This window comes from Coffea arabica, chromosome 4e (assembly GCF_036785885.1).
Source record: "Coffea arabica cultivar ET-39 chromosome 4e, Coffea Arabica ET-39 HiFi, whole genome shotgun sequence".
NCBI lineage: Eukaryota > Viridiplantae > Streptophyta > Magnoliopsida > Gentianales > Rubiaceae > Coffea > Coffea arabica.
Genome location: NC_092317.1, coordinates 29220100 through 29292188, shown reverse-complemented (window position 1 = coordinate 29292188; position 72089 = coordinate 29220100). Strand labels below are relative to the sequence as shown.

General features: G+C 39.1%; 1 long non-coding RNA gene across 1 annotated transcript; it reads right to left on the bottom strand.

Annotated features, from left to right (window-relative positions):
* Window positions 1-44345: 44345 nt before the first annotated feature.
* LOC140005759 (uncharacterized) lies at window positions 44346-48096 on the bottom strand. Its single transcript, XR_011813328.1, has 5 exons — window positions 47934-48096; window positions 47234-47677; window positions 46797-46866; window positions 45358-45423; window positions 44346-44711 (listed from the first exon to the last, which is right to left on the bottom strand). It is a non-coding gene; the product is annotated as an uncharacterized lncRNA (long non-coding RNA).
* Between the last annotated feature and the right edge of the window lie 23993 nt (window positions 48097-72089).

Here is a 72089-nt window from a genome sequence, read left to right as displayed (position 1 = left end):
ATCATCCACTTGACACTCACCGATTCAAAATAAGTGAGCAAATAAAGCTTTAAGTATCCACACCGAGATTCCCTTTGAAATCTCTTTGAGCGCTTGAACAATTAATAAGTATTTCTCACTCACAATCACGTATTAATCAGGAAAGAAGGTACACTCATTTAGACTAGTCAATACCTCAAACAAAGAACCTTAACCACTCAAATAAAGGTTCAAAAGTGATGATTTATTAATATAAGAAAAACTGATTTCCTTCATGAAATTGAGTTTAAAACAATCAATCATTATCAAAGGGTAGAGAAAAGTTTCCTAAAACTCATTTCTCATCAAGTTGGAAAATTTCAATTTTATACATCGAACTTAGGAAAACCAGAACTTGTACTCTATAGGTCCAAAATGGAAAATCTTTGATGCAGTCATCCAAGCTACTACCAAGAACGTGGTGATACCAACCGGACCAATCACTAGAGCTCATGCCAAGCGAATGAGGGAGCAATTGAATATCTTGATACGTGTGGTACAAGAAGCTAAGGAAGGTAGTTCGATCTTTGAAGACGGTTCGGAGTACGTGACTCTACTCCAACTAGAGGATCAAGACCCTTAATGCAAGGCACTTCGAGTCACAAGATCCATCAAGTTCAAGTTAATTAGTTTTTTCGTTTCAATTAGTAGAATAAAACAAGTGACTTAATTGTTGTAGTCCTTGCCATTTTTAGTCATTCGTTACCTTATTTTAGCTATTAGTTTCAGCCATATTCCCTTGTTGGGTTCGGCACGATGGGCCATAGTTGGGCCGAATTCTAGTTTCCAAGTTTCATTAGGGTTTAAGTTGTGAGAAGCTATAAATAAGCTTCAAACCTACAACACCGATCAGATTTGGATTCATTAGTAAAATTGAGAGAATTCTCTTGGCTTCTTGCGAGCACCCCTTGAACATCTTAGATAGTTTTCTAGGAAGTTCAACTTGGCTTATCAAACAAGAAAAGCATTTGTTTGTGGCGCCATCCTACCAAAGTTCCTTGGTTCGCTAATTCGTTAAGTCGCGGGTTGAGATCGTATCAAGAGTGTTCGCAACTTAGAGGGTTAGATTGGGTCGAAAGGAATTCCGCCAACCAAACCTGGAAAATTTCCGTCAAGATCGTGGGAATTTGCAAGGATGAACTTCACCACCGTGGAGGGATTCACATCAGTTGGCATCAGAGCTAGTTGATGGTTTTCCAGGTTATATATTCTTAATTCCAGCCTTTGTGTCATGTCTTCAATTCGTAGTTGTGTCTTGCCTTGTTTATTATTCAGTTAATCCAGCCCAAAAAAAACAAAAACAAAAACTGCTAGTGTTCTTAGTTTGTCGCGTCCTTATTGTGTGACACCCCAGCTTTTAGGATACTATTGTTGTTTAATCTCAAAAAAAAAAAAAAAACATATTACGCTTCCTTTAGTTTAGTTTTATTTTAAGACATTGTTTTGTTTTAAAGACTAGAAACCCTAAAGTCTAATCAAAACCCTAGTTTCATTTGTGACTGACCGTTTTCTCAAATTTCTCAAATTTCAACCGAAACCCTAAATTCAATTTATGGAATTGTAAAATCCCTCACGTTTTCTTAAAAATACCCTTTTATTTGGAACTTATGATTTTATAATAGCCCTACCACCCAATCACCCCATAATAAGTGCAAATGAACCTAGAAAGTAGGGTTTCACTTTTCGTTTTCAAGTTAGCGCGAATTAGGGTTTTCACGTTTTTCCGTAGTGTGACTATTTGGTACGGAGTGAGGATCAAATTTGGTAGGTAAGAGTGAATTTTGGATGAGGAAATATTATATGATTTGAAGTGATAATAATAAGTTAGTGATTAGAAGGTAAAAACCCTAGTATACGTGATTTAAGAAAAATCGGCTCGAACCGACGGATATCGATCATTACCGATTGAACCCACCACTTCCCTACCACCACATACCCTTGATATTTTTGCAAAATATCCCCCTCATCCTCAGCCATATAACCAAAATATGAGGCCAAAATCCAAGGAAAAGAAAACAAAATTTTAGTTGGTTTTGGTGATGACAAGTGTCAACCAACTATGGTCCCTTGACCAACCCTTTTGTCTTGCCTTCTTATCTCTCATTTCAGCTCATTTCCCTTATTTTCTTTCTGTTTTGGCTGAGAGCAAGGAGAGGCAAAAGAGTGAGGAGAGTTTTCAATCTTCTACCTTGAATCCAACCTTTTGAGTGCAACCAAGAAAAACTAAACCGATTAATCACTAGTTTGGAAGCTTGGGAAGCTTAAGGAACCAAAAAATTTCAAGAAGAGATGGAGGATCATTCTTGCAAGCTCTTGTCTTGAGGTATAATGGCTGATCAACCTTTCTTTCCCCATTAATCATGATTAATTTGGGTATTAATGGTAGTATTGTTCTTGTGATGTTTGTTTCAAGTGATTTTGATGATTAGATGGATGGCTCTTGAGTTAGGGTTTCTTGTGGGTTAGGAGTTGTATGATATATATATGTGGTATATAATCTTGTAAAGGAGATAGTAGTGGTAATTTCAAGATAAAAATGAGAAGTATAGCTTGAATATAGCAAAATTCTAGATTTCTGGAAATTGTAGCTTCAGTTCTGTCGGGTTCTATTTCATCATGTTAGATGCCGAACTAGGCTTAGTACAAAACATGAAAGTTGTAGATAATGACATTTTATGGTCGCCTAAAAATTTCAGCTCAATCTGAGCAACGTAGCCTGTGAAAAGATGAAAATACCCTGACTGCCCTAGGAGTAAAGTCAGTGGACAGTTTTGACAGTACACTAAGTTGGTTGCGTTTGTTCACCTGGATACGTACTGAAATAGCTTTTAGCCAAAACATGAAAGTTTTAGTACTTTGTCTTAGATTTTCAACACCTCTAATAACGCCTTAAATGGACTTTGGTAGCTTGAGATATGGCCATTTAAATGTAGTACGGTTAACTGGTCTATTAGTTGGAATTTGGTTCTGGGAATTTGGAATTTGACTGGGTTACACTGGAATTTGGACTAAGTGATCTTCATGAAAATTGTAGCCCTTTGTCTTAACTTCGAAACAGTATAAGTTTCACCTCAATCCAATAAACGTAGCTTCGGTTGTGTCAGTTATGCAAAAACCATGTCAAATCTGTCTTTTGCTCAACCTCATTTCTGCACATGTCGCTAGCTTGATTTTGTACTTGTATTACCTTGAGCCTATTGAACGGCTATTGTGATGAATTTATATTGTGTATGAATTTGGGATTGGCTGCGGAAAATAATGAAGCCGTAAATGGCTGGAAAATTATGTCAATACAAAGGGCGTGCTGCCCAAATTTACGCTCGAGGGCTAGGTAGATATATTTGCAACTTGAGTAAGGGTTAAGAGTGATTACTGCTTGAACTATCTAGGATATTTGCATATTCTTTTATCGAGGTATATCAGTGAGGATTTGGCCGAACTTGTACCCTTGAGAAATAAAATAATGACTGCTTGGAGTATGTTTTCCTTGTACTTTTGTCTCAAATGGCATTTTCAAGTATAAATGTTACAAAGTTATATAGTTTGAAAAGCGAGCGAGTGTTTCACGAATATTCTCCAAGTGAATTTCCATTGCTTGATTCTTATTGAACGAAACGTCTAAGTTTCGAACCTTAGTCATTTTTCAAAAGCTCTTAAACAATGTTGTATCGCAGATTTGGACTCCACACACACGGAGTAATACCCGAACGTAACTTGTAAAGGCACCGCATCTTTTGGTGAGTGCTTCCAAATATCTGGTTGAACTGGACACTTGTTTTAATACTTGATCCATGAAAATACATGATACGAGATTTGTTGATCGGGCAAGGGTGTACTTTATCGCACTTGCCCTAATATGATATCTACTTGTTTATTGTTGCAATTAACTTGATATACTTGTACTTGATTTGTAAGTGTGGAGCGGCAGTATGTACCACACTCTATCCGAGTGGGAGGTGCCTCTCATTCCCATTTCCATACTTTTATTTTAATTCAGTCGATTGGAGTGTTATCTCATTGACTTTTGGGGACCCCAAACCCCACTGGCTAGTTAATCGAGTCGAGCCGGCAAGGGCTTGGTCGATTAGATAACGAACCATGGGTAGTTAGTAATGTCGAGTGGAGTGATATCTCCTCGACTAATCGGTATACTCGAGTATTGCCACCAATATTTTGTGAGGATTTTGGGCCCAGTAGGGGGTGTGAATGGTGGACGGAGAGTAGTGTAAGTGGTGTTCTACTGGATTAGTTACTTACTTGAAGGTTGACGGAGTGTCAACTATTACTTGATCAAGCTCTGGTGCTGCAACCGGAATTTGGCTCCTGAGAGCCATCCGTATCCTTATACTTTGGAGTGATTATTGTTTATTGGATTATTGTTTCTTTTAAAAACTTTTACACTCGCTCATTTTGAGATTGCTACTTAACGTGTTATCGCTCACTTTTATGAACACTTCATGCTCGTTACTTTGCTATATCGAAAACTTGTACTTATAAATAATGGTCAATTTGCTATTTGGAACCTCACTGGGCTATTTGTTTTTCCTTACAGGGGTACGAGCGAGGCATGAGACGTGTACAGACTAGCGTAGTCTAGTTGTTTTGAATTTTATAATTGTACTCACACTAGTCGCTCGATTAGGGTTGAATGTACTGAGAACTTAAATCTTTTGATGTATTTGGGACTGTATGGATGGTTGAGATAGAAATGAATGTATTCGTATGTTCCAAACTTGGGAACCATTATTTCATTTATTATTGAGGTTCACCTTATTTTAATTGATGCGAATGAGTGAGTCCTGGCGAGAGTTGGGCAGGCGGTCCGCTAAACCCTAAGGTATGCCCAGGGGGAGGTGGGGCCGTCACAGATGGTATCAGAGCTCCTATCGAGCTCGTGCCGGGAGAAGGTTCTCGGACTGTGGGGATTGGCTTACTAAGTGTGAAACACAGACCTATGTATGCTGGGTAGGAATCTATAATACGGGTGATTTACTCTTGGGACCGGCCGGCTCGAGTTGTGAATTACCTTATTGTGGATTCTTGTACCTGAATACCCAGGAGTGTTATCATGGACGAATTGAGTAATAGTCTGGCTAGGGTTCCTATAGAGAATGATTAGGTTGTAGTATATGTCGAGAAAGTCTCACCGAAGATCGATTTCTTTCTTTTACCCCTGGTTATGCTCCCTTGATGCCTAGTATGTTCCGATATTGCCCTAATTCTATTCTACTTTTCCGTCCGTTTCATTTGATCTTCCATGGTTGGATTGAGAGTTAAGGAACTTAACAGTTATATGATTAGATTGCCACTTGTACTTCGTTACTTACTCTGATCCATTGATCTGCCTGGCAGGCTATCATTTGAGTCCCACTGAATCAGTGAGATGGCAAATTTGGATGATATATATAAGGAAATCGAGATTCTTTGAAACGAAATCGAGGTCCAAAAGAGACTAGCCGAGTATTGGGAAGGGCGAAAGAAGCACGAATATTCGGAGAAAATTGAGCTATTGCACGAGAACATAGAACTGAAAGGCAATACGAAGGGATTCCCGAAGAGGTTTTAGCAATGACACAAATTAATACTTTCACGAAGGATCCGGAGAAAGCCCAAAGGATAGAAACTGCAAAGGCACAAGTTAAGGGCTTCCATGCAAAGAAAAGAGGTGCACCTAGTGAAAATCTGTGAGGACCCGTAATTTTCTTAATTTCTAGGTTTTATTTTCTTTTAAGTGCATGTTTTTCCACCTTTTATGTATTCAAAAAATTGTGAAAATAAATTTTATGAGTAAATATAGTTTTTAAATAATTTTTCTAGTATCGGTTAGTTTTTGAGAAATTAAGAGCGTATACCGGACGTGGGACCCACTAGTGCGAAAAGTTCGGAAAAATTCGGCCAACTAGGTTAAGTTTCGGATACTGGGTTTAATTTATCGGGTGTTAAGAGATAATTAGAGGAAGCTATTTGGATTGATGTGAGAGGGAACAAAGTGATAGACTTGCATTAAATAAGTGACAAGTGTCACCATTTGATTGGAGGAACTTGTAAGACCACTATTCATTTTCGTACCATTGACCAAATAAATCAAAAATTCACCAAAAATTCCTCATTTTTGTCTTCCTCTTGGCCGAACCTCTTCCTACAAGAAAAGAAAGAAAAGCTTCCAAGTTTCTTGCTCCAATCTTGCCCAATCTCACAAACTAACCGTTTCATCTTGAATTCCTTCCATAAAACCTCTTCAATTAGTGTTAGTGAGTTGATTTGTGGAGTTATTTGGAAAGCTAAGAGGACCTATTGCTCTCTCTCTCTTGTTTCTAAGGTGAGTTGTGAAGAACCACCCTCCTCCCTTAATTGATGCTTAAATCATGATTAGTGGTAGTATGAGATGCAATATTATGGATTATTTCTTGATTTGTGGTTGAAGTGATGAAGTTTTATTATTTTTGGGGATTTTTCTGTTTTAATATAAGCATGGTTGTGTGGATATCTATGATGATTGGAAATGGTATATAATGATTCTAGAAGGTGGAAAAAGTGGACCATTGCAATCAATTTATGTTTTGGAAGAAATTTCAGAAAATTAGGTTTTGTGAAGGAACATTCTGCCCGAATTTTTAGCTCCTAGTTAGAGGCCGAATTGGCCTTGGATTAAAACATGAAAGTTGTAGGGAATGACATTTTAGAGGGGCCTACAGAATTTCAGGTCAATTGGAGTAGCGTAGAGTGAAAAAAGTCAAAATTACTATTGTTGTTCTGGTTTTACCCGAATGTAAGAATTGCGCCTGTAATTGGTTGTTTTGGCTGGAATTGCTTCCGAATTGGTTTTTGAGGCCTTCTGATGAAATTTATCCCTGTTTCTTAACTTTCATCTGGTTTTGGAATTTCTGGATTTTGACTTGGAGAACCTGAGTTATGATGTTTCCGCTAGAATGCGTTCTGTGAATCTGTTTTTGTGATTCTGGTATGGTATCTTGCATTTTTTACCTGGTTACACTCGAAACTGGGTTGAGTGACCTTCTTTAATGTTGTAGCCCTATCTCTTAGCTTCGAAACGGTGGGCCTTGTACCTTCATCCGATAATCGTAGTGCCTTTGGCACCATTTCCGCAAAATGAGGACAGAAATTATTTTTTTCAGGGCTAAAGCTAAATCATTTCCGGATTTTTCTAGTTTCCTCTATTGTTTGTGTATGCTTAGGAAACCCTGTTTTGGTAGTATGTAGAATTGGTTTATGACTTGTAATCGAGTCTTATTGTGTTTATTTGAATAGTTTAGGGCTTGACTTTCATATCCGGTCATTTCCTAACTAAATTTTGTACTTGAATGCCATTAAGCCTAGTGAACGGCTTTTGGGAATGAGATTATTTTTGTACGAGATGTTGGGACTGATTTGAGGAAATAATGAAGCCATGATGGCTGGAAATTAGGTAAACACAAGGGATATGCTGCCGAAATTTTACTTGAAGGCTAGTTGGATTTACTTGTGATTTGAGCGAGGGACTTTTGGGTTGTTTGAGCCTAGGTCTTCATTTTACCTTTTCGTTTACAAAAATTCATGTTTTGCACCCTTGCTTTAATCATTATTTGGCGAGGCATACGACTGGAAGTCGAGCCTCACATGTGCATTATGTATACTCGATTTTGAAAGTGGAACCTTCAATTGTTTTCTTTGGATTATCTTAGGGTTTCTTGGTGATTAAAGCTCTCTTTTGGGAGGTATCTGTACTGACCCCGGTGAGTGTTCCACTACCTGCTACCCGTTATGTGAAATATCTGAATATCTGAATACTTGATTTATGACTGTTGGAGCCAAATACTGTTTTGATAAAAGGGAGGCGAGGGTGTACTTTATCACACTCGTTCTCTGGTCTGTTCATATGCCAATTTTGAACGCGTATCTGAATCTGTATCTGTATCTGTTATCTGTATCTGGATCTGTATCTGTTCTGACGTCCTTTGGAAGCTTGTGTCCAACAAATTTTCTGTGACCTCTGAGCTCAACACCTGTGGCCAGTTACTCGAGTCGGGCCGGCAAGGGCCTGGTCGATTAGATAACGAACCACGGTAGTCTGTTTTGGGATCTTTGGGTATTGAGACCCTTGATTCCGGGTATACTCGAGTATTACCATATCTGATCTGATTGGATTTCGGGCCCGGTGGGGTATGTGAGGTGGAAGGAATCGAAGAAAGTGGAGTCTACGGTATTGGTTACTCCTTTAGCGTTGGCGGAGTGTCAACTATTATTTCGATCAAGCTTCGATGATGCTAATGAGAATTTGGCTCCTGAGAGCCACCTGTATCCTTCTGATTTGAATCATTGGTTCATTTACTTTACATCTGGCATGTGTACCTGATTTGTTAAATGTGAAATGCCATGATTTTATTGCTATATGTCTGGTACATCATTGAGCGCAAGCTCACCCCTTTCTGTTCCTTTTTGTTTTCCTTACAGAAAAATAAATACTTTTGGACTGGATTTGACAATTGGCTGCCAAATTAAGCTAGTTGAACATATCGTTTGTATAGCTCATGTATTGAAACCCTAAATGTACTTTTGGGACCGTTTTCCTTTTGATTTGGCAAACCAGACATGTATCCACTTTTGAATACTTTTGTATGCCACTTTGGCTTGTAAATGCTAAGTTTCACGATGTGAATGTTTGCTTGATATTTGGTTGGGTTCTGACGGGTCGGTTACTATTCATAACCGACTTCGGTTTCATTTTTTTTTATTTTAACATTTTGATTTGTTTACCCGCGTTGGTAAGCTCCGGAATGTATTAGCTCGTTCTATACCGAACCGTTAGTCCTGGCGAGAGCTGGGCAGGCAGTTCGCTAACCCCTTTGGTTCGTCTTAGGGGAAGGTGGGGCTGTCACAGGTGGTATCAGAGCCACTTCGCGTGGTCTCTGCGCAGAGTGAGCTTGGGGCCAAGTTGTGTTATGGTCTTGCTTTCGTGAATGCGTCGAAAGGTATAAGCGCTCTTTTGAGCGTAAGCTATGAACTGTGCATGTTATAAGTGTAAGGATCATTATCATGGGACTTGAGGATGTTAGGTATGTATGTCGGGTAGGAATCTTTAATAAAGATGATTTACGCTTGGGGTCGGCCGGCTCGAGTTATGAATTATCTTAGTTTAGATTCTTGGACCTGAGTACAAAAGGGTGGAGAGCGCTAGACCAAGGGTCTGTATCTTGATTGAATCTGAGGTAAGTCTTGATGGCCAAGGACAAGGCACGGAAGATCCTTATATTGGACCTAGTACTAGCCGGATCGAGAGGGTTGAATCTGGAAGTGTTATCATTGACTAATCTCATACTAGTCTGGCTACGGTTTTCTAGAAGGTGACGAGGGTGCCTTGAGACATTCACACCTAAGACCTATTTTCTTTGCTATGACTGCTATGACTGTGAGGACTTGATAAGCATTTATTTGATCTGAGATGGCCTAACTGCAATGATCTAGGTCTCTACCTCACTTTGGATATCTGATGTCCGTAGCTTGGTCCTCGACGGACGACCCTTGCCTCTATTTCCTTGAGACCTATCCACTAATGTCCTGTATGAACTTGGCTTGATGATGAGAGTACCAAGATTTAAGAGTTATGGAAGTAGATAGGGAGATTGTGAAAACAAAGATGTGGCATAAGGTGTGAAATCTTGATATACGAAGTATGTTGTAAGGTTTCAATATGTATATACGTGATACGTGGTAAAGTAGCATAAGATATTGTCCTGACTAAGGTATGATCCGCCGTCTAACGCTGATTTGCTAGATTCCGTGATAAGAAAATTTCGAGGACGAAATTTCTTTAAGGGGGAGAGAGTGTGAGGACCCGTAATTTTCTTAATTTCTAGGTTTTATTTTCTTTTAAGTGCATGTTTTTCCACCTTTTATGTATTCAAAAAATTGTGAAAATAAATTTTATGAGTAAATATAGTTTTTAAATGATTTTTCTAGTATCGGTTAGTTTTTGAAAAATTAAGAGCGTATACCGGACGTGGGACCCACTAGTGCGAAAAGTTCGGAAAAATTCGGCCAACTAGGTTAAGTTTCGGATACTGGGTTTAATTTACCGGGTGTTAAGAGATAATTAGAGGAAACTATTTGGATTGATGTGAGAGGGAACAAAGTGATAGACTTGCATTAAATAAGTGACAAGTGTCACCATTTGATTGGAGGAACTTGTAAGACCACTATAATTTTCTTACCATTGACCAAATAAATCAAAAATTCACCAAAAATTCCTCATTTTTGTCTTCCTCTTGGCCGAACCTCTTCCTACAAGAAAAGAAAGAAAAGCTTCCAAGTTTCTTGCTCCAATCTTGCCCAATCTCACAAACTAACCGTTTCATCTTGAATTCCTTCCATAAAACCTCTTCAATTAGTGTTAGTGAGTTGATTTGTGGAGTTATTTGGAAAGCTAAGAGGACCTATTGCTCTCTCTCTCTCTTGTTTCTAAGGTGAGTTGTGAAGAACCACCCTCCTCCCTTAATTGATGCTTAAATCATGATTAGTGGTAGTATGAGATGCAATATTATGGATTATTTCTTGATTTGTGGTTGAAGTGATGAAGTTTTATTATTTTTGGGGATTTTTCTGTTTTAATATAAGCATGGTTGTGTGGCTATCTATGATGATTGGAAATGGTATATAATGATTCTAGAAGGTGGAAAAAGTGGACAATTGCAATCAATTTCTGTTTTGGAAGAAATTTCAGAAAATTAGGTTTTGTGAAGGAACATTCTGCCCGAATTTTTAGCTCCTAGTTAGAGGCCGAATTGGCCTTGTCTTAAAACATGAAAGTTGTATGGAATGACATTTTAGAGGATCCTACAGAATTTCAGGTCAATCGGAGTAGCGTAGAGTGAGAAAAGTCGAAATTACTATTGCTGTTCTGGTTTTACCCGAATGTAAGAATTGCGCCTGTAATTGGTTATTTTGGCTGGAATTGCTTCCAAATTGGTTGTTGAGGCCTTCTGATGAAATTTATCCCTGTTTCTTAGCTTTCATCCGGTTTTGGAATTTCTGAATTTGGACTTGGAGAGCCTGAGTTATGATGTTTCCGCTAGAATGCGTTCTGTGAATCTGTTTTTGTGATTCTGGTATGGTATCTTGCATTTTTGACCTGGTTACACTCGAAACTGGGTTGAGTGACCTTCTGTAATGTTGTAGCCCTATATCTTAGCTTCGAAACGGTGGGTCTTGTACCTTCATCCGATAATCGTAGTGCCTTTGGCACCATTACCGTAAAATGAGGACAAAAACTATTTTTTTCAGGGCTAAAGCTAAATCATTTCCGGATTTTTCTGGTTTCCTCTATTGTTTGTGTATGCTTAGGGAACCCTGTTTTGGTAGTATGTAGAATTGGTTTATGACTTGTAATCGAGTCTTATTGTGTTTATTTGAATAGTTTAGGGCTTGACTTTCATATCCGGTCATTTCCTAACTAAATTTTGTACTTGAATGCCATTAAGCCTAGTGAACGGCTTTTGGGAATGAGATTATTTTTGTACGAGATGTTGGGACTGATTTGAGGAAATAATGAAGCCATGATGGCTGGAAATTAGGTAAACACAAGGGATATGCTGCCGAAATTTTACTTGAAGGCTAGTTGGATTTACTTGTGATTTGAGCGAGGGACTTTTGGGTTGTTTGAGCCTAGGTATTCATTTTACCTTTTTGTTTCCAAAAATTCATGTTTTGCACCCTTGCTTTAATCATTATTTCGCGAGGCATACGACTGGTAGTCGAGCCTCACATGTGCATTCTGTATACTCGATTTTGAAAGTGGAACCTTCAATTGTTTTCTTTGGATTATCTTAGGGTTTCTTGGTGATTAAAGCTCTCTTTTGGGAGGTATCTGTAGTGACCCCGGTGAGTGTTCCACTACCTGCTACCCGTTATGTGAAATATCTGAATATCTGAATACTTGATTTATGACTGTTGGAGCCAAATACTGTTTTGATAAAAGGGAGGCGAGGGTGTACTTTATCACACTCGTTCTCTGGTCTGTTCATATGCCAATTTTGAACGCGTATCTGAATCTGCTATCTGTATCTGTTATCTGTATATGGATCTGTATCTGTTCTGACGTCGTTTGGAAGCTTGTGTCCAACGACCTTTCTGTGACCTCTGAGCTCAACACCTGTGGCCAGTTACTCGAGTCGGGCCGGCAAGGGCCTGGTCGATTAGATAACGAACCACGGTAGTCTGTTTTGGGATTTTTGGGTATTGAGACCCTTGATTCCGGGTATACTCGAGTATTACCATTTCTGATCTGATTGGATTTCGGGCCCGGTGGGGTATGTGAGGTGGAAAGAATCGAAAAAAGTGGAGTCTACGGTATTGGTTACTCCTTTTGCGTTGACGGAGTGTCAGCTATTATTTCGATCAAGCTTCGATGATGCTAATGGGAATTTGGCTCCTGAGAGCCACCTGTATCCTTCTGATTTGAATCATTGGTTCATTTACTTTACATCTGGCATGTGTACCTGATTTGTTAAATGTGAAATGCCATGATTTTACTGCTATATGTCTGGTACCTCATTGAGTGCAAGCTCACCCCTTTCTGTTCCTTTTTGTTTTCCTTACAGGAAAATAAATACTTTTGGACTGGATTTGACAATTGGCTGCCAAATTAAGCTAGTTGAACATATCGTTTGTATAGCTCATGTATTGAAACCCTAAATATACTTTTGGGACCGTTTTCCTTTTGATTTGGCAAACCAGACATGTATCCACTTTTGAATACTTTTGTATGCCACTTTGGCTTGTAAATGCTAAGTTTCAAGATGTGAATGTTTGCTTGATATTTGGTTGGGTTCTAACGGGTCGGTTACTATTCATAGCCGACTTCGGTTTCATATTTTTTTTATTTTAACATTTTGATTTGTTTACCCGCGTTGGTAAGCTCCGGAATGTATTAGCTCGTTCTATACCGAACCGTTAGTCCTGGCGAGAGCTGGGCAGGCAGTTCGCTAACCCCTTTGGTTCGCCTTAGGGGAAGGTGGGACTGTCACAAAATCAAAGTAAAGAACAAGATGAACGATATAGGCCACCCTTTAAGGTTGGTCGAGGAGCTAATGGTGTGAAAATTTTGGGGACATCTAAGGAAAATACTCCGAGAGAAGCCCCAGGTGGAGGACAGCGACTGAAAGCTGTCTCACAAGGAGATCAAACCTCAATCCTCCACTTATCTTGTAGCTATTGTGGAAAAATCAACCATACTAAGGAGTGTTGTTGGAAGAGAGGGGGGAATGCCTGCGATGTAGGAGCACCAAGCATTGGATTGTTAATTGTCCGGTCCTATTACGGGACAAGAAAGGGACCCGGCAAGCGACCAAGACCAACCTTGGACCATCGAAGGGGAAAGAGAATGTAGCTGGTATGATCTACCATTTAACTTAGGGTTTATAGTCCTGATGGTAAGAAAATTTCAAGGAGAAAGTATGTTATTTTCAATGTGTTTTGAAAATGCTTTTATTGAACCTTATAGCTATTTTATTTTGCCTATACTTATTTACGAATAAACATATGAATTTACGAATAAATGTATGAATTTCGAGGACGAAATTCTTTTAAGGAGGGGAGATTGTGATACCCCAACTTTTAGGATACTATAAGCATTTGGAGTTGTTTTTAGTCTCAAAAAAAAAAACATATTACGCTTCCTTTAGTTTAGTTTTATTTTAAGACATTGTTTTGTTTTAAAGACTAGAAACCCTAAAGTCTAATCAAAACCCTAGTTTCATTTGTGACTGACCGTTTTCTCAAATTTCTCATATTTTAACCGAAACCCTAAATTCAATTTATGAAATTGTAAAATCTCTCACGTTTTCTTAAAAATCCCATTTTATTTGGAACTTATGATTCTATTATAGCCCTACCACCCAATCACCCCACAATAAGTGCAAATGAACCTAGAAAGTAGGGTTTCACTTTTCGTTTTCAAGTTAGCGCGAACTAGGGTTTTCACGTTTTTCCGCAGTGTGACTATTCGGTACGGAGTGAGGATCAAATTTGGTAGGTAAGAGTGACTTTTGGATGAGGAAATATTATATGATTTGAAGTGATAATAATAAGTTAGTGATTAGAAGGTAAAAACCCTAGTATACGTGATTTAAGAAAAATCGGCTCGAACCAACGGATATTGATCATTACCGATTGAACCCACCACTTCCCTACCACTACATACCCTTGATATTTTTACAAAATATCCCCCTCATCCTCAGCCATATAACCAAAATATGTGGCCAAAATGCAAGGAAAAGAAAACAAAATTTTAGTTGATTTTGGTGATGACAAGTGTCAACCACCTATGGTCCCTTGACCAACCCTTTTGTCTTACCTTCTTATCTCTCATTTCAGCTCATTTCCCTTATTTTCTTTCTATTTTGGCTGAGAGCAAGGAGAGGCAAAAGAGTGAGGAGAGTTTTCAATCTTTTACCTTGAATCCAACCTTTTGAGTGCAACCAAGAAAAACTAAACCGATTAATCACTACTTTGGAAGCTTGGGAAGCTTAAGGAACCAAAAAATTTCAAGGAAAGGTGGAGGATCATTCTTGCAAGCTCTTGTCTTGAGGTATAATGGCTGATCAACCTTTCTTTCCCCATTAATCATGATTAAGTTAGGTATTAATGGTAGTATTGTGCTTGTGATGTTTGTTTCAAGTGATTTTGATGATTAGATGGATGACTGTTGAGTTAGGGTTTCTTGTGGGTTAGGAGTTGTATGATGTATATATGTGGTATATAATCTTGTAAAGGAGATAGTAGTGGTAGTTTCAAGATAAAAATGAGAAGTATAGCTTGAATATAGCAAAATTCCAGATTTCTGGAAATTGTAGCTTCAGTTCTGTCGGGTTCTATTTCATCATGTTAGAGGCAGAAATAGGATTAGCACAAAACATGAAAGTTGTATAGAATGACATTTTATGGTTTTCTACAAAATTTCAGCTCAATCGGAGCAACGTAGCCTGTGAAAAGATGAAAATACCCTGACTGCCCTAGGAGTAAAGTCAGTGGACAGTTTTGACAGTACACTAAGTTGGTTGCGTTTTTTCACCTGGATACGTACTGAACTCGCTTTTAACCAAAACATGAAAGTTTTAGTACTTTTCCTTAGCTTTTCAACGCCTCCAAGAACGCCTTAAACGGACTTTGGTAGCTTGAGATATGGCCATTTAAAGGTAGTGCGGTTAACTGGTCTATTAGTTAGAATTTGGTTATGGGAATTGGGAATTTGACTGGGTTACACTGGAATTTGGACTAAGTGATCTTCATGAAAACTGTAGCCCTTTGTCTTAGCTTCGAATCAATATAAGTTACACCTCAATCCGATAAACGTAGCTTCGGTTGTGTCCGTTACGTAAAAATCATGTCAAATCTGTCTTTTGCTAAACCTCATTTCCGCATATGTCGCTAGCTTGATTTTGTACTTGTATTACCTTGAGCCTATTGAATGGCTATTGTGATGAATTTATATTGTGTATGAATTTGGGATTGGTTGAGGAAAATAATGAAGCCGTAAATGGCTGGAAAATTATGTCAATACAAAGGGCGTGCTGCCCAAATTTACGCTCGAGGGCTAGGTAGATATATTTGCAACTTGAGTAAGGGTTAAGAGTGATTACTGCTTGAACTATCTAGGATATTTGAATATTCTTTTATCGAGGTATATCAGTGAGGATTTGGCCGAACTTGTACCCTTGAGAAATAAAATAATGACTGCTCGGAGTATGTTTTCCTTGTACTTTTGTCTCAAATGGCATTTCCAAGTATAAATGTTATAAAGTTATATAGTTTGAAAAGCGAGCGAGTGTTTCACGAATATTCTCCAAGTGAATTTCCATTTCTTGATTCTTATTGAATGAAACGTCTAAGTTTCGAACCTTAGTCATTTTTCAAAAGCTCTTAAACTATGTTTTATCGCAGATTTGGACTCCACATACACAGGATTTGTTGATCGGGCAAGGGTGTACTTTATTGCACTTGCCCTAATATGATATCTACTTGTTTATTGTTGCAATTAACTTGATATACTTGTACTTGATTTGTAAGTGTGGAGCGGCAGTATGTACCACACTCTATCCGAGTGGGAGGTGCCTCTCATTCCCGTCTCCATACTTTTATTTTAATTCAGTCGATTGGAGTGTTATCTCATCGACTTTTGGGGACCCCAAACCCCACTGGCTAGTTAATCGAGTCGAGCCGGCAAGGGCTTGATCGATTAGATAACGAACAATGGGTAGTTAGTAATGTCGAGTGGAGTGATATCTCCTCGACTAATCGGTATACTCGAGTATTGCCACCAATATTTCGTGAGGATTTTGGGCCCAGTAGGGGGTGTGAATGGTGGACGGAGAGTAGTGTAAGTGGTGCTCTACTGGATTGGTTACTTACTGGAAGGTTGACGGAGTGTCAACTATTACTTGATCAAGCTCTGGTGATGTAACGGGAATTTGGTGTGACGGCCCCCCCTCCCCCTAGGGCGTACCCCAGGGTTCGGCGAGTCGCCTGCCCAGCTCTCGTCGGGACTCAATCGTTCACTACAGACCTCAACTAAAATCGGAATAAATCACAAGAATAAGTCGGGCAACGATCCAAACTTAAAGCGGAACTTATATACATGCCATCCCAAAAGGGAGTATAAAGATCGAATATACAAAGGTTCTCAATCCTTCATACGTCCAGCCCGTGCCAAGCACTAGGACGAGAACCATTATAAAAAATAAAAGAACTAGACTAGGCTAGTCTATGCTCTCATCCTGCTCGCCATCCCCTGTTAAGGAAAACAAAACTAAAGGGGTGAGCTAAAAGCTCAGTGAGGTTCCGAACACATAGTCAGATAGTCAATTCAATACATTAAACATGGAGTATCAATAATTCAAGAAATATTTACAACGGAAAGCGATAGTAACACCGTTGATATTTACATCGTTCGTTCGTTCCCCTGACATTTCCCCTTATTCCTCCAATTATTTGAAAATTTTCTTTTTGAGAAGTAAAACCCTCGTGCCTTCGTTCGTTCATTCATCCCCTTCCGGACGTTGACCGGACTCCACCCATCCGGACGTTGGCCGGACTACAAGGTAATACTCGAGTATACCAAATTCACCCAGGGTCACCATATCGCCCGACCGAGTCCGCTTCTGGCTCGAGTCGATCGGTAACGAAGGGCAGGGCCCAATTCAGCCAAAAGGCTTACATCATGCGCAACTTATGTTTCAATCATTAAATCATTGAAAATTTCACGTTTTATTTAGGTCGAGCGCGATGAAGTACACGCTCGCCTAGAAAATTTATTTTGGAAATCATTGAAAACACTTAACACATCATCAAACAACAACAACAAGTCAGGAAGTCATGGAGAATATAACAAACAAGGAACACTCACCTATGTACGCAAAACAACGGGTAAAATATCCTTCCGGATATTATCCTCAGTCACCGAGAAAACCTAAATTAAACGAGAAAGAATATTACAGCTCATCTAGTACAAACAATTAGGTGAAATCAAAGAACTCTACAAATGATGAGTAGAACGTATAAAAGACTTTAAAGTGAAACGATGACATTTTGGACAAAAATAACTAGGGTTTCATAGACCAAATGTAAAACCAAACTCAAAAGGGTTATAAAATTTTGCAATGGAAACACTTGAACCAAAGACAAGTCGGAATCCAACTAGATAGGCTAAGAAATACTGTTTTCGGAATCGTTTATATGGTTGAAAATCATCTCATATTCAAGTAGATATTATAGACTAAATGTCTTAATGAAATCCATGAAAAAGGGAGGTCAAAATACCCAAGAAAATCCTAAACCACTTTTCTTTATTTGATAAGAGTAAGTAAACATTTGGAGTTTCCAATTGAAGAAGGACCATGTTTTAAAATGGAAAAACGGTCATAGTATTTGCCAAACGAAAATATACTAGTTCAAATAGAAACTTAGTCCTTGAGCAAAAATTTGGGTAGCACGCCCTTTGTGTTTACCTAATTTTCCAGCCATTTATGGCTTCATTATTTCCTCAATCAAACCCAAAGTTATCCATAACACAATTTCATTTCAATAGCCATTCCATAGGCTCAAGACAATACAAGAACAAAAATTAAGCTATTATCGAGTGCGGAAATGAAGTTTACAAAAGACAGTTTTAACGGGTTCTTGCGGAATGGGTACATCCGAGGCTACGCTTATCGGATTGAGGTGAAACTTATACCATTTCGAAGCTAAGACACAGGGGTACAATGTTGATGAAGTTCACTTAGTCAAATTTCCAGTGTAACCCAGTCAAATTCCCAATTCACAGAACCAACTTCCAACTAACCGGCTAGTTAACCGTACTACGTTTAAATGGTCATATCTCAGGCTACCAAATTCCGTTTAAGACGTTCTTGGAGGCGTTGAAAAGCTAAGACAGCGTACTAAAACTTTTATGTTTTTGAAAATGGTTAAATCCGCACGGATTATGGTGAATAAACACGACCAAATAGACTGAACTGTCTACGCGGAACACTGGAATTTAACCTAGGCAGTGAGGGTATTTTGGTCTTTTCACCGGGTACGTTGCTCCGATTGAGCTGAAATTTTGTAGGAAACTATAAAATACCATTATCTACAACTTTAATTTTTTATGAAAATCCTAATTCTGCCTCTAACCACACGATCTGGAACCGGACAGAACAGGGTGAAAATTTTCCAGAAATCTGGAATTTTTGGTTTCAATGGTAACTCCCTTCATTTCTTGCTTCACTTGCTACAAAAACCCCCTATACAATCTTGGATACAACATATATTAATCATACATCAAGTTTGGCAGCAATTCATCAAACCCTAATTCATGTATCCACAAGGAAAAACAACACCCAAGACATGATAACAACCATTATTCACCACAAATTTGAGATGCTAAGCTAATTTAAACAAGATTAAGAGTAAGAATTGGGGAAATCATCATCCTTACCTTGATTAGTGTCTACCAAGAGCAACCCTAGCTTTCCCCTTCAAAATTTCACCAACACCTCACTAAACCAACACTCAAAGATAACTTTAATCGGTTTACTTTCTTTGTTTCCTCACTTTGTAGCTCAAATTCAAGATGAAGGAAGGTGGGTTTTGCTCTCTCTTTTCCCCTCTCTTGTCTCAGCCAACTAGCAGAAATAATGAAGAAGAAAGAGCAAAATTGGGGATAAGAAGGTTGGACTCTTGGTTGGTCAAGAAACCATTAGGTGGCGACAAGTGGCGCCACCACCACCACTCTTTTTTTCTCTTTCTTTTCCTTGTATTTGGTCCACATTTTCGGTCAAGACTAGCTGGAAATGAGGGGGATATTTTGCTCAAATATTAATGAGCTCATATGGTAAGTAAGTGGTGGTCAAGTGGTGCGTTCAATCGGTAGTGCGCGGTACCCGTCGGGTCGCGCCGTTTTTCCTTAAAACACACGTACTAGGGTTTTTACTTCCTATTCACTAACCTTATGTCATTGCTCCTAATCACATATTATTTCTCATCTAAAAGTCACTTTTAATCACCAAATTTGATCCTTGCTCAATACCGAAAAATCATCCGGCGAAAAATCGCGAAAACCCTAATTTGCTCCAATCTTGAAAACGAAGAGTGAAACCCTACTTCCTAGGTTCATTTGCACCCATAGTGGGATGATTGGGTAGTAGGGCTATAATAAATGAATAATTTCTAAATAAAAAGGCATTTTTTGAGAAAAATATAAGGAATTTGCAAGTCCTCACATTTGGCTCCTGAGAGCCATCCGTATCCTTATACTTTGGAGTGATTATTGTTTATTGGATTATTGTTTCTTTTGAAAACTTTTACACTCGCTCATTTTGTGATTGCTACTTAACGTGTTATCGTTCACTTTTATGAACACTTCATGCTCGTTACTTTGCTATATCGAAAACTTGTACTTATAAATAATGGTCAATTTGCTATTTGGAACCTCACAGGGCTTTTAGCTCATTCCACGCCATTTGTTTTCCTTACAGGGGTACAGGCGAGGCGTGAGACGTGTACAGACTAGCGTAGTCTAGTTGTTTTGAATTTTGTAATTGTACTCGCACTAGTCGCTCGATTAGGGTTTAATGTACTGAGAACTTAAATCTTTTGATGTAGTTGGGACTGTATGGATGGTTGAGATAGAAATGAATGTATTCGTATGTTCCAAACTTGGGAACCGTTATTTCGTTTATTATTGAGGTTGCACCTTATTTTAATTGATGCGAGTGAGTGAGTTCTGGGGAGAGCTATGCAGGCGGTCTGCTAAACCCTAGGGTACGCCCAGGGGGAGGTGGGGCCATCACATAGTGCCGTTTCTATTGAATCTTGTGCAATCTGTCCGTATCTTGTTTCTTGCCAATTTCTATTGAATCCTGTGCTAAATCTGCTCGTGTCTTGCTAATATTATTTCCACCGTTTATGCCCAGCAAAGTGAAGTGTTAGTCAGTGTTGATAATGGTGTCCAAGTCACACCATATTGAGTCATTAGGATTTTCTATTTTGCCGCGCTTGTCATCATGACTTGCATTGATAAATCTGTCTGAATTGTCTCCTCATTGTTTGTGCGTGATAATTGTTCAGCAACTTCCTATCTTATTGTTCTCGTGATTAAGTCCAATCTGAATCAAAAAAAAAAAACAACAAAACCAAAACAGAATCTGTTTGTGTCGCTAGGAGAAGGTTAGCCGCCAACCTGATCTTGTTGTTGTTTGCACAAAAAAAAAGGGAAAGGAAGGAAAGAAGACCGCGATTAATCTCATTAAGCTCTTGGATTGCGGTATCAAAATCTGAGTTTCGTGGAACTCTTGGTTGTTTACAACACGATCTTGAAGTTTCTTGAGGCTTGGATGGAGATTCTTGAACCCTTGAAACCCCAAACTGTCATGAGCCAAAAACCGAGGGACTTGGGCTGTTGTGAGAGAGAAACCTTCATCAAAATTGTGTTCCTTGAATTCTGAACACTGATTCGTGAATTCTTGAATAAACTCTTGAAGCTCATTGGGGGTTTGGGAACCAAATTTCAGACCAACCAGGGCTGCCAAAAGAACAAAAAAAAAATTTTTCCAGCCACACTCTAGTTGTTTCCAGTTCTTGGCTGAGATATATATATAAAAAAAAAAGGAACCATCAGCCACGAAATTCTATTGAAAACCTCCAGAAATTGAGAGTTGGGTGTGACCAAAATAATCCCAGACGTCTATCACTCCATCAGCCACGAAAACACCGTTCAACCCTACTCCAAGTGGGATTAGGTTGCTTAAGTAGTGCAAGCTACCAAGTTGTTCTACTTTTTGACAACTAACCGAATCCTTGTGGGGGATAGGAAAGGGCGAATATTTCCAGAAATTAAACTAAGGACTTTGGCTTGTCAATATTTCCTAAATCTGGTGCAACAATAACAAGCGGCAACAACATCCTTTGGCTATTGTTCTTGAGTCCAATTGTTGTAGTTTCTTAGGTCGGCTGTCCAGCTTCTTTTCCCCTCCTTTTCCAGTCATTAAAATTCATTGTTAGAGCCTCAGTTTAGTGTCTTACATTCCAGTTTTGAAGTGTCGGTTGTCTGGTCATTATTGTGTCCTATAACTAGTACTCATTCCGTCAACTTCCAGCTTTATTCCGTCAACTGTCCAGCCTCATCTATTTCATCTCTAATCTGATCGAGCCTCATTCAAGTGGATTCTTGGTTGAAGTTAGTAGACTTTTGAGGAAAATCTTCTAATTTCTTCAAGGGAATCGAGCGGAGGCCTTGAGAACAATTTTGTGAGGAATATTGGAGGACAAGTTTGAGTGAACACGAGCGAGAGGGCATACACGTGAGGGAGCGGGTGAGGACAACACTTTGTTTTCTTTTCTTGTTTTGCAGGTTAATCCGCTATGTCACAAGGAGGAGAAAGGAGTAATCCTCAACCAGGTGCCCTTCCATTTGACATTAAGTTATTGGCGAAGGCATTGGAAGCGAAATTCAAAAGGATGTTGGATGATGCTTTGGAACCTATTCAAGGCGAATTATCCCACAACAGAGGTTCCCCGAGTACACCCCATAGTTCTCGCGGGAAAGCTAAGGTTGTGGAGTCCGAAAGCTCCAATGATGAAGAGGAGTTTATTAGGCATCCCAAAGCTAAGCCACGGACCCGAGAAGAACCTTCCGACCCTTTCAAAGGTATTAAGATGAAAATTCCAGAATTTAAGGAAAGGTCGGACCCAGAAGCATACTTGGAGTGGGAGTCAAAGGTGGAGATGATTTTTGCTTGTCAAAACTATACGGATGAGCAAAAGGTGAAGTTAGCCGTGATCGAGTTTAGTGAATATGCGGTCGTTTGGTGGGATCAACTTACCTCATCTCGACGAAGGAGTAGGCTACCGGAGGTCATGTCTTGGACCGAGTTAAAGGGCATGATGAGGACTCGATTTGTGCCTAGCCATTACTATAGAGATTTGTACCAACGGTTACAAACTCTTACGCAAGGCACTAGGAGTGTAGATGAATATCACAAGGAGATGGAGATTCTCATGCTAAGGGCCGATGTTCGAGAAGACAAGGAAGCAACCATGGCAAGATTCTTAAATGGCTTTCGACTTGAAATTGCCGAGAAGGTTGAGTTGGAGCATTACCTAGAGCTCCACGAGTTGGTGGCCAAAGCTGAAAAGGTGGAGCACCGTCTTAAGAGGAGGGGTAACACACGGACTGGATATTCTTACTCTACCCCAAATTCAAGGCAATTCACCCCAAGGAATGAGCGAAGGAGCGAGGACCGAGGAGGCTTCAATCGTGCCAAATTTGGCTTTCCTAGTAAAGCAAGAGTCGAGCCACCTAAGGGGGACAACAAGGGAAAATTGGTGACCAACCAAGCCAAAATAGGAGGAAGAGACGATCTATGTTTCAAGTGCCAAGGGCGGGGACACATTGCCAAGCATTGTCTTAACCAACGGATCATGCTAGTCCTACCTAATGGAGAAATCGTCACCGATGATGAAGCCGAATATGTCGATAAGCCATCATTAGCTGTGGATGAAGAGGAAGAACGTGCACTTGATGGTGAAGTGGGGTTCGAATTTGTTGCACGTCAAGCCTTAACCGCACGACCCCTAGAGGATGATGAGCAATGAGAAAACATCTTCTATACACGTTGTGTGACAGCCCCACCTCCCCCTAAGGCGAACCAAAGGGTTCAGCGGACCGCTTGCCCAGCTCTCGCCGGGACTCAGTCGATCACTTCCATCCTCGAGTAAAAACCAGATCCAGCCCATACGAAAAATATAGCAATGATCCAAAATCTTAAACGAAAATATACATTACGATCTCAAAAAGAAGTACAACCATCGAATATACAAAGGTTCCAAATCCACCATACAACCAGCCCGTGCCAAGCACTAGGGCGAGAACCATTACAAGAAAAAAAATCAAAAGCTAGACCAGCTAGTCTATACAGAGCTCTCATCCTTGCTCGCCTTCCCTTGTTAAGGAAAACAAAACTAAAGGGATGAGCTAAAAGCTCAGTGAGGTTCCAAACACATAAGCAACAATCCAACCCATACCTTAATATAGAAATCAAGAATTCAAGTAACATGTACAATGGAAAGCAATAATAACACATACATTAAAAGGATACGGGCTCACAAGGAGCCAAATGTTCCCGCGTTCGCTCGTTCTCCTGACATTTCCTCCTTCCTTCAATCTTTTGAAAATGCATTTTTTTTTCTTTTGTAAATAAAACCCGCGCTCGTTTGGTCATTCATTTCATTCACCCCCTCCTGGACATTGTCCAGGCTCCACCAACCTCTACCAACCTACAAAGGTAATACTCGAGTATACCAAAACCTTCACCCAGGTCACCATATCGCCCGACCGAGTCCGCTTCTGGCTCGAGTCGATCGGTAACGAGGGGCAGTGGCCAGTTCAGCCAAAAGGCTTACATTCATGCACAAGTAACATTTCAATCATTGAAAATTTCACAATCATTTAGGCTGAGTGCGATAAAGTACACACTCGCCTAGAAAACTTATTTTGATAATCATTGAAAGCACTTAACACGTTATCAAACAATAACACAAGTCATGAAGTCAAGAAGTCATGAAGTCAAGAAAAATATAGCAAACAAGGAACACTCACCTAGTTATGCAAAAATAATGTGCAAAATATCCTTCTGGATAGTATCCTTAATCACCGAGAAAACCTAAGATTCAACGAGAAAGAATATAGCACAACCAATTAGGTGAAATCGAAGAAACCCAATAAAGAATAAGTAAAACGCATAAAAATGACTTTAAAGTGAAACGGGGCATTTGGACTGATGGACGGAAATATCTAGGGTTTCATAAACCAAACGTAAAACTAAACTAAAAAGGGTTATAAAATTTTGCGGCAAAAAAAAACACTTGGACCCAAGACAAGTCGGAATCCAACTAGCCTTCAAGTAAAATTTCGGCAGCAAATCCCTTGTGTTTACCTATTTTCCAACCATTAATGGCTTCATTATTTCCTCAAATCAGTCCCAACATCTCATACAGAATAATCTCATTTCCAAAAGCCGTTCACTAGGCTTAAAGTCATTCAAGTACGGAGGTTAGCTAGGAAAATGACCGGAAATGAAAGTCAAACCCTAAAAGAAGCACAATAAGACTCAATTACAAGTCATAAACCATGGCCAAATACTACCGAAAGAGAGTTCCATAAGCATACATAAGCATTAGAGGAAACCAGAAAAATCAGGAAAAGATTTAGCTTTAACCCTGAAAAAAATAGTTTTTGACATCATTTTGCGGTAATGGCACCAAAGGCACAACAAGTATCGGATGAAGGTGTAAGACCCACCGTTTCAAAGCTAAGAGATAGGGCTACAATGTTCCAGAAGGCAACTCTGTCCAGATTCGAGTGTAACAAGGTCAAAATGCAAGATACTACACCAGAACCGGAAAAATAGATTCTCAAAACACATTCTGGTGTAAACATCATAAAACAAGCTACCTAAGTCCAAATCCAGAAATTCCAAAGCCAGCCGAAAGCTAAGGAACAGGGATACATTTCATCAGAAGACCTCAACAACCAATTCTGAAGCAATTCCAGCAAAACAACCAATTACAGGCGCAATTCTTACATTCGGATAAAACCAGAATAGCAAGGGTAATTTCGACTTTTCTCATTCTACGCTACACCGATTGACCTGAAATTTTTTATGCACCTCTAAAATGTCATTCCCTACAACTTTCATGTTTTAATCCAAGGCCAATTAGGCCTCTAACTAGGAGCTATAAATTCGGGCAGAATGTTTCCTAACCAAACCCTAACTTTCCAAAATTTCTTCCAATTCAGCAATTGTTTGCAATTAACCACTTTTTCCACCTTCCAGAGTCATTACATACCATTTCCAATCATCATAGATAGCCACACAATCATGTTCATATTAAAACAGAAAAATCCCCAAAAATAATAAAACTTCATCACTTCAACCACAAATCAAGAAATAATCCATACACTACAAGAAATTTGGTCTTCAGTGACAAGCCATTTTTGTCACAAAAAAATAAAAAGTCGTCACTGATAACTTTTATTGACAACTTTCTAGTTGTCACAGAGTCGTCACTGAAGGCCCGTCGGTAAAAGTATATAGTGACGACAATAAAAGTTGTCAGTAAATGGAACTGTTTTGTGACAACTGATGTCGTCAATAATTCTTGTAATTTTAGTGATGACATTTTTTTTTTTTTTTATATAAGCACATTTTTTTTTTAAATTTTTCTCTGGTCTACCTTTTATTATTGTTAAAAAACCCAAACAAATCCAGACTAAACCACATCAGGCGAAAAGAAAATAAGGAGTACTTACTCCCTTACAGTGAGCATACCAAGACAATCTGTGCCTCTACTCTCCTACACCAACACCCAAAAACGACGGAGGGACCAACAGACCACCTAAAGGCTGCTAACCTAAACATCCTCACTGAACCACCGCACCCCTGGCACTCCCCATGAATCCAATAAGATGGCAGACCGAACAATCGCCGGCAGTTGGTGACCCTGATCAAACATAGTATCTTGTCAATGATATACAAATAAATGTTGTCACTAAAAGTGATATGTAATTGTCATTGTCGCGCCCCACTTTTTGATGTGGTGATGTGTGTGTGTGTGTGTAGAATATGTGAACGTGTGCAAAATGAAAATAAAGGCCATGGGACTTGAGAATGCGACGGTTTGGCCATATAAAGTTCAAAAAGGGTTTTTTGTATCAAAAATGGAGTCGCCACTTGGTATAGAGTTAGGGTGTACCAAGTCACCCAAAAATAATTTTTGTTTTTGAATGAAAAAGTAAATAAACCCTTTTAGAGAACTTTTGGGTCTACGTAACCAAAAGAGGGATCGGGGGTCACATTTGACGAAGGGGAAGGCGAGGATAAAAATCCAAGGCACCCCTTCGACCTAGCCAAGGCTAGTTGCGTGATTTAAACCAATTTTTCCTAATTTTCTATCCAAGGTATGTATCGCGTGTTGGATATGCCTATATGAATGCACAAACCTAGACCTAGGGGGACATGGGGGAAATTTCTCTTCAAAGGTTGAGTGATGCCAATCACATTAATTTGTGAAGCCCAATAATGATCCTTCGGAGAGGTCACACATGATCCTAAATGACATAAAAATGAGTGGAATGCATGCTATGTGAAAATGTGAGTTTGTGAAGTGGGAAGATTGATAAAAATACGATATAAGTGGAGGTGTGCAAATGTCTTTGAATGCAAATATATACTCCAAGTGCAAGTGGGCAAAAATGCATGTATGCAATTTAAAGAAAAGTGCGAAAGTGTCGGTGTGCAAATGAAGATGAAAGTACTCGTGTGCGAGTGAAGATAAAAGTGTTCGTGTGCAAGTGAAGATAAAAAAGTGTTCGTGTGCAAGTGAAAGTGATAAAAAGGTGCATGTGTGCAAATGAGACAAAAGTGAAAGTGTGATGATAGAGTGGATTGAGAATGCATGAGCCTAGGGAATTCATGCATATTGGGTACGGGGAGACCTAAATCGTGACTCAATTTACCCTTTGATAGAGGGAATACAAGCGTGCTAAGGCTTAGAAAAAGCCACACTCGTCTATATCCCATATTTAAGGGGACACTCAAGCAAAATGAACCCTATAGCTAGTATGGGATGCAAAACCTAAAATGAGGGGAAAGGGGTTCAAGGATCATGCCAAATGATAAAACTAAGGAAAATGCGTGATATGTGGTGAACAAGCAAATAATGTGCTAACGAGGGGGAATCCCTACGGGTCTAGCGTTGGACTAGCCCATTCTATGAATTCCGACTAGCGTTGGACTAGCGGAAACGTACATTCATCCATTCCATTCATTCATGGCTATGAAAGCAAGTAGACATGCCAAAACACTCGTAAACACGTAACACGTAACACTTAGCATGCTCGACTAGATGCAAGAGCCTAATAAAGCAATTAAACATGTAGCAACAAAAGCAAGCAACCAAGGGGAAGGGGAAATGGACCAGATGCTCTCCGAGCACTATCTATTACAAGCCAAGAGGTGTACACATACCCCATGAAAGCATAAAGGGAAAGGGGAAATGGACCAGGTGCTCTCCGAGCCCTATCTATTACAAGCCAAGAGGTGTACACATACCCCATAAAACTTAAATAAAAGTAAAAGCAAGTAAATGCATGCAAGGAGGTAAGGAAAGCGAAGTAGACAGGCATATTCACATAACACGTAGGAGCACATAGGAAAAATAAAGTGCAAGTGAGGGATAGAGTGTACCTCCCTTGAAGCGACGCCCTAACGTAGTGAGATTACTAACTTACCCTCCAAAATAATAAAAAGGTCAAGGTACCACTTTATTTAAGAAAAATTAAAAGAAATGTGCAAAACAAAACTCACTTGATAATAAAGTCCCTAAAGTCATGTCTTAAGCACAATTGAAGCAAAGCATGATAGTTAATTGAAGCAAACAAGCAATGAGGTTGCACAAATTAAAATTACCCAGGACCAAATTGATGAAATTATTCAATTGGTTGGGTCATAGTGGAACAAGGAGAAGCTTGAGGGATTAAATTGATTAAGTATTCCAATTACTTGGGCCATAGTGCAACCAAAGGGAACTTGAGGGGTCAAAGTGAAATTTTTAGAAATTTTTCATGCATGCAAAAGAACACTCTCGGCCAAAATTTCTGCAACTTCATTACTTTTCTACACTTTCTGCTATGCGTAAGCTTCTGCAATTCAGCACTAGCCTTCAAACTCAAGTAAAATCCAAACAAACTATCACACATTCCTCTACTTTGCAACATGAAAACTTATCAAATTGAAACACCAACAGGCCGCTAGTCATACATGCAAAATCTAGACAGCTCAAGCTATTTCATGCAAAATTTATCAAACATTTCTGCAACAAACATTTCTGCCAAAAGCTTTTCACAACGAATGCAATCTTCCTTTTATTCAAACATCCCTTAACAAAGTTGACCGAACCAAAACTGGAATCAAAGCAACAGGATAACAAAGCTTTCTCCCCACTTTTATCCTAGAACCTTGATGTTTATACCTCCAGAAAAATCAGCAAAAGAAACGCACACAAGCTGTCCACATGCACTGCCGCAACAAACAGAGAGCTTGCAAGTTTATTGCAGCAGATTTCATGCACCAAAACTCAGCCAAACATAAATTAAACCCAGGCATCAAGATCATCAAACATTCCATACTTTACAACATAGCACCTTGATTAACATGAACCAATGATAAGCACAAAACCATTAAGAGAAAATGAAGACACATGAAGAATCAAAATGGAAGACCGAAGCATATTCATTTCCTCTTCCACTGAGACTTATTCATGCAAATGAATCCTTATCGCAGCCAGTGAGCAACAACAAAGAGGGAACAAACAGCGAGCTTTTATGCATTTGGAAAACTGGAAATCAACATGATGAATCAATCCTCAATCAGATGATAGATCTGAAATGCAAACAGATGCTAACCGAAGGAACCAAAACAGAAATGCAGACATGCAACTGATGAAGCGTCTGCAATTTCTGGTGCCTCTAGATTTTAGCTACCTTATGGATTAGTTAGGGAAAACCTATAGAAAGACTTCCAAATCATTGCATCAGGACCCAATACTCAGCACGCAAACAAAAGGAAGCTTTAAGTGGGAGGAAAAGCTAGCAAAACCAGATTTTTCATGAAACCTTGCAAATTTCTAGTTTTTTCAAATCTGCGACATGTCGGATCAGACAAGCAACTTGGAGCAAAATTTTCACTAATCATTAGCCATCAGGTTTGGTTTTCTTCAAAAACCCATTTACACAATAAATTCTGCAACGAAAGACCAAACCCACTGGACTACTATAGGGAACAAAGCAGCGAAATACATTCATGGACTAACGCAGCAAAAATCCTGGGCATATTCAATGAAGATCTGAAACTGTGTGAGAAGCAAACGGCAAAAAGAAATTACCTTTGACGCTTAGAAGGTTGATCAATCACGAAGACTCTTAGGCGAGACGTCCAAATGCAAACTGACGAAGATGAATCTGCCACAGAGATGCCCAGTGCTGGAAAAACTGCAACTTGGAGCTTCAGTCTGGTTCTTTCCCTTGTTCAGCCCTCACGGAGTTCTCTCCTTTCTTTCAGATTCTCTAATTCTCCGCTCCAAACCCAGCTCTTAGTTCCTTTTCTCCTTTCCTCACTCGGCCATTCTCCCTTTTTGTTTCTCCGTCACTCACCTCTGCCGTCACTTCCTCTCAAACTCTCTCGCTCCAGTGTTTTCCTTTCCAGATTGCGGCCGTCACTTTGCTCTCAAACCCTCCACTCTTGCTTGGTTTTTTCTCCTTCGACTCCCTCTCCCCCAAAACCTCCCCTTTTGCGGCTGTTTCTTTTTTTTCCATTTATATGAGGCACTCAACCCTAAAACAATCTCCCCATATTTGCAGCTAAAGGGGCTGCCCAGCCCTTGGTTTGCAAGCTGCGGCAACACGCAGCTTGCATGCCGCGTTTCACTCTTTTTTTTTTTTTTTTTTTTTTTAACTTTCAACTTAATACATACAGAAATGATAAAAATATAAATAATAATAATAACAAATTGACAAAAACCAGGTAATAATAATAGGAATAATAATGAAAATAATTTAAAAACTAAACAACTAAAAACAACAAAAATGGCCATTTTTCCATCTTTTTCTACATTTTCTTTTTCATTTTCATTCATTTTCTTTTTCTCAAAATAACTTAATAAAAACAACTAATGTGCCCAAAGATTGAATTTAAAGAAATAAACATATTTTTGTGAACAAATTTTCCTTTTTTCTTTTTTCTCTTTTTTTCATTTTTCATTTTCATTTTCATTTTTCTTTCAAGAAAGCATTGAATAAAAACAAAATGACTAAAACATATTTTTGGTGTTTTCCTTTTCTTTTCCCTAAAAACTCTATGCTAATTTTAAACTTAAAAACTAAAACTAAAAACTAAAACTAAAAGTAAACAAGAATAAATAGCAAATGAAACAGGTCAACAAAAAGGGCGAAAATGAATAAAACTAAAATATCATAACAACTAATAGTGCAAAACACACAATAACGAACTAAAATGCAAGCAATCTAAAAATGAAAATCATGAAATAGATGCTACATAAAATTATTCAAAATTTGGTGTCTACAGTTTGCCCCTCTTTGTCTGAGTTTTGAAAAAACTTGAGACAAAGAAGTAGACACCAAATACTTACCTGAGTCATTCGGCTTCAGCTACTCGAACGACTGCTGTTATTGACATGAGGACTGACTCCTTTTAATGAGACTGAGTCGGACGAGAAATTGAAAACGGGATAGACCCGAACTGGAAGTTTAAAACGGGACAGACCTGGACAGAAATGTAAAATTGGGATAGCCCCACGGGATAGACCCGAACAGAAATTTAAAACGGGATAGACCCGAACAGAAGTTTAAAATTTGGGATAGACCCACGGGATATACCCGAACAGAAATGTAACATTGGGGTAGACCCACGGGATAGACCCGAACAGAAATTAAAAACGGGGTAGACCCGAACAGGAATTTAAATGGGATTGTATGAAAAAAACTGTATAAGACTTTATTTGAAAATGTATCCACAGATTTGCCCCAGTAATGAATTGGTCAGTGGGATTAAACCCGAACCTGCCATGATGATCGACCAGTGGGATAATACCCGATCCTGCCGAGGTTGGCGGGATGAAACCCGGTCCCAACGAAAAAAGCGGTCAGCGGGATTATACCCGGTCCTGCCAAGATGATCGACCAGTGGGATAATACCCGATCCTGCCGAGGTTGGCGGGATGAAACCCGGTCCCAACGAAAAAAGCGGTCAGCGGGATTATACCCGGTCCTGCCGAGATGATCGACCAGTGGGATAATACCCGATCCTGCCGAGGTTGGCGGGATGAAACCCGGTCCCAACGAAAAAAACGGTCAGCGGGATTATACCCGGTCCTGCCGAGATTGGCGGGATGAAACCCGGTCCCAATTTGATAAAAAGCGGTCAGCGGGATTATACCCGGTCCTGCCGAGATTGGCGGGATGAAACCCGGTCCCAATTTGATAAAAAGCGGTCAGCGGGATTATACCCGGTCCTGCCGAGATGATCGACCAGTGGGATAATACCCGATCCTGCCGAGGTTGGCGGGATGAAACCCGGTCCCAACGAAAAAAGCGGTCAGCGGGATTATACTCGGTCCTGCCGAGATTGGCGGGATGAAACCCGGTCCCAATTTGATAAAAAGCGGTCAGCGGGATTATACCCGGTCCTGCCGAGATTGGCGCGATGAAACCCGGTCCCAATTTGATAAAAAGCGGTCAGCGGCATTATACCCGGTCCTGCCGAGATTGGCGGGATGAAACCCAGTCCCAATTTGATAAAGAGCGGTCAGCGGGATTATACCCGGTCCTGCCGAGATTGGCGGGATGAAACCCGGTCCCAATTTGATAAAGAGCGGTCAGCGGGATTATACCCGGTCCTGCCGAGATTGGCGGGATGAAACCCGGTCCCAATTTGATAAAGAGCGGTCAGCGGGATTATACCCGGTCCTGCCGAGATTGGCGGGATGAAACCCGGTCCCAATTTGATAAAGAGCGGTCAGCGGGATTATACCCGGTCCTGCCGAGATTGGCGGGATGAAACCCGGTCCCAATTTGATAAAGAGCGGTCAGCGGGATTATACCCGGTCCTGCCGAAATGAAGCTTGATTTGATTTTTAATTGTTGTTTGATGATTGATGATTTTCTTTTCTCTTCGCTTTTTCTTTTTTTTTTTGACCTTTGAGAACCTTTCCAAAAAAATAATTTGCTCCAGTATGACGGATTTCTGGAATTTGAGTCCATAGTTGAATCTGTATCGCCACGCTGTTGCACCTTTTGATCAAATTTACTTGCAACATTTTCGATTTGCCTTTGTTCACCAGAGGACTCCTTCCAACACCGATTCCGGTGCGAGGTGTGATTGTTTTTGTCCATGCATGAAATTTTCCTGCAAAAGAGAAAAAAAACAAAAGAATTGCCACCATCATTTGATCCGCTTGCCTTTTGAGAATCGTGTAAACATAAGCCTTTTGATGCCTTCGTCAAAGTTGGCCGGGGTATCTGACTTGGTTGGATTTATCATTTCAAATGTCTCTGCTTTTCCAGACTGACCGGGCAAGCATTTTGCCATATTGCGAAGCCTTCGTAATTGGCTTGGTTGCGCCTTAGCCCTTTTTAAGAGATGACTGAACCCAAGTATGCTTCGAGTAAACCACGGGGGTTGTCATTTACCACAATTCAATGATAAAGAATGAGGTATGCAAGAAAAATTCACATGTCATGTAAAAATGAATATGCACAAGAATGTACTCACAACTAATTGTGTTTAAATTCTACAAAAATGCCATGAATGCAAGAAATTTGGTAAAAATAAGTTTCTTGAAAATGAACTGGCTAAAGAATGTTTTACAAAATGACACAGTTTTGGCCAAAGGATGTTTATTCGAATCTCTGAATATCCTTGTTCTGGAATTCAATATTGGCAGAGGTATGACAAAAAAAATGAGGAGAAATCCAAATGGACCAAACCACCAGTTGTTCCTCCTTGTGCTTGCTCATTGCAGAGATCTTACCTTGGCGCCCTTTCGGGTTTTCACCAAAGTTCCTCCCACTCTTTTTCTTTTGCTTTGTTTTTGTTTTTGTTTTCTTTTTTCTTTTCTTTTTCTCCTTTTCTTTTGAGGTGCCCTTTCTGGTTTTCACCTAAGGAACAATGGAAAAAAAAAACTCAACCATAATCGACTCAGGAGTATGAACTGAAGATTGCTGACATCAGTAAAATGCGCTTCCCTTGTAAGATTAGGCGAAGGCATTATGGACATCACTTGCCAGTTGATTAGCAAATTTCCCAATAGAAAATACGGCAAATGACGAAAGCCAGGACTTTGGGCTTTTGAAATGAAGTCAGGTGGGGTGTTTTCCAAGAAAAGTTGAGGCTTGAAAGCAAATTCTGATGAGAGGGGTGTGAGATAGCCTGAGATTGCATCATTTTGAAATTATTTCCAATTTTGAACGAAACTGAGGAAAATTTTGCCCCAGTTTGATTGGATTTTCTTTTTTTGCTTTTCCTTCATTGCATTCTTCTTACTTTTGCATTTTTCAAAAACTAAATTTGCCCCAGTGTGGGGTTCTTTCTTCCTTTTCTTTTTTTTTCTCTTTTTTTTCATTTTTTTTGCATTTTCGAAAATAAATTTGCCCCAGTGTAGGGCTTTCCCCTTCTAATCATCTCTTTTCAGAATGAATTTGCCCCAGTGTGGGGTTTGCAATCTTCAGGGGCTGCCAAACGAAAAAATTATTGTTCTGATAGCTCAAAAGGGACGACTAGGGATGAAATGTTTTGATTGGAAAGGAAGATGGCCTGACTTTTGCCTCGTCTCTTGCATGACTCCCTAAAAGAAACTTTGCATAATCAAATAAAGAACATCTTACACATGTCCGAGTTGATAGGTTAAGGGAATGTCTGTCCTTCCATCTCTCCTTTGAACACCCAATAAGCTTTGTTAATTTGAAGCAAATTTGCCTTCGACTTCGTCTTTCATCGCTTTAGCACTTTGTTTCCTTCTTCAGAAGATCGGTGGCGGATCCTTTTGTTATGAACATAGGCCATGCGTTTTGACAACGTTGGTCATAGCATATAGCATTCAACTTCTTTTCATCAATCAGAATCTATCGTTAATGATACTGCTTTAACCAATCAACTTCCAACCTGGCTGGAAAGAGATTTTCTCGAATGAAGGGATTTATCAATGAAGGAATTCTCAAATGAAAGAATTTTTCCAGTGAAGGGATTCCTTAATGAAGGGATTTTTCCAGCGAAGTGGTTTTTAATGAAGGGGTTTTTCAATGGTTTTCTCAATGAAAACTTTCTCAATGAAGGATTTTCTTAATGAAGGCTTTCTCAATGAAAGAATTTCTCAATGAAGGCTTTCTCAATGAAGGAATTTCTCAATGAGGGCTTTTTAATGGACGGATTTTCAATAAAGGGTTTCATCAAATTCCAAAACAGTGATATTCAAAGAGTCAAATAACTTTACCTTTGGCCATCTCAAAGAATTAACAGAAAGTCAAAACAATAATCAAATAAACAAATAATCAAATTGCAAAAGATGCTATGTACATATGCAAGAAAAAGTTTTCATGAATTTTAGCAAATGTCAACCCCTAGATTTATCAAAATTCCCTTCGAGAGGGAAGATAGTCAGCCATCCAATTTGTGAAAAGCTCTTCAAGACCTTCAAATTTCGTCATTGGAGGTGGATGCCTCGAAGGTGTCCTTGTGTTCAGGAAAAGGATTTATACTTATATTGGGTCCTTGTTCTTCCCTCCCTTTCAAAATTATGTCTCCGGCCTCAATCATGTCTTGGATTTTGTGTTTAAGTACCCAACAATTGACAGTAGAATGTCCAGGAGCTCCAGAATGGTAGGCACAAAAAGATTGAGGATTATAACCAGGGGGAACTCCTTTAGTATAGACTTTAGGAGGTATTGTACCAATTTTCCCCGCGGCCTTGAGCTGCTCATACAGTTGATCCAAGGGCCGACCTAAATTGGTAAAAGTTCTATATCGGGCCGGGTCTCGGATGCCAGCGGTCTGTTGATAGTTGTAATTATGGTTGGCGGGTAAGGTGGGTCTTGGATGATAAGGAGAGCGAGGTCTAGTTTGAAAGTTATGTGGAGAAATATGGAATGGAGTTGTAGGTGTGTTTAGGTAATTTGGTCGAGGTTGCGGGTGGTTAATAGTGGTATGGTACACAGGTTGAAGGTGTGGTTGGTATGGATAATGGGGGGAGTAGGTGGGATATTGTTGGGATCTAGGTCGGAAAGAAACTCCTTGTTTTGAGACAGATGAAACTTCCTCTTCCCTTTTTTTGAACAGGAATTTCTTGTTATTGCTGCCTTGATTTTGCATTGCTTCCAATTGTGATTTCAGAGCCGACACATTAACGATCTTTCCAGCCTTCACAAAATCATCATATTCTTCAAGCTTGTTGACGATAGCAGCAAATGAGCATCCAGTCATGCGAAAGATTTCCTCAAAATACGGGGGATCGTGTGCTTTAATGAAGGTGCGTATGATTTCATCTTCAGTCATTGGCGGCTCGACCTTTGCAGCTACTTTCCTCCACCTCTTGGCATAAGTCTTGTGGTCCTCAGAGGGTTTTCTTTTTGTTCCTTCCAACGTGGTTCGCGTCGGAGCCAGCTCGCAGTTATACTCGTACTGCTTTACAAAAGCGTTGGACAAGTCAAGCCAGGTCTTCGCCTCTTCGGGTTTCAGCTTGGAATACCAGTCGAGTGCATCCCCCTCCAGACTTTCTGGGAATAGCCGCAAAGGCAGATTTTCATCATCTGTTGGCCTACCCAACTTGTTGGCGAACAATCGGAGGTGCGTCTTGGGATTGCCCGTGCCATCGTATTTGTTAAACTTCGGAGTTTTGAACCCCTCAGGTAACTGCACATTTGGGAAAAGACAAAGCTCGTCATAGTCCAGCACTCCTTGCTTGTTTAAGCCCTGACTTTTCCTCATAAACTCATCAAAGCGGTCCAGGCGCTTAAGCAATTTCATATCAATTGGAGCAGAAGATTCCCCCATTTCTGGCTTGTTTTGGAAAGTGTGCTCCGGTATCACAGGCTCTGCGGTAGTTTGATAAAAAGCTGGATTCGGATGTATGTTTGGGTCACCTTGAGGTGGAAACCCTTGCCCGTAAAGAGGATTGAATAGAGGATTTTGAGTGTAAGCATATTGCGGGTTTTTAAACGTGGTTTGATTTGGAGGAATAACAAATGGTAAGGATTGTGGCTGTGTGGCAGGCCCAAGCTCAGGTTGCACTCCGCTACTAATGAGCTCATCGATCAATTTCTTTTGAGCGGCCATTTCGGATGCCATTTCTCCAAATCTTGTGAGCAATTCAGTCAACTGAACCCCAGGACTTGCGGCTTCCGGCTGGGTAGTTGCAACGGCCTTATCGGATGATTCTGGCAGAGCACTCATGTTTACACGATTCCTCTGTGCTTGAGTACGGGATCGCGTTATGATGGGGCTTCGACGAGAAGCTATGTTTAAATATTACCTGAAAATTTTGAAAGATTGCCTTTAGATTTAGCCGTCGTTTAGCTATTCCAATAAAAATAAAGAAAAGGAAAAGAAAAAGACAAGAGTTAGTAAATATCCAAAGAATTCGGATGCATGTCCTATGGAGGAGCCCTTTTTGTGCCAAGGGTAGGCCTAGCATGAAAATGCAATCCTCTGAGGTAGGCACCATACCATACCTGATGGATCTGATCAACTCATTGAGTGAAAAATAATTTTTTTGAAAGAATTTGGTCAACGAGAGATTTGTCAAAATGAGGACAACGTCCGAAGGGATTGACCACTTTGGATCGAGACAAGAACTTGCAAAAACGCACGGGTTTGACCTTGACAAACTTCCTATCGAAAAGATGGGAATTCGTTTTGACAAATTTTCTCAGTGAGTCAAAACTCCAACTGATCAAATGGCTGGATGCAAGGGATGGTTTTCTAAAAAATCGACTAAGTTTCCCAATCTGAAATTGACATTGAAATCCTGATTAGTCAAGTGGGTTGAATGAAATTGACAATTTATTTAAAATCGACCGGATTACCCTAAAAAGGGAAACTAGTCAAATGATTTGAGTGAAATTTAAAAATTTACTTAAAATGACCGAATCATCCTAAAAAAGGAATTTGATCGAACGAAATTGAGAATTTTATGCAAAATGGACCGGATCGCCCTAAAAGGGTAAACTGGTCAAATGAATCGGACGAAATTGATGATTTATCTAAAATTAATCAGATCACCCTAAAAAGGGTAAATTGATCAAATAGATTGAACGAAACTTGGTTTATTCAAAATCGGCTCGGTTGCCCTACAAATGGGTAAATTGGCCAAATGAATGAAATTGAATTAGTGATTTATTCAAAAATCGGCCGAATGACCCAAAAAGGGTAAATTGGTCAAATTCAAAATCGACCGGATGACCCTAAGAAGGGTAAATTGGTCAAATGACCCTAAAAAGGGTAAATTGGTCAAATGAATTGACGATTTATTCAAAATCGACCAGGCGACCCTAAAAAGGGTAAATTGGTCAAATGACCCTAAAAAGGGTAAATCGGTCAAATGAATTGACGATTTATTCAAAATCGACCAGGCGACCCTAAAAAGGGTAAATTGGTCAAATGACCCTAAAAAGGGTAAATTGGTCAAATGAATTGATGATTTATTCAAAATCGACCAGGTAACCCTAAAAAGGGTGAATTGGTCAAATGAAATGATGACTTATTCAAAATCGACCAGGTAACCCTAAAAAGGGTGAATTGGTCAAATGAATTGACGATTTATTCAAAATCGACCAGGCGACCCTAAAAAGGGTAAATTGGTCAAATGACCCTAAAAAGGGTAAATTGGTCAAATGAATTGATGATTTATTCAAAATCGACCAGGTAACCCTAAAAAGGGTGAATTGGTCAAATGAAATGATGATTTATTGAATGAATTGGCAAAATGGATTGGTTGAATTGTCTGGCCATTGGTTATTTCAAAATTATTGAGATGCATTAGCCTATGAGCTTCTAAAAATCAAATTTTGGCCTCAATTTATTTATCGTCTCAATAGAAGGAATCATTTGTGAATTTCTTCAAATTAATGTCCTTCACGCAAGGGATTTTTACCAATTTTTGATAAAATGGCCAAAAGGTGATTATTAGATGCTCATATTCCAAAGATCACTCTATGCAAATGATCGGATCCTACCTTACCTTGTGCACTACCCCTTTGGATGGTACAAAATGTAAACGTGCAAGTCTCACTGGATTAAGTATCCGAGACACAAGGTGGTTTATTCCTAACACGGAATCGCCTAAATGGCATTCCCTTTCTAGGGTTTATGCATGATGCCATTTTATTAAAGCAGTAAAACATGCAATTTGAAATGAAATCATGACCTAAAAGGACCTTTTATACGCCAAGGTAGGCTTAGAATGCCATGCAATTATTAATCTATGAATGCAATACCAAAAATCTTTAAACGTGCAATAACCTATCTACGAGGGTAGGTTCTAAAAGAAGGTCATGCCAGACCTCTTATTTGCTAGGGTTTGTGAATGCAATGGGGACACAAAATCAAGAAAAGTTAGTTCACATAACACATTGTAATAACAAGATAAAGCAATCAAAGAAATAAAGCAGTAAAAAGGAAAAAGGGGTTGGACCCCTCCCCTCGTGAATAGTGTCCCTAGCTTAGGAGAATGCCGACTCTACCCTAGGCAAGCTATCATGGATGCATGAGGTTGGGGTTCGCTAATGCATCTAGACTCGATAAGCTCAGGTCCCCGAGCCTTCAGACTTAGAAACCAAGGGTCATCAATCCCAAGGTTCTTTGTCGGTGGCTCGAGCGATTCCCCAGACATTGCTACGCACACGTCGTGTCACGGCCACATGTCTGAGTGAATCTATCAAAAATCCTTAATCTTCGACTAAAAGCTAAGGGCTATTAACCCAAAGCTTAAAGTGGAAGATTAAGTGACCCCTTGGATCGTGCTACGCACACGTCGTGTCACGATCACACGTCCAAGTAGGTCGCCTAAAATCCTAACAGGGTGGAGTGGCGTGACAAGCCACTAAAACAAAAAATAAAGGAGGGATAAATATATAAAGCGTATGCACGTATGCTAGTGCTCGTTTGGAGGGGAGGGATCAAGAACCAACGCAAGGCTCTAAAAGGTGACACACCCCCTCCCAAATGCAATGCAAGCGCGAGATAAACAAGTAAACATACATCCAATCAACCAATCACACATACGTGAGTGAGGGAATAGTTGGATACGCGCGTGAGGTAAAGGGTCCTAAAAAGGGAAAATGCAACCCTAATATCCACATGCTATACATAAAAAGGGTAGAAAAAGGAAAAGAATGGCTAAATCAAATGCTCGGACCCACTTAGGAAGTCCCCAGTGGAGTCGCCAACTATCGCACCCCACTTTTTGATGTGGTGATGTGTGTGTGTGTGTGTAGAATATGTGAACGTGTGCAAAATGAAAATAAAGGCCATGGGACTTGAGAATGCGACGGTTTGGCCATATAAAGTTCAAAAAGGGTTTTTTGTATCAAAAATGGAGTCGCCACTTGGTATAGAGTTAGGGTGTACCAAGTCACCCAAAAATAATTTTTGTTTTTGAATGAAAAAGTAAATAAACCCTTTTAGAGAACTTTTGGGTCTACGTAACCAAAAGAGGGATCGGGGGTCACATTTGACGAAGGGGAAGGCGAGGATAAAAATCCAAGGCACCCCTTCGACCTAGCCAAGGCTAGTTGCGTGATTTAAACCAATTTTTCCTAATTTTCTATCCAAGGTATGTATCGCGTGTTGGATATGCCTATATGAATGCACAAACCTAGACCTAGGGGGACATGGGGGAAATTTCTCTTCAAAGGTTGAGTGATGCCAATCACATTAATTTGTGAAGCCCAATAATGATCCTTCGGAGAGGTCACACATGATCCTAAATGACATAAAAATGAGTGGAATGCATGCTATGTGAAAATGTGAGTTTGTGAAGTGGGAAGATTGATAAAAATACGATATAAGTGGAGGTGTGCAAATGTCTTTGAATGCAAATATATACTCCAAGTGCAAGTGGGCAAAAATGCATGTATGCAATTTAAAGAAAAGTGCGAAAGTGTCGGTGTGCAAATGAAGATGAAAGTACTCGTGTGCGAGTGAAGATAAAAGTGTTCGTGTGCAAGTGAAGATAAAAAAGTGTTCGTGTGCAAGTGAAAGTGATAAAAAGGTGCATGTGTGCAAATGAGACAAAAGTGAAAGTGTGATGATAGAGTGGATTGAGAATGCATGAGCCTAGGGAATTCATGCATATTGGGTACGGGGAGACCTAAATCGTGACTCAATTTACCCTTTGATAGAGGGAATACAAGCGTGCTAAGGCTTAGAAAAAGCCACACTCGTCTATATCCCATATTTAAGGGGACACTCAAGCAAAATGAACCCTATAGCTAGTATGGGATGCAAAACCTAAAATGAGGGGAAAGGGGTTCAAGGATCATGCCAAATGATAAAACTAAGGAAAATGCGTGATATGTGGTGAACAAGCAAATAATGTGCTAACGAGGGGGAATCCCTAAGGGTCTAGCGTTGGACTAGCCCATTCTATGAATTCCGACTAGCGTTGGACTAGCGGAAACGTACATTCATCCATTCCATTCATTCATGGCTATGAAAGCAAGTAGACATGCCAAAACACTCGTAAACACGTAACACGTAACACTTAGCATGCTCGACTAGATGCAAGAGCCTAATAAAGCAATTAAACATGTAGCAACAAAAGCAAGCAACCAAGGGGAAGGGGAAATGGACCAGATGCTCTCCGAGCACTATCTATTACAAGCCAAGAGGTGTACACATACCCCATGAAAGCATAAAGGGAAAGGGGAAATGGACCAGGTGCTCTCCGAGCCCTATCTATTACAAGCCAAGAGGTGTACACATACCCCATAAAACTTAAATAAAAGTAAAAGCAAGTAAATGCATGCAAGGAGGTAAGGAAAGCGAAGTAGACAGGCATATTCACATAACACGTAGGAGCACATAGGAAAAATAAAGTGCAAGTGAGGGATAGAGTGTACCTCCCTTGAAGCGACGCCCTAACGTAGTGAGATTACTAACTTACCCTCCAAAATAATAAAAAGGTCAAGGTACCACTTTATTTAAGAAAATTAAAAGAAATGTGCAAAACAAAACTCACTTGATAATAAAGTCCCTAAAGTCATGTCTTAAGCACAATTGAAGCAAAGCATGATAGTTAATTGAAGCAAACAAGCAATGAGGTTGCACAAATTAAAATTACCCAGGACCAAATTGATGAAATTATTCAATTGGTTGGGTCATAGTGGAACAAGGAGAAGCTTGAGGGATTAAATTGATTAAGTATTCCAATTACTTGGGCCATAGTGCAACCAAAGGGAACTTGAGGGGTCAAAGTGAAATTTTTAGAAATTTTTCATGCATGCAAAAGAACACTCTCGGCCAAAATTTCTGCAACTTCATTACTTTTCTACACTTTCTGCTATGCGTAAGCTTCTGCAATTCAGCACTAGCCTTCAAACTCAAGTAAAATCCAAACAAACTATCACACATTCCTCTACTTTGCAACATGAAAACTTATCAAATTGAAACACCAACAGGCCGCTAGTCATACATGCAAAATCTAGACAGCTCAAGCTATTTCATGCAAAATTTATCAAACATTTCTGCAACAAACATTTCTGCCAAAAGCTTTTCACAACGAATGCAATCTTCCTTTTATTCAAACATCCCTTAACAAAGTTGACCGAACCAAAACTGGAATCAAAGCAACAGGATAACAAAGCTTTCTCCCCACTTTTATCCTAGAACCTTGATGTTTATACCTCCAGAAAAATCAGCAAAAGAAACGCACACAAGCTGTCCACATGCACTGCCGCAACAAACAGAGAGCTTGCAAGTTTATTGCAGCAGATTTCATGCACCAAAACTCAGCCAAACATAAATTAAACCCAGGCATCAAGATCATCAAACATTCCATACTTTGCAACATAGCACCTTGATTAACATAAACCAATGATAAGCACAAAACCATTAAGAGAAAATGAAGACACATGAAGAATCAAAATGGAAGACCGAAGCATATTCATTTCCTCTTCCACTGAGACTTATTCATGCAAATGAATCCTTATCGCAGCCAGTGAGCAACAACAAAGAGGGAACAAACAGCGAGCTTTTATGCATTTGGAAAACTGGAAATCAACATGATGAATCAATCCTCAATCAGATGATAGATCTGAAATGCAAACAGATGCTAACCGAAGGAACCAAAACAGAAATGCAGACATGCAACTGATGAAGCGTCTGCAATTTCTGGTGCCTCTAGATTTTAGCTACCTTATGGATTAGTTAGGGAAAACCTATAGAAAGACTTCCAAATCATTGCATCAGGACCCAATACTCAGCACGCAAACAAAAGGAAGCTTTAAGTGGGAGGAAAAGCTAGCAAAACCAGATTTTTCATGAAACCTTGCAAATTTCTAGTTTTTTCAAATCTGCGACATGTCGGATCAGACAAGCAACTTGGAGCAAAATTTTCACTAATCATTAGCCATCAGGTTTGGTTTTCTTCAAAAACCCATTTACACAATAAATTCTGCAACGAAAGACCAAACCCACTGGACTACTATAGGGAACAAAGCAGCGAAATACATTCATGGACTAACGCAGCAAAAATCCTGGGCATATTCAATGAAGATCTGAAACTGTGTGAGAAGCAAACGGCAAAAAGAAATTACCTTTGACGCTTAGAAGGTTGATCAATCACGAAGACTCTTAGGCGAGACGTCCAAATGCAAACTGACGAAGATGAATCTGCCACAGAGATGCCCAGTGCTGGAAAAACTGCAACTTGGAGCTTCAGTCTGGTTCTTTCCCTTGTTCAGCCCTCACGGAGTTCTCTCCTTTCTTTCAGATTCTCTAATTCTCCGCTCCAAACCCAGCTCTTAGTTCCTTTTCTCCTTTCCTCACTCGGCCATTCTCCCTTTTTGTTTCTCCGTCACTCACCTCTGCCGTCACTTCCTCTCCAAACTCTCTCGCTCCAGTGTTTTCCTTTCCAGATTGCGGCCGTCACTTTGCTCTCAAACCCTCCACTCTTGCTTGGTTTTTTCTCCTTCGACTCCCTCTCCCCCAAAACCTCCCCTTTTGCGGCTGTTTCTTTTTTTTCCATTTATATGAGGCACTCAACCCTAAAACAATCTCCCCATATTTGCAGCTAAAGGGGCTGCCCAGCCCTTGGTTTGCAAGCTGCGGCAACACGCAGCTTGCATGCCGCGTTTCACTCTTTTTTTTTTTTTTTTTTTTTTTTAACTTTCAACTTAATACATACAGAAATGATAAAAATATAAATAATAATAATAACAAATTGACAAAAACCAGGTAATAATAATAGGAATAATAATGAAAATAATTTAAAAACTAAACAACTAAAAACAACAAAAATGGCCATTTTTCCATCTTTTTCTACATTTTCTTTTTCATTTTCATTCATTTTCTTTTTCTCAAAATAACTTAATAAAAACAACTAATGTGCCCAAAGATTGAATTTAAAGAAATAAACATATTTTTGTGAACAAATTTTCCTTTTTTCTTTTTTCTCTTTTTTTCATTTTTCATTTTCATTTTCATTTTTCTTTCAAGAAAGCATTGAATAAAAACAAAATGACTAAAACATATTTTTGGTGTTTTCCTTTTCTTTTCCCTAAAAACTCTATGCTAATTTTAAACTTAAAAACTAAAACTAAAAACTAAAACTAAAAGTAAACAAGAATAAATAGCAAATGAAACAGGTCAACAAAAAGGGCGAAAATGAATAAAACTAAAATATCATAACAACTAATAGTGCAAAACACACAATAACGAACTAAAATGCAAGCAATCTAAAAATGAAAATCATGAAATAGATGCTACATAAAATTATTCAAAATTTGGTGTCTACAGTCATTGGTATAGACTAATTACTGACGACTTTTGTTGTCACTAAATACTTTTTAATTCTATGACCGCAGATTGTTATTAATGGAAAATTCTGATTCAATGATAACTCTTTATCACCATGAAAATTGAAAATTTTCCTACAACAATTATATCTATAAATGGAAAAAAAATGACAATGATTTATAATTAGCAAATGAATGCATCCATTGCACTACGAAATGTCAAAATATCATATAAGCATTCAAATATCATAATGAAGTTCAACAACACCCTATAGATAGTTTGATAAGTGGTATTTGGCCTAAATTTCACATATAACTCGAGGTAGCTTTACAAAACAAATCCAAGTCCCAAATTTCAACACAGAGCCGCTTCAGCAACACTCAGCTCCTCCCCTCAACACTCCGCTCCTCCCCTCAGGTAAAAGATTTGTAAGGCAGTTTCCAGCAATGGCTCCTAAAGCTGACACCACAAAAAAGCTTGATACAAAGGCTCAGGCAGCCAAGGTTGCCAAATTTGTCAAATCTGGGACAACTTTTAAGAAGAAAGCCAAGAAGATCCGGACCAAAGTTACCTTCCATCGTCCTAAGACATTCAAAATCAAAATCAAAATCAGCCCCAACGAAAATCAAAATCAGCCCCAAACTAATGCACCAAATTAGCTCAAGAAATAAGTACTGCTATTAAACTTCAGCCTCAAAGGAATAATATAACAAGTTGATAAGGCAACAAGCACTACTATAACAAGTACTGATATAAGTACTGCTATGAACAATATAACCAGTTGATAAGATGATAAGCACAACACTAAAGGAAAAGCAACTCCAGTTCACTTGCTTAGCTAAAACATTCAAATAAACTAAACTAAACTAAACCAAAACAATCCAAACTAATGCACCACAGAGGATACAAGGTGTCAAGTATGATAACCAAAGTAATGTCGATCATGATATAAGGTGTCAAGTAGGAGCAATGTGTACCAACATAACTAGAATGCTTCTTTGCCATTTAAAAGCAAATAACAACTTTCTTGTTCTAGATCTCTGAAATTACTTTTGCTGTTTGTCATGGTGTATTAATTCCATAGAAAACCAGCACCCCTTAATATTGTATTCCAATCAAACTAGTGAGTTAGGCAAGTGGCGGGACATTGCAAAACATTCACAGTGAAATTTACTTCAAGAATGGCACCAAAAATGGGAACCATTCATGTGAAAAGAAAAGGTATTACCTCAAGGAATGCCTTCAAAACCCACATAAAAGTTAGTATTATTACTCCGTTAACAGAAAATCCAACCTACATCCAGCAAAAAGTTTGTGATTATATAGTATAAAATAATGCTATATGGAGAACAAACTACCATGTAAGACATGAAACTATCAATAATTAGCAATTAACTGTGGCAAGATGTACACTTCTCAATTTAGCATTATTCCAAGTAGAAGAGGCAAAGCCATATTAATTTGAAAAGGGACATATAGATAGCTGGGGGAGATGGAAAACAGGTTTTATAGTGAATATTGGGTTAACAGATAATATGATAGCACTTAGCAGAGCTGTGGGGAGTACTCAAAAGGATAAAAATGGCTTGGAACTCTGGAGAAAGAAGAGTGATTCTAGACACGAATTGCAAGGCAGCTTTCGAACTAATACAAAAAGCAGGACATGAATCACCACTATACAATCTAATATGTCAGATCAGGAATGTTTTAAGCAGGGATCGGGAATCCTGGCTACAACATGTTTGGAGAAAGAAGTAAGTGTGCAGACTAGCTAGCTAAAAGTAGTGTCAACAAAGAATCTGGGATGCAGATTATAACAGAACCACCACAGGAACTTAGTGAATTGCGTGGTGCAAATATTTTAGGGGCTGCGACCCTATGTTTTGTTTCTGTTTAAGAGGATTGACCTCTCCCTTGTAAACTTAACAAAAGGAACATACTAGGCAGAGAAGTAAATGTGGTCAACACATTTGCAAGCAAAACATTTTGGCCAAAGCACCTTTGCCCTTAAAAAATAGTGAAACATGTGAAATTCAGCACAAGTAAGGCTAACAAGTATATTCTGGAGAATCATGGACTCTCAAAACATACCATAAGAAGCTGTCCATGCTGTTCTAATAACATTCCTAGTTCATGAATTTTTACGGAGGAAGATCTTTTTTCACATCAAAACTAATTGATGAGTTTTGGTCCTCTTACCAAGCTCTTCCAAAGTGATACTAGTACAAGTCCTTAAGTAGACTTGAGATGCAGCCTTAGAACTCTATCACCAGATTTCTCAGTCACCAGATGCAACACCTTAGACTTGAGATGCAACCTTAGAGGTTTGTGTTCTAGAATGAATTTATAAGTTAGCAGAAAAAAAAAAGTCTACAGTATCTTAACTTGCAGGACTACATCCATAGCTAATATACAGCTTTTAAGGCAAAGTACAAATGCAATGATTTGGAGCAACTTGTCCAGGTTTCTAAAAAAATAAATAAATGGAAACAAAGGAAATGAGAGTCGATTTGTGAGTGTGCACATTTACACAAAGATAGAGCACTTCCAACAGGGGGGATGTAATACATTTCATTCAGTTCTCCACAGAATCGAAATTAACTGCATTTCTAGTCATTAATTAACCACACATTGTACCAACTTTCTTTGCTAAACTTGTCATAATACCTGTTACAACAATGACGATAAAGACAGCCAACGCGATACTTCCACCATCATACCATCCTTCTTTTATACCCTGGAAAACAACATATTAGACTATGGCAAGACCAAATCAAAATTAACCAATCAAAACATGTCAGCATTTTCCCTTTTCCACTCAGATTAGCTAGTAAATCACAAGTATATTAAAAAATACTTTAATCTATAAGAATTTGATAGGGACAGATACCATTCTTGTCAGAAAATCAAAAGACAAGATTTAAAATTCATACAACTAACAAAATCATGATCTCAAACATATAGTAGTACAACAAAATTATTAAACAGAAAAAACTTTATAGGGCTTACAATTCTCAATTCAAAATAAGTATTAAGAGTGAACTTATCCTTAAAATTAAAATAATAATAATAATAATTAGAGCAAACTCAAAAATTAAGCTTACCTCTGTCTTTATCCCAAGGGCCAAAGAAGCAGCCGTAGCTACCATCAAGATGATTAAAGTAGTGTCTCGACAAGCTTCCCACAGAAACCTCTCTAACACAACTCACAAATAAGCAAGTTAACGAGGCACAGCTCATGATGCAAATGGTTCAATAACTCAACGATTTGCAGTAACATACCCAAATCTTCAAAATAAGAACATGCTGCTAATGTTCAATTAGACTAGTAACAATAAAGTTTATAAAAAAGGGGGGAGAATTTCCCTCAGTCACCGCCGGCTTGGTGCAGGTGTTCTTCTTGCGCTTCTTGGCGCCACCGTCGAGGTGGAGGACAAGGTGGAGGGCTGACTCCTTCTGGATGTTGTAGTCGACTAGGGTGCGGCTGTCCTCAAGCTGCTTGCCAATGAAGATGAGGTGCTGCTGGTCCCGGGGATGCCCTCCTTGTCCTGGGCAGAAATTTTTTTTTTTTTTAAATTAGGGCAATAAAATTTGGGGAGAAATTGAAACAATTGATCGTCTAAGTAGGGTAGAAAAGGTGATTGCAAATGATGGTGATTGCTAATTAGGGTAAGAAACTTTGGGGAAACTAGACAAATGATAGAGAAGAAGAGAATTTACCCAAAAATTGAATGTTGGGAACACAAAATCGGGTCAATAAAAATTGGGGGAAATTGATTACTAAGCAAGAAGAGAGAAACTTGCCTTTTTACAGCACATGCTCTGAGGAAACATATCAAAATCAGTAGCCCAATAAGGAGGAATGCTCGAGCATTAGTGAGAAAGAAATTGAGAGGGGTCGAAGTGAGAGAGAGACCGAGAGAGACAGTGAGAAGGCCAGCGAGTGAAAATGTGAGAATTAGAAGTGTATCAGGCTTAGCCCAAAAGTGGTAGACTTGTACTCTTTCATTTTGAAATTTGCTTTTTAAAGAATGCCTCCACCAATTTTCAATTCCCGCTGTTTCTTTTTCATTTTGAACGAAAAATTTGATCCAATTTTTAGTTTTATCTTTTTATTTAGATTCTCAAAGAAAGGTTATTTTCTTTGTATTAAATTAAACATTTTAATTAAGTATACTAAATCGGGAATCTACTTTCATATTATTTTAAGAAATAATTCATTATTTTTAAACATGAAAAAAGAAAAATCTTAATTATGTGTTAAGAACTTTCTATCAGTTTCTAGAAAATTTTGTTAGTTTTGTCTAATAGTACTATATTTTTTTAGATGTTTTATATTGAAGAATCATGAATGTAAACTTGCACGAAACTATAGTATACGTATTGATTTGTAAGAAAAATATGTATTCGTTTTGACTTTTAGCAAATCAACATTAAATTTGAAGGAATTGCAGTAATTAGTAGTCCAGATTTCATTAATTAACTTATATAACACAACTAATTCCGCTTTTCATCAAAATGAATTTGTACTTAATGAGTTTCAACATTCGACCAATTAAATGTCAAGGAGGCATTGACAGTACCCAAAATTAAGGTATTTGAATTTAGAGGCCTTGAGTTCTAATTGTAATAGTTTATATAGTTGTTCTAACTAAAAGCTTTCATTAATTTTTTTCAGTTAAAAACTTATTGAGTAACTATGACTAGTTTAATAAATTATCAAATTTTAAAAAAATTAAATTAATATTTAAGTAACTCTGACTAGTTTAATAAATCATCAAATTTTAAAAAAAATTAAATTAATATTGAGGCTCACAATTAAATAAATGCATTAGAGATGTTCAAGTTAGTGATGATACTTATGTTGTCACTAACTACACTATAGTTTTATTGACAAATATTGGTCGTCAATAAACATAAATAGTGACAACAATGTAAAGTTGTCAAAAAAAGTGGTAGAATTACTGACAACTTTTATCAAGTCGTCACTATCGCAAAACTCGCGCCTTCCAAGTCCCATGGCGCGAAGTAGTTTTGTGACGACAATTAAAGGTTGTCACTGAAAACTCAGTTGCTTTGAGTCAATTGTGACAACCTTCAAAGTCGTGACTAAACAACCTCATTTTGTGACGACTTTTTGTCGTCACAAAGAAATGTTGTCACTAATAACCTTTTTTCTTGTAGTGATAAACTTGCATCTCATACTACTACTAATCATGATTTAAGCATCAATTAAGGGAGGAGGGTGGTTCTTCACAACTCACCTTAGAAACAAGAGAGAGAGAGCAATAGGTCCTCTTAGCTTTCCAAATAACTCCACAAATCAACTCACTAACACTAATTGAAGAGGTTTAATGGAGAAATTGCAAGTTTCAATGGTTGGTTGGATGGATTTGAGCTAAATGGAAGCAAACCTTGAAGAGTTTCTTTCTTTCTTTTGGAGAGAGAGAGTCGGCCACAATGAAGAGCAAAATGGAGAAATTTTGGTTGTTTTTTTTTTTGATTTAATTAGTCAATTGGTAAGACCATGAATAGTGGTCTTAAAGGTAAACCCACTCAAATGGTGACACTTGTCACCTTTTATTAAATACTTACCTAACTTGTCTCTCTTATACCAATCCACTTAGCCTCCTCTAATTATCTCTTAACACCCGGTAAATTAATTCCAGTATCCAACACTTAACCTAGTTGGCCGAATTTTTCTGAACTTTTCGCACTAGTGGGTCCCACGTCCGGTATACGCTCTTAATTTCTCAAAAACTATTCGATACTAGAAAAATCATCTAAAAACTATATCTGCTCCTTAAAAATATCTAGAAATTTTTCCTACTCACGAAAATGCAGAAAACAAGCCATGAAAATAATAAAACCTAGAAAATGAAAAAATTACGGGTTCTCACACGTTGCTTAGTCCGAGACAAGTTGTGCAGCCTTATCATTGACGGCGGCAGTTGCACGAATGTTGCTAGTGCTACTATGGTAGAGAAGTTGGACTTGCCAACTACGGAACACCCCCGCCCCTACAAACTTCAATGGCTTAGTAATAGTGGGGAGGTTCGAGTAGCCAAACAAGTGTTGGTCTCCTTCAAGATAGGTCGCTATAAAGATGAGATTCTGTGTGACGTGGTGCCCATGCATGCAAGTCACATAATCCTTGGGCGACCATGGCAATATGATAGGCGAGTGAACTTCGAGAGCATGAGTAACAAGTATTCCTTTATATACAAGGACCGCAAGGTCACTTTTGCACCCCTAACGCCTAGGCAAGTTCGTGCCGACCAAGAGAATCTTCAAAAGGAATGTGAGCTAGAACGTGAGCGGAAAAAGAAAGAACTCAAAGCTAACCACAATGAAAAGAAAAAGGCACATGTGAATTCAGCTAGTGAGGAAAATAAAAAAAATGAAGGAAAACATTTGATGCTCGTAAAGGCCAAACAAATACAGCGAGCTATGAGTGCATGCCAACCACTTCTTGTACTTGTGTGCAAGGAAGTAGGGTTGTCCGATAATGATCCATTTGCTAACTTCCCAACTATTGTTGCTCCACTTTTGCAGGATTACAAGGATGTCTTTCCTGAGGATATTCCAAGTGGTTTACCTCCTATTCGCGGGATTGAGCACCAAATATACTTTGTACCAGGAGCGAACATACCTAATCGTCCGGCCTACAAGAGCAATCCTGAGGAAACAAAGGAGCTACAACGTCAAGTGGACGAGTTGCTAGACAAGAGATGGGCGAGGGAGAGTTTGAGCCCTTGCGCGGTGCCAGTGATTCTAGTACCCAAGAAGGATGGAGCATGGCGCAGGTGCACCGACTACCGAGCTGTGATGGGCGAGTTGCTAGACAAGAGATGGGCGATTACGGTAAAGTATCGGCACCCTATACCTAGGTTAGATGATATACTTGATGAGTTACACGGTGCGGTCATTTTTACCAAAATTGACTTAAAAAGTGGGTATCATCAAATTCGAATTAAGGAAGGAAATGAATGGAAAACTGCTTTCAAAACTAAGTATGGTTTGTATGAATGGTTAGTAATGCCTTTCGGGTTAACCGATGCACCTAGCACCTTTATGCGGCTTATGAACCATGTCTTGAGACCATTCTTAGGGAAATTTGTAGTAGTTTATTTTGACGATATCCTCATCTATAGCCGTAGCATGGAAGAGCATCTTGAACATTTAAAAGCTGTTTTGGATGTACTTCGAAGGGAGAAACTCTACGCTAATCTCAAGAAGTGCAATTTTTGTACTGACCGTCTTGTGTTTTTAGGATTTGTGATTAGTGCACAGGAAATACAAGTGGACGAGTCAAAGGTACAGGCTATTCAAGAGTGGCCAACCCTTAAGTCCATTGGGGATATGCGTAGCTTCCATGGGCTTGCAGGCTTCTACAGGCGATTTGTGAAGGATTTTAGCACCCTGGCCACCCCACTTACGGCGCTCATCAAGAAAAACAAGAAGTTCATCTGGGGGGAGGAACAAGAGCAAGCCTTCCAAACACTAAAGGATAAGTTAACACGTGCACCCGTTTTAACCCTTCCTGATTTTACTAAAGCTTTTGAAATTGAATGTGATGCTTCAGGAATAGGAGTTGGAGCCGTGTTAATGCAAGAAGGTAGGCCTGTTGCATACTTCAGTGAGAAACTCAATGGGGCAGCACTGAACTACTCTACCTACGACAAGGAATTATATGCCTTGGTTTGTGCACTACGGGTATGGCAGCACTACTTGAGACCCAAGGAGTTCATAGTGCACACCGATTACGAGTCTCTCAAGTACTTGAAGGCACAACACAATCTTAACAAGCGACATGCACGATGGGTTGCCTTCATCGAGACGTTCCCATTCGTCATCAAATATAAGAGTGGTAAGAGTAACATAGTGGCCGATGCACTATCCCGCAGGTATACTCTACTCACTACTCTTGATGCTAAGTTACTTGGTTTCGAGTTGCTCAAAGATATGTATATGAGCGATACCGACTTTGGTGACACGTTCCAAAATTGCTCTCGAGCTGCCCAAGGAAACTACTCAGTTTTTGACGGTTACCTATTCTACTTAAATCGCCTTTGCATCCCTAACTGTTCCATTCGACTCTTACTCATAAAAGAAGCACATGGAGGTGGTTTAATGGGACATTTCAGAGTTGCTAAGACTATATCTATGTTGCAGGAGCATTTCCACTAGCCACGGATGCGGCGTGATGTTGAGAAGGTGGTGAGCCGATGCATCGTATGCAAGAAAGCAAAATCTGAGGTACAACCCCATGGTTTATACTTGCCTTTACCAATTCCTGATGCACCTTGGGTAGATCTTTCAATGGATTTCATTCTTGGCTTACCTAGATCTAAGAGAGGGCATGATTCGATTTATGTGGTTGTTGATCGGTTTTCTAAGATGGCACACTTTATTGCTTGCCATAAGACGGATGATGCATCCCATATAGTGGATTTATTTTTCAAGGAAATTGTTAGGTTGCATGGCATTCCTAGGACCATAGTGTCAGATAGAGATGTCAAATTTCTCTCTTATTTTTGGAAGACTTTGTGGTCTAAGTTGGGTACTAAACTACTATTTTCAACCACCAGTCATCCATAAACCGATGGACAAACCGAGCTTGTCAATCGCACTCTCTCTACTCTTTTACGCACTATCATCAAATCTAACTTGAAAAATTGGGAGGAGTGTTTACCTCACGTAGAGTTTGCATATAATAGGATTGTGCATTCCACTACTCAATACTCCCCATTTGAAATTGTTTATGGATTTAATCCGTTGACGCCTTTGGACTTGACCCCGTTACCTTTGAGTGAAAGAGCTAACCTCAATGGGCAACAAAAGGCTGAGTTTGTACGCAGGCTACATGAGAAGACTCGCTTGAACATTGAGAAGCGTACATCACAGATTGCTCAACAAGCCAACAAAGGTAGACGCCAACTCGTGTTCGAACCAGGTGATTGGGTTTGGCTCCACCTGCGCAAGGAACGGTTCCCCATCCAACGCAGGAGCAAGCTCTCACCTCATGGCGACGGACCATTCCAGATCCTTGAACGCATCAATGACAACGCCTACAAACTGGATCTACCTGGTGAGTATAGTGTTACCGCTACTTTCAATGTCTCTGACTTAAGCCCATTTGATGTAGATGACATGTTTGATTTGAGGACAAATCCTTTTCAAGAGGAGGGGAATGATGCGGTCATCCAAGCTACTACCAAGAACGTGGTGATACCAACCGGACCAATCACTAGAGCTCGTGCCAAGCGAATGAGGGAGCAATTGAATATCTTGATACGTGTGGTACAAGAAGCTAAGGAAAGTAGTTCGATCTTTGAAGACGGTTCGGAGTACGTGACTCTACTCCAACTAGAGGATCAAGACCCTTAATACAAGGCACTTCGAGTCACAAGATCCATCAAGTTCAAGTTAATTAGTTTTTTCGTTTCAATTAGTAGAATAAAGAAAGTGACTTAATTGTTGTAGTCCTTCCGATTTTTAGTCATTCGTTACCTTATTTTAGCTATTAGTTTCAGCCATATTCCCTTGTTGGGTTCGGCATGATGGGCCATAGTTGGGCCGAATTCTAGTTTCCAAGTTTCATTAGGGTTTGAGTTGTGAGAAGCTATAAATAAGCTTCAAACCTACAACACCGATCAGATTTGGATTCATTAGTAAAATTGAGAGAATTCTCTTGGCTTCTTGCGAGCACCCCTTGAACATCTTAGATAGTTTTCTAGGAAGTTCAACTTGGCTTATCAAACAAGAAATGCATTTGTTTGTGGCGCCATCCTACCAAAGTGCCTTGGTTCACTAATTCGTTAAGTCGCGGGTTGAGATCGTATCAAGAGTGTTCGCAACTTAGAGGGTTAGATTGGGTCGAAAGGAATTCCGCCAACCAAACCTGGAAAACTTCCGTCAAGATCGTGGGAATTTGCAAGGATGAACTTCACCACCATGGAGGGATTCGCATCAATCTTATACCGTTGGAATCTTGTTTCAAAGTACTAAAAGTTCCTAGAAGACACTTTTCAAAGACTCTAAACGGAAGACAATCATTTGTCAGCTCAAAGTGGTTGATCTAGTAAACACGGCAGTTTCAATCATGTTTTTCGGCAAACTTTGGAAATTTGGCAAAATTCACAGAAAGTGAACTAGTCTCTAAAATTCATAGCACAATAAGAATTCCAATCAAGGTTTCAAACACAACAAACGAAACTAGATTCGGAGTTTTGAGCATCAAGATATAGCAGCTCAAAGTTGGCTAAAATTGAAGACTGTTCTGTGAATTTTCCAGATTTGAAAACAAACTTTGGGATTTCAGTTGGGTACCGAAATGGTCTTAGAATAATACCAAATTTGGTACACACCATATTCTATATGAGGATTACTTCACTATCAATTTTCACAGAAAAAATCGTACGGGAAGGTAGTTAACAAAACTACCAAATTTCAAGAAATTTCCCAAAGCAAATCTGTTTTTTTGGTTTTCTTTCCTTTTCAAACATTTTGACCAATGAGATCAACTCCAATTTGATTCATTTTTTAAACCAAGGTCCAAGAAACATTTCATAAGTATTTGACAAGCAATGGACATCAAGATTTTCGAAACAAAACATCCTAAGTTACACTAGACCAGTCAGCTAGCAAGAAGAAAGAGTTTTCCAGATTTCCAGCTTTGCTGCAGTTTGAAACTTGAACGATATCTCCCTCAATACAACTTGAAATTGAGAATGGTCAGTGGCATTGGAAACTAGATTCAAAATGCTACATTTCATCAGAAGAAGTCGTTCTGAAAATCAGTTCGTAGGTAGTTCGAATTCAAGCGACAAATCGCAGCTTTTCACTGCCATTCGAACAGAACAGGAAACTTTTGTGAATCACTACGGATCACTCAATTCGAACTAGATGGTGCATTTTCTACATTTGGAAAGCAACAAATGTCTAGTTTTAAATGCAACAAACATTACTTGATTTTGACATCTGTACAAAGACATATGTTCAATTAAAGTGACACTGTTCAGATGTCCTGAACACGTTTTCCAGATTTCTTCAAGTTTCGAAAATTCAGATTTTGCTCAATCAATTCGAATGATTTTTGGTAGAAACTTTCTACACACCATAAAAAACATATATACATCAGTCCCACAGCAAAACAACCCACAAAAATTTGAAAGACAGGTATGAAAAGTATTGGACAGATTCAGCCAGTTCTAGTTTCTCTCTTTTCTCAATTTTGTCTCCATTTCCAACCGTAGTTCCTCTCATTTAACACATAAACAACACAAACCAAGCATTTAATCCTCAAGGCAGCTACCTAGAGTTCACCCCAAGTCAAATAGCCTAGGAATAAAAGTGAAAAATTAAACACCTCAAGTCTGCTAGCCTAATCCATGCTTAGGGTAGTAAACCCTTGCAATCAAGCTCCAACTTTGAAGAAAAAATGGAAGGATTCATGGAGATGAAAGCTACCTTTTGAGCTCTTGAAAAACCAAAAATTTTAGTCACCAAAGCTCCAAGAAAAACCACATGAAGGAGCCTTTCACCAAGCTTAAGTTGCTCTCCAAGTTTTATGGAAGTTGTGTGATGATTTGTGAAGGATTTGGAGTAAGAATTTACAAGATTGAGTGAAGCTTTTTCCCTTCCTCTTCCCTTGAAGGTTGGCCGGCCAAGATGAGAGAGAAAAGAGAGGTTTGTTGTGTGGTGAAGCTTCTTGAAGAAGCTTGAGGGTTTTGTGACCAAATTTCTACAAAAGTCAACTGAGAATAGTGCTCGCTCGCGCGCGTTTCGTGTTCGTTTTCTCTCGGGTTTGTTTCACTTGTGCACTAAACCTCTAATGTAATTCCTTTAACACTATAATTATTCACTCTTACTAGTCTAGTATAAGTTCCTTAAATCTCCATTTACTCGTTCCGGCTTGATTTACGCGAACTTCCGATTCGCGCGCGATAAAGCGAAACTTACAAGAAATTTATGTAACGGTGATATAATTAACTAACTATAAGATAAATAATTATAAAAATAACTATTTTAAGAATAAACATGAGTCCTCAAATCTCCAAAATTATGCACTCTCGGATCGAATTTTGCCTCTAAAAACGTGTGCTTATTATTCCTTACTAAACGAACCTCCGAAAAATTAAATTTGCTAACGGGACGTTTTAAAAATGTAAGTGAGAAATTGTTTCGTGTAAATGGGTTTAAAATGGTTGAAATAAATTATTCAGAGAAAACGGGTGAATAATTATTTAAATAAGCCAGTAATATACGATAAAAATAAGAAATTTTTTTTTCAGATCCTCACATCCTCCCCTCCTTAAAAAGAATTTTGTCCTCGAAATTCGCACTTAGGATAGTATCATACCCCTTAATAGTCATGTTTATCAGATTAATCAATAACTTACACTCTCCAACCGATATCTCGCAATTTCTATTCACCCAATTAGCAGTCAAACTTTGATTCTCTCCCATGAATCTAGGGTTTTGCAAAAGAGTGTATCGTACTAGGGTCACTTAGAACCTTAGATAAACAATAAAAAGTAAGAATTATACCTTCAATGACCTTAGCGGGATCGAAAACCTGTTGATAGCCTGATGTATAAATCCTAGCCGGCACTTTAGGTCGACTGCCTTCAGCACTAGATTGTTTAGATACCGACTTGTCTGGCCGTTGGGCACTACTTCCTTCCTTCGGTATACTCGGACAGTTCGCAATCTGATGTTCAGTGCTGCCACAATACAAACACTTTCCCGATTTCTTCCAGTACTCATTCTCTGTATGGTTAGGCTTAAGACAATAACCACAAATAACTTGAGGAGTTACAGCCTGACCACTTGGAGGTGTCTCCCTCGGTTGCCCTCGTCCATTGTGGCCACCTCTTGATAGAGTCCTTTTTGGTGTACTAGATGTCTCTACTCCTCCCGTTCTTTTTTTGCTTTTTAGAAGGTGGGGCACCCTTATCTGCTTGTCCAGGAGGAAGACTAGGGGCGCCCCTTTTCTTGGCATGAAAATTCTTAACTTGCAACCTTGCACTTTCAACTCTCTGCGCCTTCTCTAGGGCTTCGGTAAAAGTAGAGATTTGGGTTGTTGCTAACCTCTCTTGAATCTCCACGTTAAGTCCCTGTACAAATCGCCTTGATCTTCTCCTCTCAGTGGATACCAATTCTGAGGCGTACCTAGAAAACTTAGTGAATTTTCCCTCATACTCAGCCACACTAGACGTCCCCAGCTTCACTTTTATGAATTCGTCCTCCCGTTTCTCTTGAACCAAGGGCGGGAGAAACTTCTCATTAAACTCTCTTAAAAGGGTTTCCCAGGTCCAAGGGGTTTGTACTCTTTCCCATTTTTCCCTTACCACATCCCTCCAAGTGCGTGCTGCACCTTTAAACTGAAAGCAGCAAAAGTCACTCGCCTTTCCTCTGCATAATCTTGGGCGGCGAAAATGTTGGTCATTCTTTCTAGCCAATTCTCCGCTAACTCAGGGTCAGGTCCTCCAATAAATTTAGGCAGATTAGATTTCAAAAATGTTTCCAAGCCTCTATCTTCCCCTCTATCCTGGGCCCCGAATTGGTTAAGTGGCCCTGGTCGCTGTCTCTCAGCTAACCGTTCATGGATATCAGTCATCCTATTAATGGCAGTAGCCACTTGGTTACCCTCTATATTTTCCTGTCCTTGGGTCGGTCCAGTTGCCGATCCTTATTCATCCCCTTGAGGTTGGTTTTGCCTAGTGTGACAGCCCCACCTCCCCCTAAGGCGAACCAGAGGGTTCGGCGGGCCGCCTGCCCGGCTCTCGCCGGGACTCAAAATTTCAAAACAATAAAATTTGATAAACCCACAAGCATACTATTCACAATATCTCTAACGCCAAAAGAGTTCTATTTACATCTTCAAAAGTATCGAGTCAAACCACTCTAATACATTAAAATAACAACCAGCAGAAGGTAGACCCTATGGAGGGTTCTTATACAAACCACCAACACAAAACAAACATCCCAACTGTCCGACTGTTACTATCAAACCTAACTATACTAGTGTATGTGTCAAAAGTCCCCGCGTCGGCCCCTGCTAAGGAAAACAAAAGGAAAGGGGTAAGCTATATGCTTAGTAAGTAAACAGGGGCAAAAGCGTAAATTCCACGTAACAACAGTTGCATAGTAAGAGTAAAGCAAAAGCAGAAAAGTAACATCACATAATAAGGATACAGGTGGCTCGAAAGCCAGATCGTTTGCCATGTGTGACCTCCTGCCGACACTCCGTCGACCTCAACTAATGGTCTGTAGAACTTCACTTGTACTCCCACCGTACAAGTGGGGTCGTGACAAGTGGTATCAGAGCTTAGGCTTCAGATCTCTGTAGTGTATCCTAGGCTTGAAGTTTAGGATGCCGGACTGTGGGTTTGGTCTGAAATATTAGTGATTTTTGAGGGATGTCTCGACTTGATTTGGTACAAGATGGAATGTCGAGGACGACATTCTTTTAAGGAGGGGAGATTGTGACGCCCCGAAAAAAAAATGAGTTTGAGAACCCGGAAATTTTCTAATTTTCTAGGGTTTATTTTATTAAATCGCTCGTCTTTTCTATATTTTCTTTATTAGAAAAATTCCCCAGATAAAGTTTATGAGCAAAGATAGTTTTAAAATGATTTTTCTAGTGTCGGTTAGTTTTTGAGAAATTAAGAGCGTATTTTGAACGTGGGACCCGCAAGTGCGGTAAATACATTATATTTTTGACAACTTGTTGGAATTTTGTATTAAGTGATATTATTCTACAATGTGTTAAGATATTTGTATTGGAGAGACAAAAAGATAAGTTTTAAACCTAAAGGTGACAAGTGTCACTTTCTTACTCAAGGGTGGACTTTGACCATTTTTACTACCTTTACTAATTGATTAAAAACTTGACCCAAAATTCATCTTCTTCATAAGCTCCTTGGCCGAACCTCTTGGAGACAAAAAGAGAGAAAAGCTTCCAATTTCTTCATTCTATTTTTTGCCCAATCTCACAAACCAACCGTTAAAACCGTGATTTGCTCCATAAAAACCTTTCTCTTGGTGGTATTAAGGTGTGTGGTGAAGTGGTTTGAGAAGCAAATGTGCTAAGTTGGGTCTTTCCTTGGGTTTGCATGGTAAGTGACTAAGGAACCTTTCCTTTGATCTTGATAATGTTCAATTAGTGATTGGTGGTGGTTGAATAAGTGATTTTATGGATGATTTCATGATTTAGGTTGAAATTAGTGAAGTTTTATATTTAATTAGGATTTTTCTGTTCTCATATGATTGTTATTATGTGGTTATGTATGATGATTGGAAATGATAGTTGATGATTCTAGAAGGTGGAAAAAGTGGAAGATTGCAAGTAAATTCTGTTTTGGAAGAAATCTGGAAAATTAGGGTTCTTGGTTCTTCATTCTGTCCAAAATTTTTGGTCCTAGATAGAGGCCTAATTGGCCTTGGCTCAAAACATAAAAGTTGTAGGTATTGATGTTTTAAGGGTGCCTGTAAAATTTCAGGGCAATTGGAGTAGTTTAGAATGAGATAAGACGAATTTACTGTTGCTGTTCTGGGTTCATCAGGATGTAAGAACTGCGCCTGTAATGGGTTGTTTTGACTGGAATTTCTTTGGATTTGGTTGTTGAGGTCTTCTGATGAAATGTATCTTGATGTCCTAGCTACCATATGCCTTTGGAATTTCTGCATTTGGACCTGTTTAGACTGAGTTGTACTGATTTCAGCATAGTGTAATTTGTAAACCTGCAATTACGGTTCTGGTTTGTTATTTGGCATTTGACTTAGTTTTGTTGGGATTTGGACTGAGTGACCTTCTACAATGTTGTAGCCCTGTCTTTTAGCTTCGAAACGGTGTATCTTGCACCTTCATCCGATACTCGATGTGCCTTTGATACCATTACCGCAAAAGGACATCAAAACTGTTTTTCTGGTTTTGAGCTTAACTTTCATATCCGGACTTTTCCCTAGCTTGACTTGTACTAGTACTACTTGGAGCTTGCTGGATGGTTATTGTATGAACTTGTTGTTGTGTACCTTTGGGTTGGAATGAGGAAATAATGAAGCCTTGATGGCTGGAAAAGTAAAGAAAGATAAGAGGAAGTGCTGTCCGAATTTTGAAAGGACTTGTTTGCATTGAGTTTGTGATCTAAGACTTGGATTTGAGCAAGGCAATGCTATATGATGGATGGTTTCAGGGCCGTGGAGGTGAGTGACCTCAAACTATTTCTAAAATTATTTATGAACCATTTCTTGCATTATTTACTTTTGAACTGTTTTCAAAGTTACTTTTGGAATTGTTTTCTTACATATCATGCGTGCTTGCATATCAGTGTCTTGTTATTATTGATTTTGCTTTCAATGATTGTTAAAACGAGTTTTTTAGGCGAGTGTGTACTTTATCGCACTCGACCTAAATAAATATGAAATTTTCAATGATTAATGATTAAATGCTACTTGCGCATGAATGTAAGCCTTTTGGGCTGAACTGGCCATTGCCCCTTGTTACCGGTCGTCTCGAGCCAGAAGCGGACTCGGTCGGGCGACTAGGAACTTGGGTGAACGTTTCGGTATACTCGAGTATTACCTTGTAGGTTGGTGGAGCCTGGCCAAAAGCCAGGGACGGGGTGAATGAATGCACGAATGAAACCAAATGCAATGAAATGACAGGAGAACGAACGTATCCTTTTCATGAATGTTACTATCGCTTTCCATTGTAAATGTTTCGTGAATTATTGATACTCCATATTGAAATGACATCATTGAAATGAACGATTGTGAAACTGATTTGATAACTGATTTTACTGGTTACTCGCTGAGCTTCTAGCTCACCCCAAAATGTTTTATTCCCCTCCACAGGGCTCAAGGCGAAGTTGTGGCTTGTAGTGTTTATTCATGGATTATCTCATGTATGGATTGAATTTGGATTCCTTTTGTGTAATCATTCATATCGGGATTGTATTGAACGTTTAGAATTGATTGGATGTGTAATAGTCAAGATTTGGACTTCCTCCTGTATAATAATTGTGATCAAGGATCAGAGTGACAGTGGAAGCGTGGACGCTTCGCTTTTGATATGTAAATGTTGGAATATTTGATTTTTATTTGAGACTTTATCTTGTATTTGTTTGAGGACTGTAGTGATCGACTGAGTCCCGGCGAGAGCTGGGCAGGCGGCCCGCCGAACCCTCTGGTTCGCCTTAGGGGGAGGTGGGGTCGTGACAGAATACTTACGCAACGAACAAAAGAGCAAAAATACGAAATTCGTGCCGCGAGGAGTAGCTAGTAGACCCCACCGGCTCCACCTAGCTCACCAACGTCTGAAATTGAAGATTGTGTCACAATATATCACAAACGGCTACTAACATACTTAAAACAAGCAAAATGGCAAAATTGGCACATGCAAGTGCGGAAACGGCAAAATGGGCACACGCGCCCGCGCGGAACGGCAAACGGAAATGGCCAAATCTGCCTTCTCAAACCGTTTTAATCAAAAGTTAGACTAGGAATGTCGGATCAAGGTACATGAGGTACCGTTACGAAGCTAAGAGGAAGGGATACAATTTTCATGAAGACACCTAAATCCGGATCTGAACAGAAATAGGTCGAAAGTATGGAAAATCGTTCCAGAAATTCGCACTTTAGAGTGACGGACAGGGTATGTTTGCTGGACCATAACTCCCAGCTCACAAATCCAAATCAGGAAATTCCAAAGGCATTAGAAAGCTGAGACATAAGGCTAAAACTTTGATGTTTTGGTCAAGACCTGAATCCACTCAGAACAGAACGAAAATTGAGTGCCAAAGTACCCGTCAGAACTGTCCAGATCAAAGGCAGTTCTGACGATCAATCTTGTTTTAGTCATAACGGAAGCTACGGAACTTGCATTTCGACGCACTTTATACTGTTTCGAAGCTAAAACAAAGATCTACATACTACCAAAACAGGGTTCCCTAAGCATACACAAACAATAGAGGAAACCAGAAAAATCCGGAAATGATTTAGCTTTAGCCCTGAAACAAAACAGATTTTGTCCTCATTTTGCGGTAATGGTGCCAAAGGCACTACGATGATCGGATGAAGGTGCAAGACCCACTGTTTCGAAGCTAAAAGACAGGGCTACAACATCACAGAAGGTCACTCAACCCAGTTTTGAGTACAAACAGGTCAAAAATGCAAGATACTACATCAAAAAAGTAAAAGAGATTCACCAAAACGCATTCTAGCGGAAACATCATAACTCAGGCTCTCCAAGTCCAAATCCATAAATTCTAAAACCAGATGAAAGCTAAGAAAAAGGGTTAAATTTCATCAGAAGTCCTCAACAACCAATTCGGAAGCAATTCCAGTCAAAACAACCCATTACAGACGCACTTCTCAATTTCGGGTGAAACCAGAACAGCAATAGTAATTTCGACTTATCTCATTCTACACTACTCCGATTGACCTGAAATTTTATAAGTACCTCTAAAATGTCATTCCCTACAACTTTCATGTTTTGAGCTAAGGCCAATTCGGCCTCTATCTAGGACCTAAAAATTCGGACAGAATGCTCCCTTAAGAACCCTAGGTTTTTCAATTTTCTTCCAAAACAGAAATTGGTTGCAATTAATCACTTTTTCCACCTTTTAGATGCCTTATATACCATTTATAATCATCATAGATAGCCACACAATCATGCTTATATTAAAACAGAAAAATCCCCAAAAATAATAAAACTTCATCATTCAACCAAAACTCAAGATTTAATCCATAAAATTGCATCTCATACAACCTCTAAGCATGATTTAAGCATCAATTAAGGGAGGAGGGTGGTTCTTCACAACTTACCTTGAACACAAGAGAGAGAGAGCTATTGGTCACCTTAACTTTCCAAATAACTTCACACAACAACTCACAAACACTACTTGAAGGTGTTTTATGGAGGAAAATCAAGGTTGGATGGTTGGTTTTGAGGATTTGGAACAAGATTGAAGCTAAAATATTGAAGAGCTTTCTTTCTTTTGTTGCTCAAGAAGCTCGGCTACCATGGAGGATATTTTGATGATTTTTGGGTCATTTTTGGTTTATTTAAGTCAAATGGTAAGAATAGGAATAGTGGTCTTACTTCAAGACCAATCCAATGGTGACACTTGTCACCTTTAATTAACTATCTACCTAACTTGTCTCTCTCATATCAATCCAAATTGTAACCTCTACTTATCTCTTAACACCCGGTAAATTAATTCCAGTATCCAAAACTTAACCTAGTTGGCCGAATTTTTTCCGAACTTTTCGCACTAGTGGGTCCCACGTCCAGTATACGCTCTTAATTTCTCAAAACCTATTCGATACTAGAAAAATCATATAAAAATGATATTGCCTCCTTAAATTCATCTCGAAATTTTTCTAATCACGAAAATGCAGAAAACAAGCCACGGAAAATAAATAAACCTAGAAAATGGGAAAAAATACGGGTTCTCACACCTAGTCTCTCGCCCACGATCTCTACCACTCCTTCGCCCGTCCATGATCCTAGTTATGCCTAGTGCAAGAAATAATATAATTATACGAGAAAATACTTGATACACAAGCCAACTTTAAAACATCGGAAATAACAATGATTAACATGTATTTACACTTTAAAGTTCATACAATTAGCAAGTCATGGGGCATTTACAAAAATATAGCACACAGGTGCCAAAGAGATGCAATTAGCCAGACACAACAAAAGTAGAGTTCAGGTGCCTCAAAAGTAGGCCACACAGTCAAGCAAAATACAATGGTCTCAGAACTAGTATCACCCCAGCTAATCTCAGCTATATCAGTCAAAAGAATTATCACTCCTAGTCTAATTCTCAGTGGGACTATCAGGCGGAACCTTCTCCTCAAGGTCCTCCTCAGTGCCCTCCTGAACCGGACTCCGCACAGTATCCATCACCTCATACAATCAACATAGAGGTATCGGCTAGAATCCCAGAAACTCGATCCCGGACCTCCTTGACTATCCTAGTGAGTCAAGTTCTAACCCCTCCAAATCTCACCACGTGCGGCTTCGGCTCTAGTCCTCTCGTCTACTATCGTCCCCTCGAGCTCAACAATTCTAGCACCCTGAGGATCCACCATGGCGCTCAACTCCTCAACCTCCTGAAGTAAAGATCTGTTGGTATTCACCAACTAACGACGCTCGTCATCGAGGGATAGCGCGAGGTCATTAGGGTAAGCGTATGTCACCCTACAGGGACATCGAGGTAATCTAGTAGAAGGCGAGTAACGTACACGAGTTCCTTCACCAAGAGTTCGATAATAAATATGCCTAAGAGCCTCTACATGGCCATTAGCATGACCGTTACTATTAGCGGCATGTCCATTTCCATTATCCATCCCTGCAAAACAACCACAATTTCCAGGTTAGAAACTTAAAGTTACTAACTCGTTTAAACATGACTTAAGGTGTAACTAAATTATCTAATCCCGATTCTCAAGTGTAAAGCCTCTAAGATATCTCCCCAAATAAATCTCTAAACCTAGGCTCTTTACCACTTGTCGCGCCCCATTTTTTACAAGAAAAATAAATAAATGGTTTAAAAAAGTGAATTTTTTATTTGAAAAATGAATGAAAAACATGGGTCTAAATAGGACTTGAAAATGCGACGATTTGACCCAAAATATAGTTTAAAAGGGTTTTGAATAAAAATTGGAGTCGCCACTTGGTATTGAGTTAAGGTGTACCAAGTCACCTAAAAAATAAATTTTTAAAGAAAAATAGAAAATAAAACCCTTTTTAAACGAGTCCAAGTCTACGTAAATCAAAGAAAAAGGTTCGGGAGTCACATTTGAAGAGAGGGAAGGCAAGGACGAAGTCCAAGGCACCCTCTCAACCTAGCTTAGGCTAGTTGCGCGATTTAGTCAAAGATTTTCTTAATTTAACCTAAAAATGTATCACATTTGGACGTACTATATGAATGCAAAGCCTAGACCTAGGGGGCATCGGGGGGGCAAAATTTCTCTTCAAAGTTTGAATGGTGCCAATCACATTAATAGTGATGCCCAATAATGACTCTTTGGAGAGGTCACGAATTATGCAAAAATATGAGACTCTATGATGAGGAAAAGGATAAAATAATTATAGAAATATACATGTCTTAAAGGAATGCATCATGTCGGGTACGGGGGACTAATGCTCGTGACTCAATTTTCCCTTTTAATAGAGGGAATACGAGCGTGCTAAGGCTAGAAAAGCCAAACTCGTCCATATCCCATATCCAAGGGGCTATCCCTAATCTAATCAAGCAAAATGTACTAATCTACTCCCTAATTTCCTAAATGAGATGCAAATCTAAATGTTATATATACATAGGGGTAAGGGATATTTTATTAGAGGAAATATTATGTGAAAATGATAAGATCCTAAAATGGAAAAATATGCATGAAGTGTAATGTAATCATACAAACATGATCTAACGAGGGAGGTTCCTAAGGGTCTAGCATTGGACTTGTGACAGCCCCACCTTCCCCTAAGGCGAACCAAAGGGGTTAGCGGACTGCCTGCCCAGCTCTCGCCAGGACTAACGAGCAGTAACACGCGATCTAACACGTTTCGGAAAAGTAAAAGCGCGCTCGAACAAGCCACAAGAACCAAAATAACAAAATAATAAAAAAAAATGAAAACGATGAATAGTGCCTGGAATAGTAGAATCCGAAATCCCACCAAACATTAATACATTGCAATGCAACATTTACAACCAAATTGGCATGTCAAAAACTATTCATCATGGATATACATGTTCGGATTGCCAAACAAAAGTCATTGAACCCAATACACATTAGGGTTTCATTCAAAGAGCTAAACAAAAGACATTTACACTAGCTCAACTTGGCAATCGACTATCCAATCCAATCCCAAAAGTAATTATATCCCTGTAAGGAAAACAAATGGAACGGAATGAGCTTAAGCCCAGTGAGTTACTACCACATAAGCAACAAAGAGCATATAATATAACCTTTCATTTCAAGTACACAAATAAGGAATATAATAAGTTGGTAAAAGGATACGAACGGCTCTCAAGAGCCCATTTCCACGCTTACATTCTTGATCCAACCTCATTGACCCTCCGTCAATGTTAAAAGTACCAAACCGTAGACCTCACTTCACTTCCATTCCTTCCACCCAACATACCCCAACCGGGCCCGCACTCCAAGCAGTAGCTTTAGGTGATACTCGAGTACACCGGAACCAAGGGTCTCATTACCACAAGATTCCCATTTCAGTCCCCATGGCTAGTCAATTTTCACGACCAAGCCCTCGCTGGCTCGATTCAATTACTACCAACGGGGTCGAGCTCAGTAGTACAGTAGGGCCGTTGGATACTCGTCCAACCGACACCCAAACAATTTCCCATGAATGGAATCCAATAACTCATATAGCAAGTACAGTAATACAGTGAAACGGTAAACAGTCATTCACAGGAATAAAAGGAATGAGGGCGGTCAAGTACACCCTCACCCTAATCATTTCCAATAGCCAAACAAGCCTTCAAGGTATCACAATCACATATAGCAAAGCCACATTATAAACATTCAAGTGAGTAGTATACTCACCACTCAAGTAAGTGATATTTCATGCACCGTCGTTAAAAGGACGTCGTGAACCCTCGTCACGTCCTAAAACACGTAAACAAATACAATGAGACTCGATAACGAGTCATAAAGCCATGCCAATCACAATCCCAATAAGGTTGCATAGGCATATATAAGCATTATAGCAAACCAGAAAATCAGGAAATGTAACTCATTTGGCCCAACAACAAAAATAGTTTTGTCCTCAATATGCGGTAATGGCACAAATTGCGCTATGCTTATCGGATGAGGGTGCAAGACCCACCATATCGAAGCTAAAATACAGGGCTACAACAATGTAGAAGGCCACTCAGTCCAAATCCTAGCACAACTAGGTCAAATATGCAAAATACCAAACCAGAACCTTAATTGCAGGTTTACAAATGACACTATGCTGTAATTAGTCCAACTCAGTCTATACAGGTCCGAATGCAGAAATTCCAAAGGCATATGATAGCTAGGACATCAAGCTACATTTCATCAAAAGACCTCAACAACCAAATCCAAAGCAATTCCAGTCAAAACAGCCGATTACAGGGGCAGTTCGGCCATCCTGATGAACCCAGAACAGCAATAGTAAATTCGATATTTCTCACTCTACACTACTCCAAATGACCTGAAATTTTACAGGCACCTCAAACACATCAATACCTAAAACTTTCATGTTTTAAGAAAAGGCCAATTCGGCCTCTAACCATATGATACAAAACCGGACAGAAAGGGGGTTATGAAACCCTAACTTTTCACATTTCCTTCCAAATCCAAAATTGGTTGCAATTTCCAATCATTTACACCTACTAGAGTCATTAACCATCAATTCCTATCATCAAAGATATCCACAACATCACATTCATATTAAACCAGAAAATTCCTCAATAAATTGAAAACTTCACCAATTCATCTCAAACCAAGAAATAAATCACAAATTTCAGCACTTTAGCCACCACTAGCCACAAATTAAGCATCATTAAGTGTAGGAGGAAGTTCAATCACCACTCACCTAGTAAACAAGAGAGGGAGAGTTGTTGGACACCTTAGCTTCCTTAAACACTTCCACAAAATCACTTACTAGCACCAAATGGAGGGATTTTATGGAGTAGAAACAAATTTAAGCAATTTTTTTGGAGGATTTGAGCTAGTGGGAAGCTTGAAAATTGGAGAAGTTTTCTTTCTTTTCCTAGAGAAAGAGCCGGCCAAGAAGTTGAAGACAAGAATGAATTTTGTGTGATTTTTGAGGTATTTAAGCAATTGGTCAAAAAGTCAAGAAAATGAATAGTTGTCCTACAAGTGCCACCATTCACCAAGTGACACTTGTCACTACATTTAAAGCATTTCTATCCTTTAAATCTCTCTCACATCAATCACTTCACCTCCTCTACTTATCTCTTAACACCCGATAAATTTCACTCAGTATCCGGAACTTAACCTTATTGGCCGAATTTTTCCGAACTTTTCGCACTAGTGGGTCCCACGTCCGTTATATATCCTTAATTTATCAAAAACTACCCAATGCTAGAAAAATCATCTAAAAACTATAATAACGCATAAAATCCACCAAGAAAATTTTCCTAAGCCAGAAAATGCAGAAAACATGCAATTAAAGGGGAAAAACCCTAGGAAAATTATTAGGGAAAATACGGGTTCTCACAGGACTAGCCCATGTCTATGAATCCTCACTAGCATTGGACTAGTGGGAAATCGGAACAAAGAGCCACAACTAGCGTTGGACTAGTGTGGTGACGGGAAAGGAATCACATCTAGCATTGGACTAGTGTGATGACATGCATTTATTACAGTCTAAGAAAATCGGATAAAGCAAAATAAAGCAAATAAACACATAAATCACATAAGACACATAGCACATAGGCATGATATCTAGATGCAAGGCCCTAAGGAAGCGGTAACACATAACATATAGACATGCAAAACACACATAAGGCAAGTAAAGCCCTAACTATTACATTCGGGGGAAGCCTACTACAATCTAAGAGGGGAATGAATTAAATAAAATAATACCTAACTATTACAACTTTGGCATTCAAGTGCCTTTCAAATGACCAAAATTGAACTAAAAACGAATATACAAAAACTAAAGCCAATAGAGCGAATGAATAAATAAATAAATAACAATAAACAACATTCAAGAGCATGCAATTAAAACACGTAAAGTCACGTAGGGCACATAGAGTCAAATAAAGTAAGAAATAAGGGATAGGGTGTACCTCCCTCGAGTTGGAGCCCTAATGGAGTGAAACTACTTATTTACCCTCCAAAAACAAAGAAAGGGTCAAGGCACCACTTTAATTAATAAGTAATCACAAAAGATAAAAATAAACATGAAATTGAATCAATTAAATCATATAGACAACCCACATTTAAGAAGTCAAAAGAATAAAGGACTTGATTGAAAATTTTAACAAAGTTTTGGGGTCAAAATTAAAGAAAAATAAAGTTTAGGGACCTATTTGCAATTAATCCTGGGACCCAAGTGAAAGAAATTTAAAAGTTTTTGGGCCATAGTGAAAACATCCAAAAATTAGGGGACTGGAATGAAATTTCGTCATCAGGCTTCTTGACTTAATAGGTCATTGGGCCCTTTTCATTATTTGTTTGGGTCAAAAACCTTCCCCAGCCCAACCGAAACCCAAGCAAAACAGATGGGCTAGCCTGATTGTTTTTTAATCCAAAATTTGCCAACCAAACTGATGGGCCATGACTCTATAACCCAAACCAAAACCCCAAAAGAATATAAACTAAAATCCACATTTACAAACCCAACCAAATATAATTACCCAAAAGCCTAAACCATAATACTAAACCCAACAATATAAACAAATCAACAAAAAATATTAAGCCACAATTATGAACTAAATTCCAGAATTAATCTATCCAAAAAGTCACAGAAAATATGCAAACAGAGGATTAAGCTTAAAAGGGTGAAATTAATTCGATTTTTCCATATTCTGGGCCACGGTGAATTTGGGGAAGCTTGAGGGGTTCAAATGCAACAAAAGCAGGGACCTAATTGAAGGACTTATGAAGGTGTTGGAGGCAAATTATGACGCTCAGAAAGTCCAGGACCAAATCACAAAACAAAAAGAAAATGGAGGGACTAAAATTGCAATTTTGGACAAATGACCATCTTCTTCAACGAGCTAATATCAGTTAGCATTTTGGCTCCCTTTTCGGTCAGCAATACCAGGAAATCTGGTTGCAATTCCAATCATTCCCAACAGACAATGAAATTCACGACATTCCTTCTCATAACATCAATATTAATTCAGGCTCATACAAAAAGAACATTAAAGCAGAAAGATGTAAAAATGAGCACGTCAAAACCTTCCAAAACTCTATTTTCTTCCATGAAAATCATGACAAACATTGAACTGGCTATCCGCTTGTTTTCTTCATATGCAAAATGCGGATGAATCAATTTTTAAGTAAAACTTTCACACGGTCATTCCATCGAACACTAGACGGGCATTGAAAAACTCAGTGATTCTTTGCTTAATTGAAGTTATACCTAGCCCCAAAATTGTCAGAAACACAAGAGATTACAGTCCAATCAATACATAAAACATGCCTATGCTAAAATCATGAACGATCAGCAGGACAATTGCAATAAACAAACCCACGACAGACATGCTCCGAGAGCTTCCAGAACCCATTCTTGATGGAAAGCTGAAATGTAAAAGGAAAAGAATAACTTACATTGGTCTCTCACGGTGAAGATTCGCGAGCGGCAGTGGTGGATTCCGACGTGGTGGCGGCAGCCTCCGTTCTTCCTCTGTCCCTTTACTCTGTTTCCTTTTTCACCCGATAACTCCCCCCTTCAACCCCCAGCCGTAGCCTTTTGCCCTCTGATTTTCCTTTGCTTCCCAGGCTTTCTCCCTTCTCGCTTTGATGAACCAAAACCCTTTTCCCGTTGCCTAGCTCTCCTGGTTCTTACCATTTTATACTCAGCCGCCACACCAGAAATTCCCTCTTTGCTTGCTCTTCCAACCCTCTGTCCGACGCCCCTTTTCTTTCCTCCCCTCTATTTTCTTTCTACTCCTTTCTTTTTTAGCTGCCCCTTGCCGAAGATTCCTCCTCCAAGTTCCAGATTTCCCCCCCATTCCTCTGTTCTTTCTTTCTCAGCTTTCCTCACTCCGCCGTCCATCTGTTTCTCCTTTTTTTTCTCCTAACCGAAGCTCTCTGTTTCCTCCTTTCCGTCTTCTCACAATTTCCAGATTTTCCCCCTATTCTCTCAACTCTTTCGGTCTCTTTTTCTTTTGGCTCCCCCGTCCGCCGCCCCTTTCTTTTTCGTTCCTTTTTCCTCTTTTTGTTATCTCCTCTGTTTTCTTCCAAAGCTCTCGATTTCTCCCTCGCGCTTCTCCTCCTTTTTCGATCCTTTTTTTTTCTTAGTTTCCCGTAGCCCTTTTTGGTCTTCAATCCGTCCGCCCCTATTCTCTCAACCCCTTTGCTCTCTCAGATTTTTTTTCAAATCTTAGGCCTCCAAGTGTCTCAAACACCTACCCTTCCTTAACCACTTGTCCTACAATTCCTTAACCACTTGTCTAATGCTTATTTGCACACTTGTTCAACATGCAATTGACACACTTATTTAATATGCTAATTTTAAAAATTACCTTGCAAAATGCCTTGGCAAGAAAATCAAACTTTAAAAAGATAAAATGGATTTTTATTAAGGATTTTTCTAAAATTTAGTGTAAAATTGCTTTAAAAGAAAACGATGAATTTTAATGTATCAAAAATAAGAATGAACACCAATTACTATTTGCAACCTTAAATCAATAATAAATATGAATCAAGAATAAATAATAATAATAATAATTAAAAAACTAAAATTGAATCAAAGAAAGTCAAAATTGAATGAATAAAACAAAATAACATTTAAAATTGAATCAATGAAATTTTTGGTGTCTACACCACTAAATGCCATTTAAGAAACTCTCAAGTACTATTTTTCTTTAACCACGGGAGTACAATAGGTTAATATTCAAGTGAATCCCACGGTCCGGTATCCTAAACTTTTAGCCTAAGATACACTACAAAGATTTGAAATCTAGGCTTTGATACCAACTGTGACGCTCCCACTTTTCCCAAGGACGAACCCAAGGGTATCTACGGAACGCCTGCCCAGCTCTCGTCAGGACTCGGTACGATTCCCGTTCAAACTTAATACAATAATAACTTTTAATACCAGACGACGTAAGAAAAGAAGTCATTTCTATACATAGATATTCAATCTTACATTACAAGTTTCAAAATACATCCACTTTCCCAAAATAGACAACTTCCATAAGATGTCTAGTCAAGTAAATTCCCAAAATTCTAGTCAAAAGAGACATCAAGTAG